Genomic DNA, 69315 nt, shown 5'->3' with positions numbered 1-69315 from the left:
GTATCTGGGTGTATGGTGGTTGATGAGGAGTACCCAGCTTCCCACTGCCTTTGGAAGAGGATCTCTAGCTGTACCTGAGACCGTGAGCTAGTCACTCACCTGGGTCACAAGTCTGGTGATAATGTAGGTGTTGTCAGTAATTCTTATCAGTTACTTGTTAACTATCAGGAAGGTGAGACATAAATGGATTGCATTCATAGCCTGTTTTCTAGTTTCTGTTATTTTTTCTTTGCTCAGCCACGTGGGTTCTGGGTGGTCATTCAAGGTGCCTGGATAAGGAAGACTGGATACCTTCTAGCCTTGAGTCCTTCTACTCCAAATGTCATGTCCAAAATAGCTGCATCCCCAAGGGGGTAGGTGGTGCCAAAGGAGACACAGATGGGGACATGCTTCATGTATGAGGTGATAGATCTCCCTGGCATGTTTCCTAAAGATATAGCTGAAAATAAACCTCAGCTGATACAGTATTACAACTAACACAATCTGGAAGGACTGGAGCAGCCTCATGGTCCTCCAGGTATCATTTTGGGCAAGAGTCTGAACCAAGTGCTCAAGGATATTAGAGTCTCCTTGAATTTGGGTGTTCCTGAGTACACTACTGTTCTAAAAGTAAAGAAAGCCTGTGCATTTGCTCCAAACATATGGATAGTAGGGGTTTCCTGCTTATGGAAAAAACCCCAAACAAACCTGTTAAAAGATTGTGGTGTAGTTATATCTAAGGATGAAGGTAGTAATTTAAAAGTGATTTTTTGTCCATTGTGAAGATTCCTGTAGATCATATGATACTTTCTCCTCCTCAGGAGTTAGTCCAGATCATCTCCAGGCTGTCATTTCTCTTGCTGGTCTGGGTTGTCCAGAACAGGCTCCTGGTTTGCCTGCCCAGATGTGATGGCAGATGCTGCAACATCGCTATGGTCACTATGGTAGTTAATGGTGCAGAAAACTGTCTAATCTCTTGAGATGGCAAAGAGCTATCAAAATGACAGGATAAATGCACACAGACCACTAGAACACTTTTGCTTACTCCAGACAAAAAAGAAGTTTGTATCTGCTGGAGATGACTTCAAGTGTAGGGCCTTTGATCAGCTTTGATCCTGGTTTGCAGGAAGAAGGTTGTTTCATCCCACTGGGGATAGGAATCAGGGCTGAGCTCTCTAGGAGCTGCAGAAAGCAGCAAGACCATGGCAATTATTGACAAGGCTTTCATCACCAGGCTTTCAATTGAAAGTTCTTATGCCTTTCAACTTCAGGAGCATTCCAGAAATCACAACAGAAAGCCATTACAAAAAGAACAAACAAATACACTAATGGTATTAGGTGGTTCATCAAACACAAAATATCAAGGCTTCTTTTAAAGGAAGCATTTCTCTCTTATTGACGACCCTGGTGACATTTAATGAGTTGTGTGAAGAAATAGGATCTTTAGCTGGTGCAATTAGTGTATTGGATTCAGCTAAGCTCCATTGTTAGATGTCCTGAAGATAATTTGGCTCTAAATGTTGTGCTGAAAATACTGAGTTGTGTTATTTGATTGAGTTTTATGACCAATAAGAAAACTTCAAGGGTTTTTAGGTAAGCAAGAGACAAATATTTGGAGCCTAATGGTTCAGTATACAATAAAAGGAGTAATAGTTGTAAAGCTAACACCAGATGCAGTTCTGCAATGAAAGACCTCTCAGAAAGTCAGCTGTTGGCACATGGGTGACTGAGATGAAATATTATGGTTTCAAGAGCATTTGTGACAAAGACTGAACTTCTGCAAAGAGTAAGCTGAAACACAGTTAGGAAAAGATCAGGCTATAATGAACTGAAAACAGAAGAAACATAAAACTAAATAGTGATTTAGTAAAATAAAAATCCAGTATATTTCAGTGTTGGTTAGCTAAAAATCTTTTATGCATGCTGGAATGGTTCTTCTTAGGGGTATTTAGCAAATGTTTTTAGTCAGATTTTGAAATGAAAAGTGACTTGGCCTCAAAAAGCCACTAAACTTCAACTCCCAACAGTGCTTTTTTGGAACAGGATTACAGCTCCTCACATGGCCGTTGAGAATGGCCATGAAAAATTCTACAGTTCCTTCTTTATACCCAACAGGTCTGTGGGGCACTACGCTGACTGAGAACACAGCTGAAAACAGGGAGCTGTATGTGAAGACCACCCTGCGAGAACTGCTGGTCTATGTTATGTTCTTGGTGGACATCTGTCTCTGTAAGTAGCTGTCATATCTCATAGGCACCATTTCTGTGTGCAGCATGAGGGGAATAATGTGAGATTTTATTACTAGTCTTCCTTGCTCTGCTGTAAATGTTACATTTATTGTATGAGTGCTCACAGCAGCAAGAAGTTGTCATTAACTTACAGAATTGATGCTGCACAGAGAAGTAAAATTAGTAACCAGTGCTAACTGATGCTGGTTAGACCTTAGCAGTACTTTCTGATTGGCATAATCAGTTCTAGCCACTGACTCCACAGTCCTAGAAGAATCTGCCCAAGGTCTTTTCTCAGTTTCTCAGCAAATGCTCAACCCCCAGAGAGTAGCTCTAGAAACTTGCTGGTAACAAAGACAATTCAGAGAGATTTTCCCCTCTGAGACTGGATGGGTGGCTGAGGCGATAAAGCAGATGACAGCTCACCCTGTTGTTATTGAGTGAGTGTAATGTGTCCCTGTAGTGAATGGCAATGCTAATATGGACTTTGTGCCAGTAGGACAATGGCTGTTTGGTTCTGCTAAGGTTCATTCCTTATCACCTGCGAGCACCTGTGGCATGGGACAGTGAGGAGGGTTATATTTCATGGACCCAACAGCACGAGAGATGGACAGACAATACCACCCTAAGTTACTATCATGCTGTGCCAGGGAGACAGTGCTTCAGTCACTCTTCCTAAAGAACCAAGACACGCACACGGACGTACGCGTTGTCGCACACAGATGTATGTGTTGTCACACACTGACTCATCCAGGAGGTGTGGGGGCTTTATTCTCCTGGTGTCCTTTCAAGAGTAGGACATGTTCTTAGTGATCACCATGATGGATGTTTTCCTGAAGGAAGGAGCACTGGAGAGTTGAAACAAGTTTGTGGAAGTTAGAGCCTGCTCCTCTTGGGGTTTCTTGGTAGATGAAAACTTATCTGGAGCTTTTCACTTGGGAAAATAAGGTGGTCTTTGTGCCCTCATGACTTCACATCAGAAATTCAAAATATAGGTCATGGACTTTGTTCTGAGAAATAAAATTTCCCTCAGAAATTCTGTCTGGGAACAAAAACTGTTATCCAGAATGTTCAGTTGTATCCTCCAATGGTCTTCTCTTACAACTTAACTCTTACATTTGGTCAGTCTGACAATTTAAACTCTGCAACATAGAGCAGATAAGTTTGTAAATCTCTAAGAAAGCAGAAAACCCTAAAATTTATTCTCCTGTGTCTTGTTCAGCTTACCTGTGAAAATATAAGGTACACAGAAAGTGAATATATAAATGCAGTTATATCAGGTGCCAGTATTCAGGTATAAGAAAGGACCCTCCTCTTGTTCTCTTAGTGACATATGGAATGACAAGTTCCAATGCCTATTACTACACCAAAGTGATGTCTGAGCTCTTCCTGCAGACCTCTACAGATGGCCGTGTCTCCTTCCAGTCCATCAGCAGCATGGCTGACTTCTGGGTGGTGAGTACCAATCTGGCCTGCCACGGGAACCCTGAAACTCAGCTGGACTGGGATATTCAGTTCCCTCTGAAGTACTATCTAGTGATTTCAGCAGATGTTTTGCTGCCACAAGCTTTTGCCAGCTACTAGCAATAGTCACAATAACATTTGCATTCAAAATATTAACTGATTTCAAGTATAGTGTATCCCTGAGCACTGAGTCCAGAATACTGGCTAGGCTAAGATTTGTGTGTGCCCAGAAGAGTCCATTTCTCAGTAAAACAGGCAGGATATTAAAAAAATAATTTTGGTGATATTGCACAGATAGGAAGTACTGGCCTAGAGAAGCCAAGGGATTTACTTCAGATTTCCTTGTGACACAAGTGGATTTGAATCCTAGAGTTCAATGTCTTCTAGCTGGTGTCTTAGTAATAGCCCATGTCCATTTTCATGATATTTTGAGAACATCAAAATTAACCTGCCTGTAATTCATGCCTGGGCTTGTCTAATCTATAGATTCTTTAGGAAGAAGCTGGATTAAAATTTGCAGTGACTTTTATCAAAGAGAATGAAGGGGACAAACATCTGGGTTCTAACATATTTCTGTGAAAGAATGGGTGAAAGAACAACAAGAGCCTCAGTGAAGGCCATTGAGGTATTGCAACCACTTATCTCTGACAGCCAGAAGTTATTTGTCAATTAGAGTTGCCTTTTTCTGTCACATTAAAACACTCCAGCCAACAATGGCCCTATTGTTTCACCACCACTGTTTCCAGGACACTGGCACGTGCACTTTTCATCATTTGCAACTTGTGCCAAGGCAGTTCCTTGAGACTTGTGCTGACTGAAGTAGAAGAGACAATGAGACTTGTAGGGCTTTTGTCTCTTCATTAGGCACAGAAGGTGCCACAGACACATTACAGGGCTGTGAGAAACCAATGATGACCCTGCTGCCCAGCATCCCTCCTCTACCACCAGCCCTGGTCTTTCCTCTCGTTAACGTACACACAACACAAACTTTGGCTACTCTTCATCTTGGGGACCAGAGAGGGGTGGGTCAGGTCTCACTACTTCAATCCCAGACTAAGAGAATGTGTGAGCTACAAAGGAGTTGTTCTCCTCTGCCTCCTTTGCAGTATGCACAAGGGCCCCTGCTGGACAACCTGTACTGGACCAAGTGGTACAACAACGAGTCCCTGGCGCCGCACAGCACGCAGTCATACATCTATTACGAGAACCTGCTGCTGGGTGTCCCACGCATGAGGCAGCTGAAGGTGAAGAACAACTCCTGTGTGGTCCACAATGACTTCAAGGAGGAAATCTCTGGCTGCTATGATGTATACTCTGAAGACAAGGAGGAAAGGGTCTCCTTTGGGCTCATCAATGGAACGGCGTAAGTACATCTAATCCGAACGAGTCTCTTCTCATTCAAATAAGAGCTGCTGAGCTGCAGGATGCCAGGGGTGAGTTTCTCACATAAGGCTGGAATTACCCTTGCAGTCAGAGGCAGAAATTTCTTTTTGTCTATCAATAATGTCAAGTGTCTTTTTGGGGGAAGTATAATAGAATGAGTTTTCATGTTGGGAAAGCCATTAAAAAATACAGTGGGAATATAGGAAGAAATTGTTGCCTATTTTTAAGAGAGTGAGAATAAATGAAGACCTCTGGGACCAGATCCATTAAATGGCAAGCTGGCATGTAGCTGGCAAGTTACTATTTACTTTCCTCTGGGATTTCAGGAGCCAGAGAAAAGGGAGTGCAATTCTTTCATCTTGACAACCTGTTTCTCTATAATAATGTGAGGTAACTGCAGTTTAATATCTCTGCTCACTTCTCCCTGTGTGAATCTTGATCCATGAATGAGAAACTATTATTCATTAGGAAATACGAGTACAAGAGCATTCTATGCAGATGGCTGTGTAGGATGTGGTAGAAGGTAAGAGAGTAGATGCTGAGAATAACCTCCATGAAAACAAGACTGATACAGCCAACAAACCTCAGCATTTTCCCTCCATAGTATTGCAAATCATGTTGTGTCACTGCTGAGAAGCACTAAACCAGAAAACTAACCATAATGGTTACCAGTATTATGTAGGGTGAGATCAGGAGTAGGAATTAAGTGCCAATTCTTCAATTGCTTCAATTGAAAACTGCTCTGCTCCTTGAAAATATATTTTTTTTCCAGGGCACAAGGCCATATTCAAGCCTGGGCAGGTGAAGCCTTTCTTTGTGCCTTGTCTGTTGCAGGTGGAGGTACCATTCTGAGGAGGAGCTGGGTGGTTCATCTCACTGGGGAAGACTAACCAGTTACAGTGGGGGAGGATACTACATAGACCTCAAGATGACCAGAGAAGAGAGTGCTGAAGCCCTGCAGGTCTTGAAGGAGAAACTGTGGCTGGATCGGGGAACACGAGTTGTCTTTATTGATTTCTCTGTGTATAATGCAAATATCAATCTGTTCTGTGTTCTGAGGTAAGCTGAGTCCAGATGAAAATTCTTCAGCCTCTTGCATCTTCCTCAGTGCCTCAATTTATTTCTCAAAATACAAATATTTTATTATGGTCCACCAGTGGGGTTGTGACCACCCCTCTACTACTACTGAGTGATGTCAGTAGAATTTGCATGGTTTAGTGAGAAGTCTTGGTCTTCCTGAAATAACCAGTCACACTTCTTGTCACCTTTTACCCTTTCCTATCACAGGCAGTGAAGCAGCAGAGACATGGCTGCACAAACACATACACAATGCTTCCACTCATGGTCTGGTGGATAGTTCATGCTCAATTTGATGCCTCTCAAAATTATCTCTGAGCTTCCATCCCCTAGTTTGAAATTGTTTCCTTGTCCCCTTCAAGGTTAGTGGTTGAGTTTCCAGCCACTGGTGGTGCCATTCCCTCCTGGCAAATCCGGACAGTGAAGCTTATACGATATGTCAGCACATGGGACTTCTTCATTGTTGCCTGTGAAATTGTATTCTGTGTCTTCATCTTCTACTATGTGGTGGAAGAGGCTTTGGAGCTCCGTATCCACAAGTTTAAGTACTTCACCAGCATCTGGAACATTCTGGATGTGGTTGTCATTCTGGTGAGGATCCTTGCTCACTTTTTGGGGGAGGAATGGCAGGGGTGTGTAAGAGCCAAAATAAATGAAGGAAAGTGGAAATTAGTCTAGATAAGACAAGAACTGGCACATTTTGCTCTAATACTAAAAGGAACACATGCTCTTCTGTCTGGAAGAACTGCTAGGAGAAAATTCTTACAGATGCCCAAGAGACTGAAGTCAGGGTATCATTCAGCACATCAAGACCATATTTTCATAGCCCACCACTAGACTGCAGCTCTGAAGTGGGATTGCAATGAGTTCTGTGACATTTAATTTCCATGGAAAGCACAGAAACAGCGATTACTGCAGACTACTCCTCTTCCTCTTTGCAGCTCTCCGTTGTTGCCATTGGGTTTCACATCTTTCGCACCACAGAGGTGAACAGGCTGCTGGGAGAGCTGCTGGAGCACCCCAACACCTACGCAGACTTTGAATTCCTGGCATTCTGGCAGACCCAGTACAACAATATGAATGCAGTCAACTTATTTTTTGCCTGGATCAAGGTACTGTAAGGGATCTGGGAGGTGCCAGTCTCCAGTCAGGCCTCTCTTTCTGGATAGCTTGAGGGTTGTCTCTTCCATCCCTCTGAGTAAATGAGTGTAACAGCTATAGAACAGTTATAGAACAGAGAATTTTCCTTGAAGTCATATGGTCTGTTTTGCAGTTAATCTGGGCAACTTTTCACCCTTCATTCTGAGGTCAGTTATTCAGAGGTAACCATCAGGGATATGAGCTCAGACACTGCGGTGTAAAAGTGGTTTTAGAAAATGCTGAGTACCATGTAACTTTGTCCATCCTATACTATTTTGGTATTCTTGAGGATAATCTGCAAATCATATTTTTTTCCATTATGATCATTCAAGAGCTGGAAATGACTCATCTGTTGACATGGACTTTGCATTTCAACTAAAGCATCTTGGTGTGGCAGAAAGCCACCAAGGGGCTCCTCATCAGCCTTAAGAGATTTGTTTTTCTAGCAGTCCCTGTTTATATTTTCCTTTGACAAAGCGAACAAAGTCATATGTTTATGAACCCAGATAAGGATGGTGGCACACCTGGGATAAATGTCCTGAAGACTAAGCCACCATTCCCTAGCCACCTTTCTCTTCAGTATTTTGGTCCTGTAGTGAACCTCTTGTCTTGGTAAGCACGTGCATGCGTGAGAGGGACTGACCTAGCTGGTGGTTTGGCCTAACTTTGTCCCCATTCTTCCATCCTGCAGATATTCAAGTACATTAGCTTTAACAAAACAATGACCCAGCTCTCCTCCACACTGGCACGTTGTGCCAAGGACATCCTGGGCTTTGCCATCATGTTCTTCATTGTCTTCTTTGCCTACGCCCAGCTGGGTTACCTTCTTTTTGGGACACAAGTGGAAAACTTCAGTACCTTTGTTAAATGCATGTAAGTGTGTAAGCTAGTACTGTGTTTCCATAATTTTATCAAAATAATTTTAGCTGCTTTCCACTCTTCCCCCCAGTTGCAAATCTCAATGACAATCAGACACCTGTTGTATCTCATTGTAATAAAGCCACAATAGTTAATAAGCTGCTGACAGCCTTCTGGTTGTGACTGACATCTTCATGTACAAAAGAATACAATAAGAAAACTGAGGGCTACAGGCAGATTTCTGTTTGTCTGGTGTTTATCAGTAAGGACAAGAGATATGGTGGATATTGGTAAGGATATCTATTTCCATAGAAATCCCACAGATACTGATCAATATATCTGAGATGGAGGTGGGTGCATGAGCACACGTGGAAGGAAAGGAGTGTTGGGGAAGTGAGTTAAAATCCCCTCTCAGACAATCCTGCAGTTCATGGGCCTGCTCAAGTAATGTGTGATGTTAATGGAGGTATCTGCTACAGCAATGGTTTTCAGCTTGTGTCCCACAGACCTCTGGGCATCCAAGTCCTGCCTTTGAAGGGTCTACAAGAGAAAACAGAGATAAGGAAGCTAGGGATCAATACACTTAAACACCCATCATTATAGGGGCTATGAACTACAAAAGTTGAAGAGCACTATCCAGTTCTAACGTCCCTCCAGAGTCTCACAAACTTTCTTGCAAGAGATGGCTTCATTGAGTCAAATGCCTTTAATCAGGGAAAATTCAGATTGTTTTGCTTTTGACTCCTATTTACACCAAAACACACTTTGGACAGCCTGAATTTGTGTGGAAACCATGTTTTATTTTCCTCTTGCTCTAACCAGATCAGCTTGCTTCACTCCTGAAATAGTATGGATGCATTTAACTTGCCACTCTGGAGTGACTTAGACCCTGCTCTGGTTTGTGCCTGTGCCCATCTGGGCTGCAGGGAGGTTCAGGTTCACCTCAGGACTGTTTGTGTGTGCCTTTGCGTGACCCTGTGCTCTTTCTTTCCCCCAGTTTCACCCAGTTTCGGATCATTCTTGGTGATTTTGACTACAATTCCATTGACAATGCCAACAGGGTGCTTGGGCCTCTTTACTTTGTCACCTATGTGTTCTTTGTTTTCTTTGTGCTTCTGGTAAGCAAAGTCCTCCTTGTCCCTGTATTGAAAGCAATGTTTGAGAGACCCCTCCTGACAATCCCTGGGTTAGGTGAAAATGCTTAGAAAAGAAGTTTCAGTTACAATAGCTTTGCAGTGCAAATAGACCACAGTAGGTAAAGAGTGTGTTACTACAAGGGGGATTTGCTTATTTAGGGTGATTAAGGGCCAACATCTCTTAAGGTGAAAACTGAAACTGACTGGCTTCCTAGGCAATGGATGCAGAGGAATGTTCATAATAACCAGGTTACACACTCAGTGTCAGGAGTTCATATGTAACCTAAGATTTTGCAAGAGAAACTACCAAAGGTAGTATTTGAGGTGGGAGTAAATGTACTTTCAGCCACTGCTTTAACTGCAAAAACTTTAGAAAACATGGTGTGGCTGAAGTAGGCCTTTTCTTGACCCTCTTTAATTTGCCAAGAGATATCCCATAGGGAAACAACTCCTTGTTTAACTAAGTCTTGCATATCTGTGTGTGTTTCTTGCTGTTTCAGCTGATGGAGCAGGCAGGATGTCTCATGCATATTCATCTCACTGCTTCCCCTTTTCCTAGAACATGTTCCTGGCCATCATCAATGACACCTACTCAGAAGTCAAGGAGGAGCTTTCGAGCCAGAAGGATGAGCTGCAGCTCTCTGACATCTTGAAGCAGGTGATGAATAGTGAAAGCTGTGCTACTTTCTAGCTAAATCATGAAGCATTTTTTGGAAGCCCCTGACCTAAGTGGAATTTACTAGAAACAGTGGCTGCCAATCCAGATCCCCCTTCTTTGTGTGCACAAGTCACAATTCCTTTCTGGGATAAATCAAGCTCCCAGACCTTTGGCAATGGGAAGATGAGAATGCAGGTATTGGGTGAATCCTGTTACTTTATGTAGTGTTTCTGAGAGACTTTTCTTCCCAGTATGGTCTCTAGACAAAGCTCTTTCAGTCCTTCATAAAATGTACTTTGATTGAAAAAATGGCAAGTCCTGTTGAGCTAAGTTGAGCCTGTTACAGTGGCACAATTCTAGCAGGTTAAATCTGTCTTTCCCATGGACAAATTCCAGAAAAGTTCCTGGAAGGTCACAATTCTGCTGTGAGATCAATATTCTACAAGGAATAGTAATTGAGACATTATCTTAAACAGCTGATGTGTTGGGAAATCAGATAAAGGAAGAACTGGGGTGAGAAAAGCAGAGGGTTAGCGTGTTAGTATCACTCTGAAGGTGTGATTCTAGTTTGGAGATGAGGTTTATACTGCAGTGCTTTACTTTTGCTTGTGGAGAGCTTGAAAACTCCTGCTATTACTTAGCATATGCTCACCTGTATCACACTGCCCACTCTGCTCTACTTTTCACTGTTCTGTGTGCATGATTCTGTGTCTGTGGCTTTGGTCACAGAGCTACAACCGGACACTCATGAGGCTGAAGCTGAAGAAAGAGCAGATTTCTGAGGTGCAGAAAGCCCTGCAGAATGGAACAACACAACTGGACTTTGAAGACTTCAAGAACAGCTTGAAGCAGTAAGTGAGTCAGTTTGAGGAATGTCCACTTAGTCCTTTCTCTTAGTAATACAGGTAATTTAAATTTTCTGCTTTTCAAGAGAAGAAGAGCGATTAGCTCAGATCTGGGCAATTTAAGAATAAAAAAATTATCTTTCCTCAAATATTTAATTTCCTGTTCTAAATAGGTTTGTATAACTATCTCTTGCCCATTTGGGATGTTTAGGTTTATCAGTGGCAGGAGCAAACAATACACTGATTTCAAAATTCCCACTCTGTTACAGCTTAACCGTATAATTCTATGCTTTGAGCTTTCTCTTTCTATTCTTTTGCAGACTGGGCCATGCAGACCATGAGATCACAGCAGCTTTCTCCAGATTTGACAAAGATGGCAACCGCATCCTTGATGAAGAGGAGCAACAGCAGATGAAGCATGACCTAGAGGCAAAAAGGGTAAAAAAAATGGGCAAGGAAAAAAAAAATTTCTGTTTGGTAGACATCACTGCAAAGTGGCCTCAGGAATCTTTGGGTTTATGGTATGAACTAAGCAGGCAACTAAAATATAGTTCCAACTCCACCTGCATGCAGCTGAGTGTATTTTGCCTGTGAAGCTCGTGTGTCATTGACAGTAAAGCCAGCCACAGAATTAGTATCCATATTTGCAAGAGTTTCTTTGTTTTCCAGGTTGCTCTGAACACAGAGATTGAAAATTTGGGGAAATCCTACGCTGACAACAACCTGGATGAGAATCTGACCTACATGGAAGCAAGGAATAACCACAGCAATAAGGCCACCTGGGTCTCCAAAGAAGAGTTCCAAGTGTATGTTTGTGCTGTCAGTAGTTTAAACACCCAGCAAATGAGGGGTCCAATTTCCTGCTGCTTCCTTCCCTGATGTAACTCTTTACAGTGATGCTGAGCAGTTTCAGTAAGATCTTGTCCCTTTTATCTTGCACATGTGTAAATAAGCAGGTCAGGAGATAGCTGGGACTGTTCTAGTAATGTAGTTTACTTCTTCCTGTAAAAGACTCAATTAAGGAATTTTGTTTTCTGCCTCTTGATTAACCTCTTCAGCTGTCATCTAGCCACAGGCAACATGCTGTCATGTTTCAGGTCAGAAGGTGGCCCAAATAACTGGGTGAGGGAAAGCTGGTACCTTTACAGAAGGTCCTGTAGCAATAAATATCCTTGATTTATAGCCTAGTTGGCATTTATCCTTCAGTTCCAAGAATAACACTTGGCTATTTTCTCCATAGGAGGAGCACAGGATAAACACAGCAGAGTGAATCAGTATATCTTGATTCCGCTACTGAGAAACACTGAGCAAACCACATAGGGCCATATCAAAGGAGAGGCAGGTGCAATATTTAATAATGGAATTATGCTGTGTCTAGATCCATCCTAAAGAGAACTACTGATTACAGATGAAAACACAGTGTAGCAGTAGGTGACATAATCAGTGATCTGGGAGCATTCACTTCTATTTGAGGTCTCTGGGAGATGTCTGCAACAAATCCCTTGACTCATCACAGGAAAAAGCTTACAAATGCTCTCCATGTCTCCCTCAGCCTCCTGCACCGTGTGCTGCAGCTGGAACAGTCCATAAACAGCATTGGCTACAAGATTGATGCAGTGGTGAACAAGCTTGATGTGCCAGAAAGAAAAGAGATGAAGAAGAAGGATCTGTTGGGCAAACCACTGGGTGATGCTAGCAAGGTTGGTAGCCCTCCACCATGCATTTGAACCAGCTTCAGATCAGGTGACTAGCTCTGCTGGGAAAAAAGGCCTGGTATCATCTTTGCTTTTCCAATCTTCATTGACTTCAGATAAAAAGGCTTGGGCGGGGTGTATGATCAATCCTTTTCTGTTTAAGCAAAATGACATAAAGCCTCTTGTTTTCATGTCCCCACGATTAACCCTAATACCTTTAAACACATCTTCTGGCTCCTTTGAGGCCAGCCTCAACTCTATGGGAGTGGGTAAAATTTGCCTGTTGTCAGTTGCTTTCTAGCTGCTCATCTTCAGGCATTAAAATGATCAAACTGTCCTTTCCAGCAAGAGCAGCTCATGGCTGTTGTGGATTGTGATCTTAACATCCTGCCTGTGGATTATTCATCACATGTGTGGTGGAAGATTGGCCAACTGTGTGCTTATAGCATAACACTGTGACTTTTGCCAAAGAGTGCCCATATTGAGTCAACCAGTGTATTTTGGATCTTCAGCTTTAAAGTCAAAGGCAGCAAGGCATGTGGGAGCCATGTCACTACTCCATGGTTTTGTGGCTTCAACAATGAGAATAGCCAAACAGCACAAAGTGACCTAGCAGAGTCAGAAAGAAGTCTCCCTTTTGCAGAGTAGTCTTGCTATCCCTTTGCATCTGAAAGAGTGCTTTGGGAGGTCCTACTCCTTTGAACATGCCCAAAATCTTATGCATGTTTGCTTGCAGATTTGCTGTGCCACAGCATTTCTGTGAAGGTGCTCATAAAGGATGAAAAGGGATGAATCTCTCCTTGTTTGTCTAAAGCTTGAATGTGCATTCCTCAGTGTATTGGATCTTTAATAGGCAGGCTTGTTCTAATTTCTGAGAGAATGTGGGAAGATATTTTAGTATCATGCACACCTTGCCTCTCTCCTACAGTGTTGCTAGACTTCTTGGTAGCTTGCTGACATTGCAGGTCACACTTTCTTCTTGTTCACAGGAGGAAGAAGCCAGTCAGGAAGAGCTGCACCCCCAGAGCCTAGACCAGCTGGGAAAAGAAGGAGAAAGTTGGGGGATGGAACACATACAGAGAAACAACATGAGTGGCAACTCTTCCCAGAATGGGGTCTATCACATCTTGCCCAAGTCAAGTGTACTGGGGTCTCAGGTGCCCAAGAACTTCTAGCCAGTCTAGAAGAACTTCTAGCCAGTTATAGCAGTGCTCAACAGCCCAGTGCTCCCAGTCTGGCTGCCATGGTACCAAGTCACTGTCAGTTGTTCCCCCACTGTTAGGATAATCCAGAGAGCTGGACACAGACACCACTGTTGCCAGGAATTCTTAATGTGAAAAATCAGGGATGCTATTCTCCAGTGTAATGATGTATGACATCACAGAGCTAGAACTTCTGTCCCCCTTCACCTTCTCCCCTGTACCCATATGTCAGGAAGAGTTGAAATTTGGCACTAGGTGATGTATTAGGTTTCTGCCTCTGAACAGGCTGGCACAACATTGTCTGTCTAGCCTTCCCCAAAAAGTAGGGAGCCCAGAATTCTGACCGTTTGTGTCCAGATAAGCATATTGCAGCTTGTTCCCAAAACACGCTGGTCTGCAGGAGACAGATATGGCTGTCACGTAAAGAAAGCAGAATGTAGTCACCAGAGTGAAATGGGAAGAAGAAATGTGGTTCTTTCTACCTGGTTACAGCCAGTTTTGTTCCGTTGTAGTTTGTTTCCAGATTACCTTGGTAACCCTCTCTGTACCTTAGGCTCAGGTGTTGAGGAAAGATGTTACTGGTGCTTAACTGGATAACAATAAGATACAATAAGAGTTGATACCAGTGTAACAGGGAGAAGGTCTGAAATATTCTAAAATGAGAAGCAGTTGGTGGAGTCCTAGGTCTGAGTTCTAGGGAACAAACTTCTAGTTATATGATTTCTAACATAGCTGTTGACACTAAGAAATATGTCATTTATTTTCACACTCCTTAAATTGCACCTTGCAAACTAGCACCCCATTTATGAAGTTTGATGCTTCTTGTTTTTGTGAAGGAAACAAATTTGCAGTTATGAGTGCTGACACCATTTGCATTGAAGAATATTGTGAAAATGAGTGTCAGTTTTTTTACCACATGCAAAATACTTTTTTTCCAAGCATTTTTGTTTGCTGAGGCTTCTCTTTTTCCTTGTAATTGGTGCAGGCTATTGCTGCTATTACAGGGCCATTGTAAATATATTTCAAATACCTTAATGACTGATATTCTGCCACAGTTAACCTCAAATAGGGTCCATAGGCTTAAAGCCAATAGCAATGTGAGCTGTACTAGACCACTGCTAACAGTTCTCATTAGTGCTACACTGTTTAGTGTGCTGTGCAGTGACAGGTTTAGCTGGGACCTTGTGCAGGGGCATCTTGTATTGCCACCTTTTTTAAGATGGATGTTCACTGCATTCTGGGGAAAGCCTCTGGCAGTGTCTGAAAGGCCTCAGGATGAGCCCTGTCCTCAGATGGCCCAGGTTTCAGGGCTGCCACAGCCACAAGATAGTCTTGGTAAATTGAAGCAGACTGTCAATCAACTCCAAGGGCCCGGCAGGAGCTGTGAGAATGAACTTGTTGCCCAGCCCACAAGGAGCTTAGATTTCAAACAGGAGTTGGGGAGGCAGGAACAGCAGGGTCTCATGATTCCCTTCCCATCATCAGCTGGTCCTGCTGTTGGGAACAAGACTGTGAGATATTGCCATGTTTCTTCATTCCCAGTTCCACTGAATTCAGAATTGAGCAAAATGTCTTACCTTTAGCTTTTCTGGCTGAAAACAGAACAATGGTGTTGCTTACATCCTCCTCCTCTCTGCATTGAAGCTATTATCTTGTTCAGAAGAAAACAGCCTGTCAGGAGTACTTCCTAAAATAGACTTTTTTCCCCCTCCAAATTTTAATTAAACAGAAAATTCATATGCTAAACTGTGATTGAACAGAGGAATTATGTGCTCTATAATGGGCTCAAATAGTGCACACAGCCCTTTGTAGTCAATTCATCAGGTCTTCTGTGATTTGAAAGGCACAGAGGAAGATTCTTATAAATGAATTTGTAAGACCTTGTTTTAGATCCTGACTCAAGAGTGGACTACAAGTATACCAAGGCATAATTGCAAAGCAAGAAAAAAATGGCTGCTCTTTTGAGGTCTCTGAAAGTGTCTGCCTTTTCCATGGACTCAAATTACTGGATGAAATTCTGAGTCTGTATTACTGCACAGATATCAAATGCTTGGGATGCTGATCTTTTAGGAACTAAGTCTGGCACTTTGGGAGAGATCCAAGCAGCAGTTGTCTGCTTCAGGTGGCTGAACCTGTGCTAGTAGCCAGTGTAAGATATGTTGCTGGCTGAGGTTGAGCTTCTTAACCCAGAAATAACTACTGTGAGGGTAACAGGATCCTGAAATCAGGTTCTGCCAAGAAAATGAAAGTAAAACTTATGATCTGTAAAGCTTGGCTTTACAAAGCCTCAGATTTCTCACAAGAGAGAGCGTTGTTTAGCTGCTCTGTTCAACAGAGAAGGTGACTCAGAACCTCCCTTTCTGCATTGCCCAGTGTTTCTTTCTGTTCCCCTTCTAAGCCAAACCCCAAGACCAGCCCCACAGATAACATCCCACTGAGGCAGGGGTGCTGCAGCCACAGCAGCACAGGGTGAGAGCCCTGCCTGTCACTAGACACCAAGATAACCTTCACCCCCTGCTCCTTTCTGCAAGGGACTCCCATAACTATCAGGGAAGGCAGGTGAAGTGCAGAGGTGTGGCAGCTGAACTCAGATCCGTGGGACAGTGACCAGGACCATCAGACAACCAGCTCCCAAGCACTGAGTCTGTTCTTTAGGGCAGCAGCAGGAGCAAAATGGTAATGTTCACATGCAGTGTTTGTTCATGCCTGAAATTTGGGAAGCCAATTTTCCCCTGCAAAGGAAGGACATGGGAGTCTCCACAGGCCACTGCAGCTGTGAGAGATGTCTGCCTCTCACTCTGCCTGTCTCTGGTAAAGGCAGGAGACTCTAGCCCGGTTTGCCAGAGCTCTCCCCTTCTCTCTGGCAAGGACAGCCTGGCAGCTTCCTCTCCCTTGGACTTGGGGGGCAGCAGTCAGCCTGCCAGGCTGAGGAGCCCTAAATCTCCTCTGGCTGTGATCAGGCAACAACTGCAGGCTATATTGGTCTCCCAGGTCAGCTCTTTTCCCCCTTCCTGGCAGAAAGACCACTTCCCCCTGTGGTGTGATTTTAGTAGTGCTAGTGCTTCTCAGTGTAAAACAATTCTGTTACTGGCGTGTGCCTGCATTAATCTCATATTTCTTGTACATTTTTATGCCACTGACTGTTCTTTGTGCAACTGTCAATTGTGTTTTCATGCTGGTTGAAAAATAACATCAATACACCAAATGGTAAGTTCATACAGCTTTTCTTTTCAAATACGTGTTGTCAGGCCTCCCATCAGGAGCTGATATTACTTAGATGATACATGTCTGATGGGTAAAGTAAAGTATTTGTTCCTCAAAAAAAAAAGGTGTGTGATTGTGTTTTGGTTCAATCTGTAGAGCATAGCTTTCCAAACTGCACTGCGCCAGCTGTGCCTTGAAGTGGTTAAAATCTCGGGGAAGAGGTTTGGAGAAGCATAAAGTCCTTTGATGAGATTCAGCAGTTATCACTGTTATTTATGTTGGGACTAGCAGTGGATGTAGTCTGAGGCCCACTCTGGCAGGTGTGTGTGCTCCTGATCCAGAGCCAAGGGGGAAGGAAAGCGTGTCCGAGCCATGATTTCAAAGCACAAGTGAGGCAGAGAGAGATTAATGGATGTGTGCAGGGAAGGGCATGGCAGTGATGTCCGAGAGGAGGCTCAAGCATTGGCAAAAAGCAGCCCCAACCAGCCGTGGCCATGAGCACGGGAAGCTCCTGGTTGCGTCTCCCCAAGAACATGATGCCAATAGTCCTAACAATGAGCAAACCTAACTTTTCATGTTTAAAAGGAACACAAAAGAAATCCCCCGACCTCCTTCAAATACAGCCAAGCTTATCAGCCTGGTTCGTTTTACCAGTAGATGTCAGTCAGCACAACTCACAACCCTTTGCACCTACAGTCCCTTCTCTGCCATTTTCAATGCACAGAAACAAATCTGTCGTTTGTTTTCCTGAAAGAAACTGAGATACAGAAACATTCCGTTCGTGGTGAGAGAGAAGACAGAAGCAGAATCCATGGATTCAACAGGTAATTTACAATACTAGACCCTCACACTTAGGACTTGTTGCAAGCTTTATCTATCTCAGGCAGGTTATAATTCTCCCTACAACCTGTAAAAAGGATTTGTACAGGTTTTGCTAATTTTTTTCAGTCTTGTGAAAAGCTCTTAGTGAGCGCTATTATTAGCCTGGAGCTGCTGCTCACTGGTCTTTAGCACCGAAGGTTGTTAGCTGGAGGCTGCCCTGCCCCTGTGTGCTTTACAGACACACCCTAGAAGGAGTCCTATGAAGAAAAGAACAACATTGGGGAATAACTATCAGTATTCAGAGTTTATCAGCAATAATGAAAAAGGGAGGGGAGTAGTCAGTACCTGAGGATCTAGCAAATTACGAGCCCAGATGATGCGCCATCCTTTTACTGGTCACACAAACCCTAATTCCAGGTCTCCAAACATGAAAGCAAGAAGCCTGGGAATGGAGAGCAGTAAAAGTAGCAGGAACTTCAGTGAGTGCCAGGTCCCCATCTCTGGGCTCAGAGGTTAAGGGGTGTGATAACGTGAATGTGCTGGGTTTTGGAGAGGCAAGGCACAGTTCAGCACCTCTGGCCCTACTCATGGCCCTTTTTTAGAGGTGGCAAATGCCAGGCGCAGCTCATTGCCAGCCAGCCATGCTGCACACATGCCAGGCACTCAGGCAGATGACAGAAGGGTGCCAGCCCCACAGGGTGTGGTGAGATAAAGCCCTGGCTGAAGAGTGCTGAAGGAGCCGTGCAAAAGTTCAGTTGACACAACAGAGGCTGTTCAACCTGGTCTCCAGCCTGAATCAGCCAGCTTTGCTGAGGCGTGCCATAGCAAGTTACCAAGAGAGCCTGTGTGCATGGCAGTAACAGGGCTCTAGAGCACAGGATGTCCCAAACTGCTCTGGATGCTGCTGCTTCCTGGCCACTGTGTCCCCAGAAGATACCAATCGTTACTCTGATGGTACACTCACTTCTAGGTGCCAGAAGGCACAGCAGCCTAAGAAACAGCCGCTCAGAGCAAGATGCAAAGCGGGAGCTTGAAGCTGGCTTTGCTTGTGCTGCCTGAGAAGGGACTGGGAAGCTATCCCAAGTGATCATTTCCATTGGCTGTGAGTCCCTGTGGGGTCTTCTTCCGCAAAAAGCATCAGAAATAATAGTAAAGGGCAAGCTCAGAGAGAAAAACTCCATATCTGTGCACACACACACTTGCAGACCTATTGCTGGAATGTTGCAAACCACCCTGGTTGTTCAGACATGTTTGGAGTTCAGTAATAGAGCAGGCTTTGAAAGCACATACAAAGACTTCTGGAGCAGACAAAAAGGACAGAGCTTCTTCTCAGTTTCCTACACAACTGAGAAGTGTTACAGCGACAAGAGATGGTAGGCTTTCTGAATCCTTTCAGGAATACTGCCTCTTCTGCTTCAAAGAGTTTTATTCTGTTCAGGCCCAGGAGAGGCCATGCCACCAGCAGGCATTCTTTACCATGAAGAGAAAAGGATGACCTTATTGTAAAACAGAACAGATTGTACTTGCTTCTGTTCTCTTACCAAATACTCATGAGGAGGGAGAGATGTGCTCAAAGGAACTGTTCAGCATTTGGACACGAGGACCTATGTCCAGGGGCTGGGGTCAGGGTCCTTGTCATGACATAGAACAAGGAACATCAGCTAGGAACATGTGTCGTGTCTCCTCCATCCTTAGCCTGGTGACCAAGGGTTGTTTATGAATGTGTCTTTTCACATGCTTTAGGAGATGACAGTGATCAATTTCTTACCCTGTGCCTCTTCTGTGAGTCATTAAGATTTACTCATTGCCCCTTGTCTCCCACTCTGAGTGCCTGGAGGAGCTACCCCTACATGTGCTGCTGTCCTGGTGAGAAGCTAAGCTCAATGTCATCAACACTTGCCACTCCTGGTGTTCTACACCCAGGCTCCCATTTACTCTCCATTCACACCTACCTTGGCTTTTCTGTTGTGACTCTACCCGCCCTGCCTCTCCTGATTAATGAGAACTACCTCCAGGCCTAGGACACCTCACCAGCCTTCAGTGGCTCCCGGGTGACCCGGGGCTCCCCCTGCCCCTTTTGAGTGCACTTGTCATCTCCACTTACACAGCCATTTCCGACGTAGGAGAGAAAAATTTAGTCTGGAGAGGAGCAGAGCAACACAGTCAGAAAACCTGAGCTGCCCTGGCCAAGACAGACTCCAGGCAGTGGCTTTACTGAAAAAGCCAAATATAGAGACGAGTTGGAACATAGTGGAACATAACCAGAGAGGCCAGATGGAAGGTGAGTACAAAGAACTCTGGCATAAGTAGCCTAGGAGTGTTCTGCTTTTTCCTGTGGCATTACTGGGTGAGTTGTGCAACCAAGTGCTTCCTTCTCTTTGTTCTCCTCTTTGTTACTGCCTTCATCTTCAAGACAAAAATCCAAACATTTAGTCTGGCTTTCTGGTTTGGTTTATCTTTGATAACACTTGCTACCTGGTGAATCCCTGTTTTTCTTCCTCAGTTTACTTGTTTACAAATGTGATTTTCCTGCAATCTGCATCAGAGTAGGGGACAACTGAGATTTCTGAGCCTTTACACTTTTTCTTTCACCTACTGTGATGCTCTACCTTGTGTCATGGCACAGTAGTTCTCTGTGAAGGTCACAGAGCACTAGTGAGCCTCTAGGAAGGCACAAAAGAAGGGACAAGTCATGGATAAGACAGAGCTATTTTTTATCTCCAGAATGCAAGCTGTTTGCTATAATGATATCTCACACTCCTACAGTCCCTTGGGGGAAGAATACTCTGCAACTCTGGGTGTACAGCACCTACTGCAAAAAAAACGTCTGAATGTGTTCAGGGCTGCCACAACAAATCCTAATGGCAGCAGCCCAGGCCTTGGGAGTGGGTAAAAGTTAAACAGTTTTTAGGAATGTCTCATAGGGCAGCCTGGACTTTGCTCCTGAGGAAGGAGGTGAATTGCCTACGTAACAATGTGTATGTCAACATTCATGTCTAGCAAGAGAACTGACAGAGCTGAGTTGGGACAGATAAAACACACTTTAATCCTGTTAGCCTCCTGCAGGCACTGAGGCCCTCAAAAGGGAAGCAGAAGGATGGAGTGCCCATTCCTGACTCACAAATAGCAAGACAAATTGTACTTGAAGGAGTCCTGCACAGGAGCTTGGGTTGAGTGTGGGAGAAAATTGTACTGGGGATTGTGTGTTATGGCCTCTGTGCTTGGTGCACTTCTTGGTCTGAAGTCCTAGGCCCTGTCCTAAAGGCTTGAGAACACTATAGGGGCAGTCAGAGCTGGTGTCTGTCCCAGACCTGCTTGGCTAGAGAGGACATGGGAGCTTTCTTTCTCCTTAGCAGGCTCCTGAATACATTACTAACAGCAGCAGTAGGAGCTATAAAAATCTCAGCATATTTATGATGTCATCTTTTTTACCCCTGAAGAACTGTCATACTGGTTTAGATGTACTAGGTGCTTTATCTATGACGTCCTTGGCTGATTACTTGCTTCACCAGATAATACTTAACTGTGTTGGTCCTATATTTTAATTACTCATTATTTCTGTCAGAATGAAGCCCATGATATCTCAGTGTAGTGTCATTAGTTAAATACTGATTTCCTTTAGTCAGATTTGCTTGAACCCTTCCTTATCTTTAACCAATTAAGGATTTAGTGCTACTATGAATTCAGATAATGAAGTAAATGATTACCAAAACTTGACAGAGTCAGACTTCTACATAATCTTGCAAGTCTTGCAGAAGTCAACTTCCCCAAGGCAAGCAACACTTTAACCAAGTAACGGAGACTAGTCAGAACTAGCTTTGACATGATGAGCAACAGGGTGGAAGAAAGCATAATGAGTTTTTTTGTGCCTAGAGTGCTAAATTTGTAGATGCATCAGATTCAGTACATGTGTACACATCTGTACAGGGTGTGTCTTTTGGAGTGGTTTACTGGAGCTTCTGGAAAAGAAGAGCCCAGAAAGTATCACTGAAGCACCATGTCTAATATTGCTATCTTCTGCATTGATCTCAGAGCTGCTTTTATACAGTGAGTATTGGGATCTGCTTCTTGATTCACTCATTAGAGAAGGCAATAGTACTAATCTTCATACATCTTCTCCTGGACATATTCCTTATACACTCTCTTGCTGGTTCAAGTCCCTGAAATATTCTATGAGCTTTATGAAATTCAGCATTAGGTAGGATTAAAAAATACCCGGGATCCTCAGGTCAATGAGAGCAGCATGCTAAAGAAAGCAGTGGAGAAGCAGCAGGACTCCTCGAAGCCTCACTTTCTGCTAGATCAGAAATGCCAGGATGCATCCTTCATGCCCAGGATGATATCATGGTCCCTCCTGCTCTGCAACCCTGTAGTGGCAGCCAAATCAGAGGCTCAAGGCAGCAGGAGTTCAGGACAAAAAGCAAAGATCTCCAACCTGTGCTAAAACCTGCAGGAGATCTGAAACATGACCCAGGCTGTTCTTTCCTTGCTATAACAACATGTCAGTTCAAAGGCTGCAGCATTATTTGTTTAATGTCACTCAGTAGATGCACCAGGGCATTGGAGCTTGGTGGCTTGGTGCTTTCTAGGGCTTTACACTGGGCTTATGCTTTTGGTGTCTTTCTGTGAAGACCACATCCTTTAATCTGCATAAAGCCTGACAGTTTACAGGGCAAATGCCCCTCTCAGTGGATGAGGAGCACAAAGCTTTGCTGGCATACTTACCAGCCTGCAGAGTGGTGAGCAAGAGAAAAGCACAGTAACATCAGGCTGTCATCAGGCTGCTTGTGAGTATTTGTCTTCAATAACTACAGCCCTGGCCACTGTTTTCTATCCCTGTACTGGCAGATACCTCCCTCAGCAACACTATGAGTTAGATTGACTGGACCAGTAACATGGTACAGTTGGAAAATATTCCTAATTGGGGTGGGAGATGAAATAGGCTCTCCTTGAGAAAAGCCAGAGCCTCCAGCAAGATTTAGTTCCTCCCAATATCTGGGGTCTCTGCTTATTTCTTTGTCATTGGGATGAGTTTAGGCACAGGGGACAGAGAAGTGGATTTTCCATTCCATGAAGTGTGGGAGGAGCAGTATTATTTCCCAAAATGACCAGCATGAAGGCACCTACCACCTTTGTCTGAGGAGCAGATGTGCAACTGAAGGTGTCAAAAATAACCTGAAGTTTTTAATTGTGCTCCTCGAGTGAGCTGTTCTCCTGCACCACTGTGCAGGCACTATGTGGAGCAGCAAGTTCATGACTCAGAAAATATTCACCTTTGTTCCCAAGCACACAGGCTCTGTTTGCCTCACTGTTCCAGGCATGTGACAAGAGAAGATTGTCTCCACAGCTTGTTGAGGGGTAGTGAGTATTTGGGATTGAAATATTTTTGGAGACAGAGATGTGCATGTTTGGTGAAACACTAGGGCAAAAGTCTTCAACGTAGGCAGATTTTCCCCAAAAGGGGAAGTTAAATCATATTGGAAACATGAACTCAAGTCCACTCAAGACCCATAGAGTGACTGAAGATAGCATTCATCAAGCCTAAGGCAAAACCTGCTCTTCTGAGAGATCTCTAGGGCTATTTCAATACCCCCATAAACCCACCTGCTGACTCCTGTCAGCCCTGCAGAGCCATGCAGCTTCATAGGATGTGGGTGTTTTCTGCCTAATGCATCAATGGCACTGAGTTTATCCCCATACCCTAGGAGGTATGGTGAGGAAAATGGAGAGGTGAGCCTTTGGAGTTTCCATTATTATTGTAGATTGGATAGACAGAGGTCTGTTTTACCCTAGCTGAGCCTTAAATTGATCTAGCAAAAAGTGTAGTTAGGAAAAAAAGCAATGCTGTACAGAGCTGCAGAAGGCAATCAAACTGGAGGCAATATGACTCGACAGCTTTGCCATAAATTGTATTTGTAAACCATAAAATTGGGCTTTCCTGCATTCACAATGTCAAGGAACCTGGGGAGACAGAGTTTATTTGCAAAGACAATAGTGCTTGAGAATGGGAAGACAAGAAGACTTGACCACAAACTGAAGGAAATCCGGTATTCCTGATTTCACACGTTCCCCTAGCTGGGAACACATGGCAGCACGGAGAGGCAACCTGATGGACAACGGGTTGTCAGGCTGTCCTGACGCCCTCCGGGCCCACCAAGGCGCACCGTGCCACGGCAGGGGTGAGGTCCGAGTGGGAGTGTCACCCTGGGGAGGGCTGCTAGGGCGGCCAATGGCCCCGGCTGACCCGGCGGGACTGGCCCCATGCCCCGGGGGTGATGACCTTTCCAGGAGGCGGGAGGGCAGGAGGGAGAGTGGCCGCTGCCTCCGCTCCCGGTCTGTCCCTCCCGTGCCGGGGTGCGCAGGGGCCGCGTGCATTTCACGGGGCTCCTCGTGTCCGCCGCCCGCTCGGGGGTTCCCAGGGGCGAACATCGCGGCTTTTCCCGCTGCTCTCTCCGCCCCGGGAAGGCGGGCTGACGGCGCCGGCAGCCCGCGGCACCCCGGCTCACGGGGGCTGCTCCGCGCCGCCGCCCCGGGCCCAGCGCTGCCGGCGAGGGCAGCGCTCCCACAGCGCGGCCCTCACGCAGCCGGGCTCGGCCCCGCGCGGCGCCGGCACCGCCCCGGGGGTCGCGCCGCCCGCGGAGCGGGACTCCATCACCGCCGCCTTCGCCCGCGACCGGCGGGGATTGCGTGCCACGGCCGGCACTCCCCGCCGCCGCTTTATGTAACCCGCCGCTCGGACCCGCTTATAAAACGCCGCCAAGGCAGAGCCGCCGCCACTCCGAACTCCGCGGCAGCCGCGAGGTAACGGCGCGGGCCGGGCCGGGCCGGGGCTGGGGCTGGGGCGGGGGCGGCCGAGCGGCGCTCCTGGCGGGGCCGGGGCTGGAGCTACGCTGCGGGCGGGCGCGGGCTGCGGGAGGAGAGCGGAGCGCAGCCGGCCGGGTCGGGTCCGGGCTCCGGTTTACTGGCGAAACCGGCCCGCGGGACGTGGGTGGGAGACACAGGGCGGGCGCTGCCGTGAGGTGCTGCTGCAGCCCGAGCCTACCTGTAGCCTCTGCTAGGCTTTTCTCGTCCTCGTGCCCTCCGTGCTTCCAGTGCTAATCGGTAGCTTTACAGAACCCTGCATAAAAGGGTGTACGGTGAACTAAACCGCAGAACCTAGCCAGGACAGATACAAGAAAAATGTTCGAAAGTCTAATAAGGTCTTTGTCCCTAGTGTCACTATCATCCTATTGGGTTTTTTTTCCTCATCATTTGTTGTGCAACCTTTCAAGTGTATTAGCCGTCTCTTGCTGATGTAACCAGCATATCCTGTGCTCTTTCCCAGGGGTGACTAGCCTTAGAGTTCAATATAGGTTCAAACTAAACAACCCTTCCTTTGCCCCTGATTTTTATTTTACTTATACAGGAGAAAATTTATGCAACTTGTTGAGCTTTCAGAGATAGGAAGAGGTAGAGAGGAAAGGACAATTTCCATTTCTTTAAACCTGGCTTTTGTGGCTCTAGTTTCCTAGGATGGCCATCTCTCTATCCCTGAGAAATCTACTACTGCTGTAGTGGTGGTTTTACTAGTTATCACCCTCTCAGTCCTGTGAGGAAGGAAGTGAAGATGGTGGGAAAGGGGTGGTTTGTGGGATACTTCTACCTTCACACAAAATTCGAGGAACTAGCAGCGGGTGTGTTTGTGGACAGGTCTTTCTCCTTGCTCTTTTAACCTGATGAGCACCTTGGCTTTCTGCAGCATCACAGTAATTTTTAGCATGTGTAATTGTTATTTTAATCACATTGATATCTCTGAAACAGACTTGTGCAGCAAACAAGATGCATGTAACTGGCCTTCATTTTTGTAAACACAAACATTTTTGTTGCTGTGGTTCTTTGTATGGATTCATTAATAGGCTTTCTCTGCTATCTTTGTTGTGGGGTGGAGGGGTAAGCATGTTATGACTGAAGAAGGTGAGCTTGAGTCTCTACAAGTGGTCACAGCTTCCTTTAGTAATGCTGACTGTGTTGCCAAAGATGGTGACCATCATAGGTAGGCTTGGTTTTGCCTCATTAGATGCCCTTTGAGCAAGCATTATTTACTTCAAGAACAGACTTCTTGTCCTTAAAGGTTAGTTCTAAATCTGTAGGTTTCTGTGCCTTTGGGGCCTGACTACTGGATGTCTTCCAGTGCGGATGCCCATCCTTTTGGAAACTTGGCATGTGTACCGATTGCTGTGGTGTCATGAACTTGCTCTTCCAAGGCACTTTCTGGAGAAATCTTTGTTCACATATCTTCTTCCCTGCATGTTTACGTGTTCTTTGCCTCAGCAGATGGGAACTGCTCAAAACAGCAGTGACCTCCGTGCAGTGGAGCTTGGCCTGTGTAACAAGAGCATGATGTCGGACACGAGGTTCGATCACAGCGTTGTTTCTGTCGGAGAAGAGGAAGGAGTGGGCAATTTCCAACGTTCTGTTCCAACACAAGAGTCCCTCCGATCTCCTCGTGGCTCCGTTGTGAGTTTCCATAACATCCAGTACTCCGTTAAGCAGTCCAGTGGATTCCTTTGTAAACGGAAAATCGTGGAAAAGAAGATCCTTCACAGTGTTAAGTAAGTGTTTGCTTAAATGGGTAGGAGGGTAGGAATTAATCTGCTGCTGTGAACCAGTGACCTCGTGTCACCTTCCAGATCCAGCTGTGCTGGTACAGAAATGACTGCCCTCCTGCCAGTCAGCAGTTCTTGTAAGCACTTTGATTTGCTTTTAGGCAAAATAGCTGGGATATAGCTGAAACAGTTTCAGTTATTGATCTGAGCAAATTAGGACCAAAATTGTGTGAGCTCTTCTTCCAGAAGATCTGAGGGTTCTGTTAACTATGGTTCAAGGTGCAGTCAGAGGAAATGAGCAACAGAGAGCAGTTGTTGCTTCTTTTCAAGACCCTGCTGAGCAGGGAAGACAATTTTTGTCTTATGTAGATTGCTTTTTATGTCCAGTTCTCATTCTGTTCTGACTGGCAGTCTGGGACAGAAAGGAAGAATGCTTATTGATTTCAGATTTAAGAAGTTTTTAATCTCTGAGGTTTTTCTTTCAATAGCATTTTGTTCACGTCTCACATCTACTAAAATCTGCATATGTGTGGTCCTTGTAAATGTCCTTATTTGTTAACAACTCTTTCCTTCTTCCAGTGGCATTATGAAACCAGGCTTGAATGCTATCCTGGGGCCAACAGGGAGTGGGAAATCTTCGTGAGTACCTTCTGCTCCTTTAAATAGATAGTCTGCTGTTCAAAGTATTTTTGGGATTCTGAGGGTTAGGGGAGATGTGAGGTATCTGCACGCTTAGACCTTTGCATGCCTTTGAGAGATCTGGTGATGCAGCTTGACCTCCTGCCCCTCTGTCAGCCTTGCTGAAGTTCTTGCACCATGACTGTGTCACATGCTTCATCTGCTCCAGTTGGTGCTCCATATTACTGCAGTCATCCTTGGTGGTGGCCCGAGTTAAGGAGAACTGGGGTGTTTGGAGCTCAGATGTAGGCTCTGTCCGACTGTGGGGATGGGGCACAAGCTCCCCTGGGGCGTGGAAGATGTCACCCCCTCTGAACTCTCTGCAGCAAGATTTCCTTGAAGCTGCTAGGCCAGACCCTTCTGTGACAACTGACAGTAGTATGGTGTAATGCAGTCTGTGGGATGCTCTGGATCCTTACCTCAGCTTGGCTGTGGCCTGCTGGTGGGGGTGCACACATTCTTGAGTTGTTTGGATGAAGGCACAGAGAAATGCCATGTAGATTGTTTCCATCCAGTGCTAATGCTGTTTTCTCTCCTGTGGTAACAGAGTTCTTTTGTCACTCTCTGACTTTAAGAGTGTCAGACACTTGGAAATATGGCCAGGGTTCACAAAGGCCTGTCTTTGTGGTGACCATTGATCTTCTTTTCTAAGGAGACTGCTGGTTAATCAGGATGCTTTCAAGAGCAGCACTTCATCAGGGCAGTTTACTTATCAGGCAGACAGGCTGGCCTCTGCACTGGCAGTAAGGAGAATCTAGTGATACGTTAAAAAAATTACTTTCTAGAACTAATCTTAACTCTGTCTTTACACCCATATGGATTAATTTCCTTGAGATAAGAGGAGTTAGTTCAGTGCTCCCCTGGCTGGAGAGCAGCCTGCAGCGACTCAGCAGGGTGCTTTTGTCTCTGTGCATTTGAGGTTATCTGTAAATACACAGACCAAGTTTATGTCTGTAGGAGGTTGACTGTTGTGAATTGTGAGCGTCTGTACACTGCCATACTGCTGTGGCACACCGTGTGCTGGAAAATCCTGGATGGACACCAGACTTTGTGTACAAAGAGCTAAAGCATGCAGAGTAGGGGAAGCCCCTTCCTGTGCCCTCTGGTTTGCAGCACACTGTGAGCAGGCTGTAACTCAGTCCTGGCTGGTGGTACTTAACCAGTCAAGGGTAAAAGCAGCAGTTATTGCAAAACCTAATGCCTGGTGTTTGTCTGAAGTCTCCTAGATGTGCTGGCTGCCAGAAAGGACCCAGCAGGTCTGTCTGGAGAAGTGCTTATAGATGGCATCCCACAACCTCCAAATTTCAAGTGCATCTCAGGATATGTTGTGCAGGTGAGTAACTGCCTTACTGGGGGCCTGGGAGATCTTGGGATGGAGGACCACATAAGATGAGGAAGCATCAATGACTAGTTTAGGTAATTTTCAGTGATCCCTACAGAGCCTAATTTGATAACTCAGCTGTTACAGTTTTTAGTTTTAATCTGGGATATGGAAGACAATAAGATCAAACTCTTACTCCAGCCTAGTCAAGAACAGAGGCGTGTCTTTCCCCTAGCCACATGGATGCCCAAATTGCTGGGCTACTGTGACTTGGCCTTTGGGCTCGGCCCTGAAGTGCTAGCAAAGATTTTTAAAAAAAGGAGAAAAAAAACATGACACCCAAAATCTCTTGTGGTTAAACTCAGAAGCCGTTCTAGCTGGCAGAAGTAGCTTCAAACTATCAGACAATAATTCTAGGAAATAAATAGATCCCTGCTGTTCTTCCTCTGATTCTAGCTGGCTGTGACAGAGGTCCATTCCACTCGGAGACAGGAAAAGCCAGCTGAATCTACGGAAGTGGGTGGAGGCCTGGACCAATAATAGACCCTCAAAGCCCTGGGGAGCTTGGGGAGAAGGGGATTCTTGGCAGTCGTATGAGAAGCCAAATCTGGAAACCATCCAGGGTTTTGACTGCAGGCAGATGTGACACAGGCAGCTGAAAGCTGCCAGCTGGGGGGCTCTGCAGGATCCATGGGATGAGACTGGTGCTAAATCTTGATCCTGCAGGTCAGAGATCCCCAAATCCTCAGTGGCTGGTGAAAAACCTGTAAGTTTCTCACAAGTGGTGCCAGTTTGAGACCTTTGTCTCTCAAATGTCCAGAGCAACCAAACATAACTTTAAAATGATAAGCAACTTGGTCAAATGTTAAATGGTCTCTCCCCCTTCCTACCCCATGCAGTACTCCCTGGATCAGTAAAGACAGGTCAAAAACTATGAACAACATTTAAGTCCTAAATACAGAATTATAGGATCATTTTTATGCAGAGAAGCATATAGGCATGCTAAGTCATATGTTATCCCTATAAAACTGCTGGTGGTCTCTCTATTCATGCTGAGAGTGAAGGTGTCATGCCACTGTTGGTTATGTTTGGTATTAAGCTTAAATTCACAGTTCAGTTTCCAGTGTAGTGACTCAGCAGTTCTATTGGTGGATCTGAGAGTGGAGAATGGGAGGCTGGGGTCAGAGACTGAGGGGTTGTGGGAAGGGAGGTTTGAAATGCCTAAACCATCTTTGGCAGCAAAGCAGCACATTCTTGTCTTCCTCTGTTAACTCCAGTGCCAAACATGGTTGACTGGTATATCATGTGTGCTAGTGATGCACTACATCTGATGTGGGCAGAGTCCCAAAGCAGGCAAGAATCTGCTGCCCTGGAGCTTAGGGAATGTCTTCCAAAGATGGCTGATGTAAAAGGCATCTTTCTTAGCAGATACCCAGTGTTGCAGCCCTTTTCTCATCATATTGTAGGATACAGAATTGGTGCAAATACCAAAGTGGGGGTGATGGAGACGCATGGAGCTCTGAATGGACCTGATGACAAATCTCTTATTTGGCTCATGGTTGTTGCAGGTTGCTGTAGGATGCCCATGTCTGTCAGCTGGATAGATTTGATTCTCCCTTAAAGTGCATGTGGCTGTTAAAGCTTTTGTAGCCCTTGGAAGAAAGGTTTAGGTCCAAGAGTTGTACATAGCTGAGGCATGGCAGGAGTGTCTTGGTGCAATTTCTTCTCTGAGAAACTGCTGCCAGTGAGGAGCTGGGGAAAGCTCGTTGTTGGCAGCTGAACTCAGCAGGTGCTCTGAACCACAACGAGGTATGGCTTGGCTCTGGAAACAGAGCTGACCAGGGTGGTTCCCTGAGCGTCTCTACCTTGAACACTGAGCGCTACAAAATCACTACCTGATCTGCCTCACTTTGGCTAGTAAGAAAAATGCACATGCAGTACACAGCAGCACTGTCTGCACTTGAACTTCTCAGCCTGAAAGGAGGCTGAGGGGGTGCTGGGTTTAAGCTGTGGAGCCTGCAGAGCTACAGTCTCCCTTTGACTGCTACTGAACGACTTTGAATTTCATGTCACGTAAAATTTGAAGGAGTTGTCCTTCAGTCTGGGTTCCACTGTGGTACGCGAACAACTTACGCAGTAACTGCTGCTAAGGGACTCCCGTGCCCACTCAGCAGCTGAGGAGTCTTTCCAACTGTCCATTTGTACTTTCAGGATGATGTTGTTATGGGCACGATGACGGTGAGGGAGAACCTGCAATTCTCTGCTGCACTGCGACTCCCCAGCTCCATCAGCATTAAAGAGAAGGAAGAGCGAGTCACCCAGATAATCAATGAGCTGGGATTAAGCAAAGTGGCTGATGCTAAGGTGAGCAGCAAGAATACCTTTCTCAGAAATCCTACTACCTCTGGAAATTGAACTACTTGTCTCTGGGCAGTATGGTGTGTGTAGTGCAGTTACAGAAAGCCAAACAGGAACCTGACTAAACCATATTGCATGCAAGAAATCAGTCTCCAGCTCAGGAGGGAGCTTGGAGAGAGATATTTGTATTTGCTACTAAAAGGGGAAGATTTTGGACCATGTCCAGAGTGTTGTATAAATTCAGAAGGGAAAGAGTCGCTTAGTCATTGCATCTTGGAAAGTTGTTCAGTCACTTCCTGGCTTTGTGGAACAAGAAAATTGTTTTCTCATTTCTGAAAGCTCTGAGGGATGAAAAACTGGTCTTCGATGGAAAAGTTCTGTGTAGAGCTTGTATTAACAGGCAAGCTACCAAAAAAAGGCATCCCCACACACCAATGCCCTCCTCTGAATGCTGTGGCCCCACTCTGTCTCTTGTCAGTGTCATCCTTGTTCCCTGAAGTCATAAGGCACCTGGTACCTCTGAAAATCAGGCTTAGCATACTGCTACACAGTCCCTCACACTGGGTCAAACTCACCTGCTGTTGGTCCTAGAGTTCATTAAAGGGACTGAGAGTGAAAATGGCTGCTGGATGTGGAAAGCCCACAAGTCCAGAGCATGTACTGACTGGGTCTTGTTGCAAATATCTGATTTCTTCTGCATGCAGGTTGGAACTGAATTGATCCGGGGAGTGTCTGGAGGGGAACGGAAAAGAACCAACATTGGGATGGAGCTCATCACAGAGCCACCAGTCCTTTTTCTGGATGAACCAACAACTGGCCTTGATGCCAGCACAGCCAATGCAGTCCTCATCCTTCTGAAGAAGTAAGAGTCAGTGCTTCAGTGTGTTGCAATTTGGTTGTCAAATCATTAGTAAAAAAAGGAATGTTCTTATGACTGAGTAGTTCTAGGCCTCCTTTAAAAAACAAAAACATAAAAACTAGACAAATGTATTCAGAAGTAGTGGTAAATTATTTGTTTGGGTCTCTTCCAAAGCCTTTTTAAGCTTATGGGAATCTTTCCACAGCATGCATTGGATTGGAGCCCAAAAAGCAGATGTAGCTTGGACAGCTTCCCTTTGCCACAACAAAGAGTGGACTGGGAGGTCAAACCTTGTAATCATAATTTCTTGGCCTTCCATCTGAGTCTATTACCCAACAACAGTCTTGAACTCAGATAAAACTTCACCTGCAAATTTACCCTAAGTGTTCTGTGTTTTGGAGATGAGTTGTCTTCTGACAATTAGCATAAAGTTACATGCAAGGAGGATGAAAGAGGGTCATTTAATGAGAATGGCTTTCTAATCCTGCTCCTGGGTTTGTGGCAAGTTGTCTGATTTTGCTTGTGGGCATTGCTTTGGTCTGGGATTTGTGGATATAGGTCTTTGATCATCAAGGGTCCTTGTTGGGCATCAGTGCTAAAGCACTTGAAAGAGCATCTGACAAATTTCAAGGAAAACTTGGTTTGAATTTTCTTTAGAGTAAATCTTCAGCAGAAGAGCTAAGAGAAATGTCATCTGGCCAGACTTCCACAGCCTGATAAGTACCACCTGGTATTGCCATTGAGCACAGTAGGACTGTTGCAGTTAGGTGGACATCTGGTATAAAAAACACATAAGGAGGGTTTATACACAGCTGTGGCCTCAAGCTTTGCTAGCTACAGACAACATCATACTTTGGCTACCTGGGCTGCAGTGATGGTCTCCTGTAATGATGGGTGCTGTCTTGCAGGCAGCATCTGATACCGTGACAGAGTATCAGAGGGAAGGTTTTTCTGGGTCAGAGCCCTGAGAAGTTGCCAAGTATTTGTCTTGGATTTTGATACTTGGGGTTTGCCTTCCTGAAACTCAAAGTGTGGTGTACTTAAGAGATGTTTTGTTTCTATGTCAGGCTCTCAAGAAGAGGGAGAACCATCATATTTTCCATCCATCAGCCCCGCTACTCCATATTCAAGCTGTTTGACAGTCTGACATTACTGGCTTCAGGAAAGGTGCTGTACCACGGTCCTGCGAAAAACGCCCTGGACTACTTCAGTTCTATTGGTAAGTCTTCCATGCCAAGAGCAAAAGCAACTGGCTCATGAGTTAAATCTGTGTGTAGATTCTTGTCCTAGCATGGGATAATAGGCCCATGCTTTTCTATCACTGGGATGTTAGAAACTGTACACAAACAGTCTAAGGAGTGTTATGTTAGAACAGGAAAAAGACACAATGAGAAACCTAAAATTTTTCAGACAAGAGACCATGGCTCTCTCTTGCCTTTGTTTTGCCTTGCATGAGGACAAAAATCAAGAATCACTAGATAATGGTTGTAGTTGTACCAGGCCTCGGTGGCAGATCCAGTGGTTTTTGAACCACAGCCTGCAGATTAGCAGCAATGTGTACAGATTGATCCAAAAATATGCTCTAGACTGAATGCAGGTGGGCAGCTAAGAGGACAGAATTTGGGTGTGTCTTAAGATGGGTTAATAGTTGCACTGCTGAGTGGCTGCCCTCTGTTCAAGTAAGCAGAGTGAGGGTGTCTGACTGTAATGAACAGAGAATGTAGAGTAGACTTCCAATCTTTAGATGCAACCATGGACTCATTAGATTGTAAGCTTTCCCTGGCTTTAATGGGGGGGCTTTAACCAATGTCAGTACTTCTACTCCTCCTCCTTGTAGCCCACTTCCTTTCTCTCAGGGAAGATGTAGAAGTGTCTTTGGGTTTGTTTGTTTTTAATTTCTTCTTTGTCCCATGCTTAGAACTGTATTGTAAGAAGCTGCTCTTGGACAGCCCTTCCTCATCCTTGTGACCAGGGAAACACCAACAAGAGTTGAGCCTCTGGAGGAAATATCTGAGGCTGTAGAGCAGACATCCAGGAACCTCTGCTGAGGACCTGTGTGTCTTTCAGAGTGGAATGTGGTTGAACAGCAATGGCAAGGAGGCAAGAGTTGTCCATACTGAGTTGTGGTAGAAGCAAGTTAGAGATTCCTCCTCACCTGAAATCAGTGAATAAGCAGCTTAGAAGCTTTTTAGATACCCTGGATTCACCATCTCCTAAATCCTGTCCTCCATCTACTGCTGTAAAGTTACACTTACGAAAAGCAGTGAAGCTTTCTGGTAACAGGGTTATAGAAAAGTGATATAGTATTAGACCTGACCTTCCGAGGTGTGCCCTGTGCAATGCAAACACGTTGCATGTGTGGTTTTGGTTTGTTTTGGTTTTGTTTTTAAAGGATATCAATGTGAACCCTTCAATAATCCAGCTGACTTCTTCCTTGATGTCATAAATGGTGATTCAACTGCTGTGGCAGCCAGCAAGGATGATCATGGACCTGTGGACACAGGAAAAGGTAAATTGCAAAGGAGAAATTCACTGCTGGCTAGTGTAGAAGGGAAATTGTATGTGCTGATGGCAAGTTTTTACTCTCTGGGTTTCCTTGAGTCTAAGGGCATTTCTTTATCTTTTCATTGTTCCTACTAATAGATATACTTTGTTTTGGCTTCTTTAAAGAGATCAGAAAACTTCTTAAATGGATTTTTTTCACTTCAGTAGTATAGGAGAGCAATGACAAATACCAAAATTTTAAAAAAGCCTGTGAGGGAAAGACTGGAAAAACTAAAACTGCCTAGTCTCAAGAGGCAGCTGACAAGCTTTCAGTCACATAAGAGGCTGCTGCAGAGAAGACTAGGTAGATGGCTAAGGAGTGTTGGATTTACAGGAGAGTGAAAGAGATTGGAACTTTTAGGGAAGAAATTCTCTACCAGTATAATGAGTGAAATGTTTGGAAATACTTGTTGGGGATCATGTTGCACATCGTTAACTGAAGGACTATAAGGGAACAGATCTTGTAAAGCAGTTACACAACAGTTCACACCACTGAAGTGATGTGAATCGGAGCAAACATTGATTTTTTCCAAATTCAATGAAACAAAAGTCTTCTGGTGCCATGTTACAAGAATATGACCATTTTGTGCCAGTAAGAATGGGCAGATTAGCTAGATTCAGTTAAAAATGTAGGACAAACCTCTCACTCAAGCTAGCCTCCTAAACTCAGGCCTAAGGCCTGAACGACTCAAATTCTCTGGGCATTTCTGCCTTTTTCTTCAGCCTCCAGAATTGCTGAGCTTATTGATGGGCCATATCTGAAGGTCAGGTTCATAGGGAATCACAAGCCATGTCTTCTTTTTCTCACTCAGACGTGAGCAGTGAAAATGGAGTGACAGAAGACAACGTGGATAGCAGTGTGGTAGACGTGCTGCACCAGAAGTATCTCAGCTCGAGCCTGTATCAGAGCACAAAGGAAGCACTGGGGAAAGTGGAGCTTGGACGGGGAAGCAAGCAGAGACCAACCAAGCAGGAGCATGAGATCACCTATGCAAATGGATTCTTCACTCAGCTCTACTGGGTGTCCAAGCGCTCCCTGAAAAATCTCATCAGGAACCCACAGGCCTCCATTGCACAAGTAGGTAACAATTGCTAAAAGTCTCAAACTCTTGCTGCTCTCAGTCTCGTAATCTGTAGTGTGTAGGGCAGAACATGTTTTCAAAGGCAGTTAGGGAAACAGAAAAGTCCTGTGCCACTGCCATGTTAATAGAGTGAGATGCTCAGCTACCTTTGTGGCCTTTGGAAAAAATCTCCAGTTTAGTTTAGCATAAGAATACTGCACTGAAGATTGGGGTGGGGGGGGAAGGTGCTTCATTCTCGGAGTCACATAGGGATCTTCTAGGGTGATACTAATTTTATGCCTCACTTTAAAACTTAAACTTGGTTACTCTATAAGCATGTTTCTACTAAACTCTCCTAGCCAAAGAATGAGGTAGAAAAGAGAAAAGGATAAAATCTGAAAAACTGTCATAATAATTTTAATTGGGTGTGTCACAGGTATACATTACCTCACAACAGCAAGGCTTTAGGCAGGTGTGAATCTTAAGCCCTACATATGACTTAATAATGTTAGTTCCTGATTTTTTACTTATCTGAAGGATTTCATTTTACCTTTCTTCTTTCCACTTCCAGATTGCAGTGACTGTAATTCTAGCCTTGGTTGTGGGTGCTATCTTTTTTGGTGTAAAACTGGACCGAAGCGGCATTCAGAATCGGTAAGATGAAAAAGCTTTGCTCATTTTTCTATCTGTAGCAAACAGGTTTGAGGCACAGGGAAGGAAGGCCTTGGAATCCTCTTGAAATACAAAGGAGGGTTGGGTTCACACGTCTCAGTGCACTGCAGCATGGAATTGCCAGGGGTCCTAAAGGGGCCACAGTTCTGTCAGGCTTGCACATAAGTACAAAGGGGATGTAAAAGGGAAGAGAAGGATACAATTAAGATTTGTAGCGATTAAATATCTCCATTCTATGGACAGAGAAAAGCACTGACTCTATGGAATGGTGTCTGAGGCTGCCACTGTTTGATCTGGTTGTTCCCTCACTTTTCCACTGTTCTGTTTTGCCTTCTAGGGTTGGATCCTTGTTTTTTGTCACTACAAACCAGTGTTTTTCCAGTGTCTCTGCAATTGAGCTATTCATCAGAGACAAGAAACTATTTGTGTAAGTAGTAAGGCACTTGGACTGTCTCATACCCTGGAATGAGATGGGGCAGTATCTTCCACACTGAACAAAATTATTACCACCAAAGACTTGGTTGCTCCCTTGCAACATCAGATTGTAATAGTAATGCTAAGGGAGTCTGTAGAGCAGGGAGCTGAAATGTAAGAGCTGGGGGAAGGAGGAAATGCTTTTTCTTGCTTCCTGTGTGACAGCTTACTGTTTTTCCTACCCACTTTTGGTAACAGCTGGTTTTGAGGTCTGCGTGTGAATCCTGCAGACTGTGAATCCTTCCTGCCCCCTTTCTCACAGGGGCTGACGCACAGTCTTGCAATGGTCCTAAAGTGGCAAGACTGTGCAAAAATGAAGGGAGAGTTTCTCCAGGAACTTTGCAATGGATGCTCGGATAAAGGAGGCCACGGTCTGGCTTACAAGAGATCATTAATAATCAAGCACATCTGTGTTTAGAGGGATGTGCTTGATTATTACATTGTTGTTAAAAGTAATTAATATATAATTAAACACAGTTATTTACTTATAGTATTATTCATGCATAATATCTTTATAGTTATATATATATATTTGTATATGTTTTTGTATGTGTGTATACATATGTAAATGCACGGGTAGGTATGTATACCTACAGTATACACACATGTATATATACATATATATTGAAAGTGTAGTTTGGAGGTGCCTCCAGCTCATGCAGTAGAGGAGCAACAGACAGATCCTATGCAGTAAAACAGAAACGGGAGATTTATGCCTGGAATGTCCATGTCCACCCACAGGCTGCTCAGAGCAGCTTGATATTGTCCCTAACAGCTGCTCAGGAGTGAAATTCCCGCACACTGCCATTTCTTGCTAGTCTGCCATGCTTGCCAGTGTAGTTTACCAGCTGTGTCAGTGGGGATTTAGGCACATCACCTGTTAAAGCATCTTTTCATGAGCTCCATTAAGCAACAAAACAATCATAATGCTCTGTACTGGAGGTGAGTTGGTGTCCCAAAGGTGTTTTCCCATTGTTGGGTATCATTCCTTCTTCCCTGGAAGCAGCTGTATGAGTTAGCAGTGGATGAAGTGTTCCTCCAGTTTATAGAAGTCTAATGCTTCCCTGTGCTCTTGTATTAAGGATCTTTTCCTTTGAAAAGAGTCTTAGGAGTTTTTTTATGATATTTTACTTAGCAGTCACACAGTGTTTCATTCACGTTCCTTGGTGTGCTGTTTGACTGTCTGAGAGACAGATCAGCCCTTGCTTCATAGAGTGTCAGTGATAGCACAGAGAATATAAGCAATTTGCATAGAGAGGAGTCAGTGGTAGAAAAAGCAGAAAAAAATCAGGGTAAATCAAACACACACTCTGAGCCTGCTTCGTAGAGAACCTCTAAACCTGTACAACTCCCCTCCTTCCTGTCCTCGCAGCCATCAGTACACCAGTGGATATTACCGTGTGTCTGCCTACTTCCTGGCCTTGATGATAGGAGATCTGCTGCCCATGAGAACTACTCCAGCCATCATATTCTCATGCATCAGTTACTGGATGATTGGTAAAGAATTGATGCTTTCATTGAACCTGTTGTCTTCCAACACATTTCTGACTTAGCCAGATTCCTGTATCTATAACATACTGCTGCTTGAACTTTCAACTGATTTAAGTGCTTGGCGTCATAACTTTGGAGGACTCTGGGGCAGGGGCAGAGACACCAGCAATCTAACACAGGGACCTTCCTGACAACGTCTTTTGGTAATGCTCTTTGGGCCTCTGAAGCATGCAAAGTTCCTGCCAACTCCACACTTGGTCTTTCTTCCTGACTTGCCTGTCTTGTATAGGAATCCAAGGGTACCACTCTGGAATTCATGTGGTTGTTTACTGGACTCTCACCTTTCTGCTTTTTGACAGGATACCAAGCTGTTGCGGGGCGGTTCTTCTTCTTCATGCTGACCCTGATACTGGTGTCCTACACTGCCACAGCCATGTCCCTGGCTATCAGTGCTGGGATGGATGTGGTGGCTGTGGCCAATCTGCTCATCACCATTTGTTTTGTCCTGATGCTTGTAAGTATACTAAGGGGGTGTGTGCTCCTTTCGTGGAGGGGAGGGAAGAGGTGAGACCAGCTAAGAGGACTGAGTTGAGCTTATCCTAGGCAGGCTAAAATATCCATAATCCAATGGCATGTCAGCTCCATGCTTGTGATTTTATTGTCACTGTGGTAGTCAAAGATATACTTCTGCCAGCTTGTAGTCTAAGGGTTGGGTGCAATTCAGTAGCTGTGATGCCACCAGAGCTTTCCAACAGTGTGCCCCAAACACGTGTTGCTTTTTTTTAAATTAAATTGTCCTTACAAAGATTGATTTTAAAAAATCTTGCATTTCCAGTATTAGAAATCTAACTGATCAACTAGATAATTTATATGGAAAAAGCCTTGAAATAAACTTTAGATCTGTTGATTTTTCATTATTTTTTGCTGCCCAAGTGGTACAAAAGTCACAAACCCTCTCTTGTTTTGTAATTCAATATTACCTTGGGGTTCAAGAAATTACTTCAATACTCTTCCCTGAGGATTTTTTTAAGGAAGAGAACAAGAGAGAGAGAGAAAGAAATTTTGACCACTTGGAGATGAGAGCTGTGAGTTCTTTTTGAAAAAGGTGATGTTGACGATGAAACGTCTTGACTGTGAAACCTACCAAGTTACATATTTCTTGTTAGATGATTCCTGGTCACTGTCTGTGTACATACTCTGAGCCACAGTACCTCCCTTATTCTTTGATTTGCAATTTAAGCTGCTTTTGCAATAAGACAAGTGCACTGCTTTAACTGCTCACTGTGGATGAGAAGTGTGCATGTGTAGTGAAGGGGAATGTGTACATTGAGTTAGGTCACAGTGTATAAGAAGTGACACATGCATGTCCTGAAAGTCAGTGGGGTAAGCTCACGATCACTTGTGATGAAGCAGAGGCTGTAGTATTGTGTTTACCTATGAAGACCACTTGTGATAAGAAGTAAAAGCAAATATTTTTCCAGATGAGAGAAAGCATGGATAAAAGATGTAGGACAGAGGATAAAAGATATAAGACTGAAATAATAACAGCTCATAAGGCTCCCCGTTTTTCTCCTTTTTGATTCTCCACTTTCTCATCTCTCCAGTCTCTCATCTCTTTCTTATTTCTCCTCTCTTCTTTACCCTCTGCCTAGCTCTACCATAGGATAGTCCTCCTGGGTAAGAAGTTGTGATCATGCTTCTTAGCTCACATATAGGTGTAGAAAACCTTTCTGACCTCTTTGCAAGCAGTTCAGCTGGAGTACTCAGGTGTGCTGTCGGGCCAGTGGCATGGGAGTGCTGCAAGGCTCCAACTCGTGTCTGTGGGTGCAGGGATGACAGCAGTAGCAGGTCCATCAATCCCAGTGAACCTCTGCTGGGAGCTGCAGCATCTGTGCAGAAATGGTATTATTTGTAATAAACAGTTTGTGACTCATCAGTCTCCTGTGTTCTATTTCAGATCTTTTCTGGCCTCTTAGTGAACCTCCCTTCAGTAATGGGCTGGCTGAACTGGCTCAAGTACTTCAGCATCCCCCGATATGGCCTCACTGTGAGTAGAAAGTAGCATTGATCTCCTTTGAGTAATGTAGCCACACTGCTGCTTCCTTGAAAGGTTTTGAGTATAAAGTTTGAAATTCTCTTAAAAGCCAGATTTGGTTTGTTTCATTGCATGAACATGGTAAAAAAAAAAAATTAACCAGCCAGCCTCAAAAAGGAAGCGAAATTTAGAACTCTGTGTGAGAGCTGGAAGTCTCAGGGCCTGAACAAACATTTTGTGCTACAGAATTAATGCAGCTTGGACAGCTGCAGAGCAAGCTGTCCAGTCAGGCACTAATTCCTAGCCTGAGTAGTTGATCCCTGTGGTTTAGAATAAAATCAAGTATTGTCCAGCCTCTCCAGACACTACTGTATGGGTGGCCAGCTGGGGCCAATGACTTTCCAACTGGTTAAGGGGATTTACGATGGTGCACAAGTGTCTCAGTCTTCAGAGTGGCGTCTTCTGAAATGAAATTTGACTTTTCTAAATAGTAAGGAGCTGGGGTACCAGAAATCTAAGGGTGCAGCTGCTTGAAACACAGAAAATAGAGCAGGTCACAGGTGGAGTTGTTTCCATCTCCTTGTTTGCATCCTTGCCAAGCCTCTTTGGAAGGAATAATGCCCTACTTCAGGTAACAATGACTGAAATGAATGCTGGAGCTGGTGCAGGGTGGGAGATGTGTGAGACCTCATTACTTGGGTATCACTGAGATGGTTTATCAGTGCTACTCAATGTAGAAGAGTCCTCTGAGATAGCAGTGAGTGCAGAATGCCAGTGCTGAGGAACCTTTCACCTCTTGCTTTGGCTGACTTTGCCATGACTTCAGTGTGGTGATGCAGGGGTATCTGCATGCAGCCACATGATTTTCTGGATCAGTAGATTGACCCAGGTGAGTGTGGATGAACAGAAACTTGTAGCTGGCAAGACAGAAACCCGTGGCTGAGTAACTTTGAAGCCAAGGCCTGGGACACTGAACCACCCTGCATGTATAACTTGGAGCAGTTGCTAAGAAAAGCAGTGTCTAAGAGCTTGAAAATAAAAAGGAACGTGAACATATGATTCCTAGAATGGTGGTATGTGTATTCTAATAATCAAGTTCCTTGGATTATTAGAAGATTATTATTATTAAAACTGAAGTGTTTCAGTTTTAACAGCCCAAACCATGAACTATGCAAACATCTTGTGTCTTCCTCTTTCCCTAGGCCCTTCAGGTAAATGAGTACAGAGATCTCTACTTCTGTGGTGAGAAGAATCCAAATACTACAGTGTCAGTGGGATACACAGGCAGTTGTCCCCCCAATATTACAGAAGAAATGTAAGTAACTCATGATGGTTCTGGGCCTGAATAGTGATTACTTGAAGGGAAGTCTGACTGTGTCAAATTTTTATACTATTTTCGGAATAACAACTTACAAGCCAGTCTCAACAACATGTCCCAAAGTAATGTATTTTAGGATTATACAGTAAAACTCCACAATTACCCAAGAGCGAAGTAGGGATGAAACTTTACTTGTAAAAATAGGCAGATTAGCTGAATTAAGTTTTGTATTTGATAACCTAGCCCTGATTGATCAGTTTTCCTAAATAAATCCAGAGTCACTTAACAATGGAAATGGCAGTGTGTGGACAGCTAGAGAGTTGCTGGAAAGCAGTAGACCTGTGATCAGAAACATGCCTCTCCCACAGAACTTTTAAATATTAACCTCCCTGCAGATCCAGAGCAAAGGTATCTCTCTCACAGTGCTTCGTTTTGCCCCATTTGAAATGCTCTTGGCTATTGATATCTTAAGCTGTAGCAGTGCAGCTATTTTGTGATTCATACTAGAAAAATGGCAAGCTGAATATTTTGCAGGGAGCAGTGCTGGAGTACTGTTTCCATGGCTTTTGGACTTCCAGTGATTGTTGAGGGGAAGCTAATTCTTCTGTACTTACCATGGTTTAAGATGGTTCTGAGGTTTCCTCATAAATTGCCAGTTATCTATAAAGAACAATTAGGTTGCTACTGGAAAATTATGAGAGCTAGAGATCTAGATTTGTCCCTTGAGTTTTATTTGGTGATGGATTGTCTATTTCCATCACCTGTTTTGCAGAGTTGGGGGTGGAAGGATCTTTGAGAAACAATAATAATTACCTGAAGATGTGTGCAACATAGTAATATGAACTTCTGCCCCGTGCTTTTCTGTAGGTGTTCTGGTGAAGCATACCTGTGCAGCCAGGGAATTGCCCCTACCAGCTGGGCAATGTGGGAAAACATAGTGGCTCTCTTCTGCATGACTGTCATCTTCCTTATCATTGCCTATGCAAAACTCCGGTTCATGAGGAAGTTCACATAGACTCCTGTGTTGCCTTGCCCTGCAGCTTCTCAGGTGTTAAAACTGCAAAGCTTGTTAGGGCCTACTGGAGATTGCCAAAATGTTTCAGCTGACTTTACTGGACTTCAGATGGGAGGCCTATTCCCCTGTTTCTGGACCATGATCTCCACAGGACTGTGGGTTTTAAGAACAAATGCATTAATGTACATTGCGTAAGTGATTTTTCCTAAGAAAATACAATTCTCATAATTCCTTAGGTACATATCAAACTTTATATTGTAAACCATTATTATTATGTGGCCAGCTTATACACAGAATATTCCATTGGAAATGTGAGCTTCTCCATCACAAAAGGTGGAAGGTGATGGTGGCATTTGTACAATGATATATTTCCCTTGTTAGTGCTTGTCACATCTGAGGAGAGACAGACCATTCACAGTGTGTTGGAGATGCATTTGAGTTTGAAGTCAGTAGAGACCAAGCACTCATTACCAGAAAAAAAAACAGTTGTACTTGTAGTAGCTTCTCAGTGGAAGCTACTTCCAGAAACAGCTTTAGCTTAACTAAAAACTAAATAGCAGTGGTGTTAGACATCTCACCTAAGAAGAGAAATATGTACTGTTGTACTGCAGGAAAAGAAAAACCAAAAAACCTCCCCTCACCCCCATTAACAGCAAGAAATATATTTACTACTTAAAGGATGAGAGGGAATGCCCTTTTTCTTTATTACTTTCTAAATAAAAATTTGTATACTTACTACTGGCAGAATTTTTAACAACAGACCCAGTTCTTAGCTGCACTATCTGTATATAGTGCTACTTACACTATGGACTGGAGAACACCTATGTAGCTACGGCTGTGGCAACTACAGCAACGTGTACCACAGTCCCCACAGTATTGCCAAGTATTGGCTATCGTGCCGATACTTGGCTCCTGGCCTTCTCATCAGCAGCAGAAGAGATGCTTTTAAATCGCATGAAGACCTGCAGATGTAAGTGGATCAGCTTAGCCAAAGGAAAACATCCTCAAACACAGGACTGGAGAGTTTGCCTGTGAGGGTCGGGCTGGCCGCAGCCCCTGGACCGGGCTACGGTGTGAGAGTCCTGCCGGTGCTCCTGCAATGACGCTCCGGTTGCGGTGGGAAGGGGGAAATGAGCGCACTGACAGCGCAGCGCATCGAGCACAGACCGGGCGCTCTCGGTCCGGCTTCACTGCCTGTAACGCCTGGAGTAAAGTAACCTCGTACACCTTTTACACCTCGGCATTCGTCTCTTTCCTGCAGCCGTCCCCGCAGTGCCGGCCCCCCGCACACCTGCTGTGGCCGCCACTCAGGGGCGGGGGCTCCGGGCGCTCCTCCTTGCGCCGGGCGCGGGGCGGGCCCGGGCCTGGCGCGGCCCGGAGGAGGCGGCTCCGGCCGTGGGAGCGGCTGTGTGCCCATGGCGGCCGCGGCGGAGGGGCCGCCCGAGGCCGGCGCGCAGCCTGCCAAGCGTAAGGGACCGGGGCCGGGGTGCAGGACGGGGGCCGGAGTCGCGGTGCGGGGTTGGGCCCGGCCCGGGGAGGGTGCGGCGCGGGCAGGAGCTCCTGGCGAGCCCGCGGCCTGGCATGTGCCGGCCGGGCCGGGCCGGGCCGTACGCCTCCTGCCGCTGCTGCCCCGGGGACCGGCCGAGTCCTGGCCCTGCCACCGCTTCGGTCGGAGGGAGCCGCGGGCCTCGGGCAGCCTTCGTGTGCGAGCCGGCAAACGCTGCCGACGGGGGAAGGAGCGGCCTGCCGGGCTGGGGGAGAGGTGCCGGACTGCTCCGGGAAGGGGCCGAACAAGGGCAGATTGTGGCAGAAACGGGTTTGAGAAGAAAGCGGCGATTGCCGCTTTCCGCAGGTGGGGATCTGTTGTAGCCCATATGAAGCGGATTGGGGCAGCGGTGCTTCTTTTCCGAGTCGGTGACTAGAAATAAACAGCAGCGCCGTGCACTCAGCCACTCAGAAGTTCTGCCCAAACTGTTTTGCTGTCTAGGCACGAGGGGGACTAATGCTTGTCAGTGCTGTCAGACTGGGTGCCTCTCTCTTGAATGCTCCCTAAAGTATTATTTGGAAATAATGATGGTGCTACTTTGAAGAAGCTGCCGTGGTTTGTTACTCCTTAACAGTGTAACGTGTAAAGAAGGCAATTTACATGAAAAGCAGCTGTAGTCAGCTTAAGGGGGGGAAAATGGAACCATGTAATCTTTCTGTTGTGCTTCCGGACTTGCTATAGTTTGTCTTAACCCTGTAATGTCTTTCCCTGAGTAGAGGATCCTGCTATTGAAACTGCAGAGGAAGCTAAGGAGCCAGCAGAAGCAGATATCAATGAACTCTGCAAAGACATGTTCAGCAAAATGGCCACTTACCTGACAGGTGAACTGACAGGTAAGGCACTGCAATACTGACCTGCAAGTTCTTTTTTTTCCACTTTGTTTGAAAGAAATCTCTTGGATAGCTTGTCTAAACTGTAACTATTTAGATTGCGTCTGGTAAGACTGGCAGTCCAAATTTGGCACATTGATAGGCTGCTAAGAACACTGAGATTGGTTATAATAATTTAATGAAGTCCCAGAATATTACAAATATTTTTCAGAACAATTCAGTGTGATATTAGCAGATTAAAAATATTTCTTTTTAATCTCAAAGAAGTTTGTACATGGAAAGTCAATCTAACAAAAGCATCTAGGTTAAAACAGAGTAGGAGAGAGGCACTACAGAGAGTGGAGTCATTTTTTTCTTGAGAGCAGGGATCATATATGTTTTCCAACATTTATGCTTTAGAATAAACTGCTGTGCAAAATTAACTGGAGCAAAGTAAACTGTTCACCAAGTTAATGCATGTCCTAGGCTCTAATTTTGAAAGCACTCCTGATTTGCAGACTGGAAGAATATATGGTACAAATTACTAGTCTGGATTTGTGCTATCAGTTTTGTAAACTTAAGTGTCAAACTGACAGAGTTAAGAATAGAAATATGAGGACTTAGTAAATTTTTTTCAAAAAAATTTAGAAGTAAATTCATCAGTGCAGTTGATTTTTGGAATTCACAAAATGTCATCTTTTTGTAGAGTGTATACTAATAACCTGTATTGCCATCTAAACTGTTGTGCTTTATTTGGCTGTTGGATTGAAATCTCTTGTCCTCTTGAAGAGTCTGCACACAATTCAAACCACATCACCTTTAATTAAAATATACTTTATATTTTTTTAAGCCACCAGTGAAGACTACAAACTCTTGGAAAACATGAATAAGCTGACTAGCTTGAAGTACTTAGAAATGAAAGATATTGCTATAAACATCAGTAGAAATCTGAAGGATTTAAACCAAAAATGTAAGTACACCAAGTAAGGTAGGGGTGTCATAAATGGCACACTTGTTTGGGAAATAAAACATCTTAGAGTCAGAAGGTTCACACTCCATTAGTGTTGAAGGAAATAAAACTCACTGATAGATGTGCTGCTATGCAATGCCAGTCTTGTATATTTCTTAACAGCTTTAGACTCTGTAGACTACTGTAAGAGAAAATACATCTGAATTTGTGTCCTGGTTTACCCCAGACTCTGGATCTGATAGGTATAACACTTCTTTTAATTCACGTTCTCTTGTTACTTGTGTTAGAGACTAGACAGTACACTTAAACATTTAATATTTTCCTGGAACATGGCTGTCAGAGTCACCACTTAATTTTGGGCTGGGAGAGGGCACCTTTTGAAGTGTCCTATCTGAAGAATGTAATAAGAAATTCTTGTGTTTCGAGTGTGAAGTGTTTCTTGGAAGTGCATTACTGAGAACTGACAGATAAAATTTTCATGCTTTTTTAAGATGCTGATCTTCAGCCATATCTGGAACAGATAGACCTAATTGAGGAACAGGTTGCAGCTCTGGAGCAGGCAGCTTATAAACTGGATGCATATTCCAAAAAACTTGGTAACTATCATCCTCCACTGTTAAGACCTAGAAGCATAGTGCCTTGCAAGAGGATTTAAAAAGAATGAAAGAAAGTAAACTCTGTTTCGTTTAACAAATCTGAGGTGCAGAGTTGCCTGTGCTGCTTTTGAGCACAAACATTGTCTATGAAGTGATAAGCATTGGGAAAAGATTCATGTCATGAGTTATGTTACGGTGGACTAGTACAGGTGTTGTTAAACTACTGCTTATTAGTGAGGCTTGGTTTTTCTTTATGGTAGGCACTGACTTATAATTTAAAGTCTGATGTTTAACCTTGCAAATTAAGGGGTTCATAATGTTCCACCAGCAACCCAAGCCCTCTTGGCTTAAATTAATATTATTGTCTGACTTAAGCACTGGGTTCTTAAAAAAATTATTGTACAATTTTATCTGCCTAAATGCATTAGGAAAAAAGGATCCTGAATGATACAGTAAATTAGCTTACAGGTTGCAAAACTTTTACCTACCAAGTACTAAAGTACTATTTTTCCTTCTGCAGAAGCCAAGTACAAAAAACTGGAGAAACGATGAAATTACCATAGTCTGTAAGCTGGAGTTGGGCAGTGAATCCGTCTGATCTCTGGTTTTGCACAGCAGCAAATTCTGTATGTTTGACAAGGATTTGGTTTACAACTGACATGGAGACTGGGACTTTTTCCAGCTATTGGTAGGCTGTGTTCAGGCTTAAGGCTGAATAATATTTTCCTCTTCTCAAGGGGTACTGTTGCCTCAGTTCTGCAGTGAAAAGTAGAAGCCTGTCTTTAACTCATGTCAGTATTGGCTATATGTGTGTAAGTCCTGTTCTCCACATGAAATACTTGGTCTAGGGAAAGTCTTCCATAATCTGTAAAGACATTTTCCCTTAGTAGCAGCTGGACCTAAACTTCAATTTTTCCTTCATTGGGTTCTGTGTTGGGAAGATACCTGGAACTTTGGACTTAATGGGTGGGGTATTGAAAACACTTCATTTTGGTGTCCCCTTTTATCTGTTTGAAACAGAGAGACAAATTTACAATAAACTTGCTGTATATATTTCTCTGGAATCTCAACTTCTGTTGGAAAGATTACACAAGCTGTTTTTTTTATTTTTTAAAGGGGTCTGTTAATAAAGACAAACTCCTTCAAGCTACTAGGGATGATAGAAGAGAACATGTTTTAAACGTCTGCATCAAGTATTCCTGCCATTATATTCTTTGACTGTCTGAACCTCTGGTGAAGTTTCAAGACATAATACTTTTATTACATGATCAGTTGACTTAGCAGACCCTTTCTCTACTTCACCAGTGAATTTTGATCCTAGTAGTTTTTGAAGTGGCATGCCTACCACAAAAATCTACTTCTCTACTAGGTTAACAACATTCCAAATTGCTGGTTTGGCAGAGTCCTTTGTACTGAACAGTTATTTGTCCTACTCCAAGGATATTTTTTTTGTACCTGCTGACCTTAAGTAATTCAGGCTGGCTTTTGAGTGAGTTGTAGTTGAAGACAGTGCAAGTGCTGTATGTAAGAAGGAAGTGGTTCAAACTTTAGAATGTTTACAAGTCAGGTGCTAGTGTGATAAAGATCATGCTGTCAGGCTGTGTACAGCCATTGTTTAGTCAGGATGGACACTTTTCCCTAGTGCTCTTTTTGAAGAGTGAAGCAGATGATTTTTGAGTGCCTTCACCATCACTTTGAAAATCCTGGGTTTGATATAGAAATAGCATTTCTGTGCTCATGGTGTTACCTGGCAGGACTGCAGGGGAACACAGGGAGGCACCATTCCAGCAGGGAAAACCACAGATCCCACAGGAAAGGCAGAGGATCGACCATGGGCTGTTCCTCTTGAAAAAGTTGCTTTTCTGTGTGTACAAAATACAGTGCCATTTTAAAACTACAAGGATGAAAACCTCCAGGGGCTCTGAAGATGGAAATCCTTCTAGCCATACACTGTCACCAAGTGCTCAATGTTTTCAGGTAAGAAAGGTAAGAAATAGTTCCTTCACAAACTCTTTGAGTATTCCACCTCCAGAAAGCAAAAATGAGAGAAGGGCTTGTCCCACAATAGACTTTCTTTTTGAGAGGAAATTTTAGAGATGGACTTCCTGGCTGGCTGGAAAACTGTGAGAGTGGCATTCTAGTTAGGCTAAGAGCTGACAGCTATGTTCCCAGTTGTGTCTCTGAGTAACTGTTACCCTCCCTGCCTGAGGGACCTCTGGTAGAATCCACTGGTAGAATCCACATCATGTCAAGGGTGGCAGGTCCTTGGAGAGTAGCACCATGGAAGAGACACAGGTGTGTGTGAACAGCATTGTACTGGGGAAATGTATAGTCAGTCTAAAAGCAAAGCCACAACTTGGTTACTGCTCAGCTACTGAAGAATCCCTGAGAAATTCCAGAGGAGATAAATCTCAGAGTTCTTTGCAGCATTTTCTGGTGGAAAATAGAGTAAGAAAATAGTGGGTTCTTAAAAGGAGGAACAGGAGGAAAACAGAAAAGGGAGGGCCGATGGATGAGAGTCCAGGGGCAAAGTGAGTCATCAAAATGGTCTGCAAACCACTTTGGAGCTGAAGCAGTTCTTGATGGCTTGGACTGCAACTGCAAACCAGGGAATGAAAATCAGCCTAGCAAATAACAGCTCTTTTAGAAGAAGCAGAAGAGTTCAGTTCCAGAGATTTTTTTTTCCAGCATCTGAAGACAGTTCTGCCCAGCTGCTCTAACAGGTTATGCTGAAGTCATTCAAGTTTCAGAGCAGTACTTTGTGGAGATATCCACAGTGTTCAGAATCAGGGCACATGGCTTTAGCCCTCTAATCCCAAAGCCCACTTCATACCATGGTGGAGTCTCCAGGCACTAAATCTGTTTTGCTGATCTGCATTGCCTGCCTCCTTGACTTCTCAGCATGAAGAAAGATAACTGGAATAAGGAAGCTGCTCCCTCATTTGCTTTGGCTATTTTTGTCATGGCACAGCTAAAGAGGAAGTACAGTGCTTTCTTCTTTTTATCTGGTGAGGGAATTTATTTCTGTGATTCTGTGGAATTTGTGGCTTTTTGTCTTTGTAATATCATGCTAGTAATGCATAGTATATCTAGCTTATTAATCTTTGAAAGGAAGCAAGTTCTGTCTGTTTCACATAAACAGTTAATGGCATTGTGGTAATTTTACAGTTCTGTCTTTTCCCACATACTATAGATTGAGCTCTCTCTCTTCACTGTAATCACTATACATTGATGGGAATGTGATCAAGGCAGGAAATGCCAAGCATTGATCTGTGCATATATGCTTAGCAAGTCATATAAACTCTATTAATTATTTTTTTTCCTTATTGTAACATTGCTGTAGTGATCTTTATGTACTTCATAAAATATTGGGAAGCTGCAAGCTGGCATTCATCTAGGAAAAGGTACTGGGGGGGATCCTGGTATGATTTAATTTGTCCTTTTCTCCCCAATGAACAGCTCTGTAACCACAGTTGGGGTTCTGATGGGTCCCATAGGGTCAGTGCAGCTTTATTCCAAATTGGGAATGGATGTTTATAGATCATTAACCAGCTCATTCTTCAAGCCACAGTACATTTCATATGAGTGAAATGAAGCAGTCAAATGTGTACAGGACTTGAAAGAGATTTTGGAACATAAGCTTTGTGGACACTGGTTTTTCACTAAAAGATGTTCTGGAATATCAGAAAAACAACAATTCAGTATACTACTTCTTTATTTTGCAGTATAAATTGTAATTTCACAAACCCTCATTGTAATCACAGAGGATAACCCATCTGCCCAGTCATTGACAAGCTCTATCCCCACTACAGTAGACAGTAAGTTTTCGGGAAAGAAGTCTATATTATTTACCACAAAATACCCTTATGTTTGTCTTTACAAATAGATTACAAAGAAACTGAAAGTACAGAGAGAGGTACTTCAAACAGAGTTTGTAAAAACCCTGGAGTACAAGCATCTATTCCTGGTGGAACCTGTCAGGTGGTAGGGGCAGCAGCAGCAGGGCTCTCAGAGAACTCGTGCAGGCAGCCTGGCATGTCAGGAGCCAGACAGCAACCACAGCTGGCTGAGGTAGATGCAGAGGAGAATCTGTAATTTTGCACAGGGTAGTGTGTCCTTCCCTGTGTGATTGCCTACTCTGTTAAGAGCTGGCTGTGGTGATTATAAAAGCACCATACAATTTTCTTTTCTAAGCGCTCTTCTCTCCATAAATGGTTTGAGTGTTTCATTCTCAACAGACTGGGGAATGACTGTCATTCAGCCAGAGCACTCCTGAATTTGGGAGCTGGAAACTCCTCACTTGGCTAACGTGGAACAAAAGAGACCTCATAGTCATGGGGCAAGTTTGCCAGACTGGTGACTACTGGGGTGATGTCAATGTCTTTGTGATCCACAACAGGCTTCAAAGTGAAGTTCTGCAGGATAGATGTTAAAAATATGAATATCTCCATCCGGGCCAGACCTTCTCCTGCACAGATGCGTTTTCCTGCAATCAAAAAAAAAAAAACCAAAAAAAGAAAGAGGTCACAGTGGTGTATTTTGCTGATAACTGATTTTAGCCACAGTTCCATGAAAACTGAGACATCTCAGACTGCACAGGCAGCACTGCAGTATTTTGGGGAAGCATGAATGAAACTAGGAACTAAAGGTCTAGACCAACAAGAGTGCTCAGTGAGTGAAGGCAGTTTGAAGGCTTTGGTTGCTCAAGTGCTGCTGCTGTTTGATGGTTTGAGAGACAAGTTGTGTGGTTGAGTCCCACATCTTAAACATCTTGTAGAAGGCATTGGAGGAGTTCTTGTGTTTGCTAAAAAAGGAAGTCAGCTGGAACTGTAGTACAGGGGTTAGAGCTTCCCAGAAGTGACTCTAGCAGATGTCAGCTGACATTGTTGTACAGATAATGGTGATGGAGCCATGAAATCTTCAGAGAGATTTCAGGACAGGATGGTCTGGGATCTGAAATAGCAAGAGGTCTTACCTGTAGAAAATGGCATGAAGTAGTCACTCTTTTTAAAGGTACCATTTGCATTCAAGAAATGTCCTGGGTCAAATTTTTCTGGATTTGGAAATTCCTTGCTATCATGTAGGACAGAACTCAGCATAGGGAATATCAGAGTGTCCTGAATTAACAAAAACAAAAGGTACAATGGAGATATGTTAAAGCAAGGAGGCCCTAAGAAGTTCCCAGAGCTAAACAAAAGGGTAGTCAAAGTTTAACCACTTTTAAATGAACATTTAATGCACAAAAATATATGCCATTGGTATGGCAAAGATGTTTTTTAGGGAATTTTCATAAAGAGTCTGTTTAGAGTATTTAATATTGTGTCCAAATAAATTACACCTTACAGTGATGTGAAAAAAAACCCCAGAAATATCTCCCTCTTCACACAGAGGATGCAAAAGTATTTTCTTTTTTTTTTCTAATACAAGGGCTTGGACTCAGCAACTTCCAGAATCCCCTTACAAAAAAAAATTAAATTGAGTATCACATTTCAATGCTTTTGAAAATAAATACAAAGAACAAAACTCAATTGTTGTTTTCAAGAGATTATGACCTTTCTCAGATACAGTGTAACAGACCTTGGGGATAAAATAGTCTCTGAACTTGGTGTCTCTGATTACAGCATGTGGGACATTAATAGGAAGGAAGTCAATGTATCTCTGGATTTCATGGATCACAGCATCTGTAAAGGGCATCTGGCTCCGATCCGACATGCGAGGGCTTCGCTCTCGGCCAATCACGGAATCAATCTCCTTTTGCATTTTCTCTGTTGAGAAATAAGTAAATGTTGAATGAACAAATCCCCCATCTGTTTGCCTGAACCTCTCCTTATATACAACAAAATATGCTTTTAGCATGCAAGGAATATATGATTATACTCAGTACTAACATCTGCTTCTTGTGAAGACAACTAAGACTTACACACATCTCCACACTGCTAAAACCTACTTCCTTATTCAGGGGAGTATTGCCACATGTGGTAGTGACAGGAATTGTCCAAACTGATCCCACAACCTATTAAAATTTTTTAAACTATTTATTTTCATTACCTACTATTTCCGGGTATTTATGAAGAATCAGAATTGCAAATCTCAGTGTGATGCTTGTGGTCCCTGTTCCTGCAAGGAACAAGTCGAGTGTGGTTCTGCTCAAGGTCTCAATGGTAAATTTTGAGTCAGCATTCCCTTTCTCCTGCAGGAAGATTTGGCAGAAGGTGTTGAATGACAAACCCAAGAAGTATGCTTAAAAAGAAAAATTCTGTACCCATAATGTAGGTTTATCTTTAGAAAGAACATCTAGTGTTCTTTAAAAAATACACTTACTCTCCAGAACACCAGCATTTATATAGGTTTACTAAATAATATTATGATATGGAAGGAGCATTGAATTATATTAACCAGATTGGTCTTCAGCTTTCATCACTTTGGCTCACGCTGTTAATTTTGTGTTTAAAAATCCTTGATAAAAAAATGGAGAGGATAAAATGAAGTCAATGTGTCATGAAGAGCAAGTTTCTCTCTGTATTTGCAAAAATCCAGTGTCCCATCACAAGTAAAAAGAAAAGATCTGATTCAAGTAGTGATTTCCATGTAATCTAATACATCTCTACTCTTACAGTACCTGTTCCATTTTATTAAGAAAAGCATCAATAAAATCTCGAGGACAAGTGGGATCCAGGGTTTTCTGGTGTTCCATTACGATATCTGTTGTAAATTTATCAACTTTTTCAAAATTTTTTATCAGTCGTTGATGAGGTCCAGGTAGATAATCCATGACAGTTGGGAAAAAATTATATAACTGTAAAAATAAAGGGATGAAAAAGCACATTCTGATTAATGTGAATAAACTAAAATGTTCCCCTGATTGTAACTATGAAAATGGGGCATTTAAACTGTTTTGGAACAGTAGGTCTTTCTTACTCAGGATTTTATGGCCATTTACTTTATGGTTTGACTACATTCAGGGATTTGAATATTATAATAACTAACAAATATATTAAATAAAACCAGACACACCTGTGTTTGTATAGTGGTTTGGAGCTTGTTGTTTTCCTCTATCCAATCAATTAAACTTAGAAATCTCTTGTCCTCATAGTCAAACCGATCCCCAAAGACGATGGAGCAGATGATGTTGGCAACAGCATGGATTAGGAAACCACTGGGGTTCAGAGGTTTCTCTGCAACAGGCATCAAAAAAAGGTATCTTGCTTTCAGTATTTGATGGATCAACCCCTCCTCTGACCCTACAAAGTAGTTTCACATTCTCTGGAGATCCAGAATTTGGCACTCCTTTGAAAGGACAGTGAAGGGCCTACCAACTTATTCTTGAAGTGAACTAATATAGTGGTTTATCTCTTCTGTCTTGTTCTCGGCAGAACACTGGTCTGAGTGCCTTTGTTGCTCTTCAGCTAGCACATGCCTGTCTGTCTTACAGACTGTTTATTAGAAACAGCCTAACATTCCCACAAAATCCCAATGAAACCATGGAGACTTTGCCTGAACCATTTCTTTAGGTTATTGCACTCTCCTTATTAACTTTATTAGTGTAACCTCGGTTACATAACCCTCCCCTTGGCGTTCAAATGCCTGTGATCAAAGTCTAGTTTTGACAGCAGAGCTGCATGACTCCTGTGCAGAGAATTATGGTGTAAGCAAAAAGCAAGATTAGACCAAAGAAAGAAAGGAAAGCTAATTGCAGACAGTGATAGGGTGCATCTCAAGGGTTCAAGATGAGAAACAATAACATGAAAAGGTATAAAATCCTGAAAGAAAACCACAGAGTGAGAAAATGTCAACTTGGTAGCAGACTATTCCACGGAGCAATAGCACCAGTTCTCTGTTTGACTGGTGACTCCATGGCCATTGAAGACTCAGTGGATATTTCAGAGGTGGTGAGTATATTGATGCTGAATGTAGAAGACACTAGTTATAGCTATCTATTAATTGCATTAAGGATAAATAATGGATTTATGCTTTTTGCTTGTATATATCTTGCTTATAAAACCTTTTAATACACAGTAAAAGATGATGCAACAAGGTGAGCCAGAGTTAGAGGCTTGCATAAGGGCATAAGAAATATAGTATTACTGTGATAGTCAAAAGATAAAAGCAATGCAGGTGAGAGTGTTTTCTCTGTTTTATAAAACAAATGCTTATCTGAGAAGCCAGATTGAATTGTCTAGTGGCTCATATAAAACAGTGATGCTTAATCATTCTTTTAGATCTGTCTGCTTTTCCCCCTTGCAGAATAGGCACACATTGAGGGCTGGCAATGAAAAGGGTGGCTGGTACTGTGCCACCCTCAGGGGACACATTTAGAAGTAACACTGACTTACATAGTACTAGAAAACACATTTACAGATTGGAAGCAAGTGGGTAACCTTATACCCTGCCCTCAGAAGCAGCTTATATACCTGTTCCCATTGGACAGTCTCATCAATACTGGGATCTATTGTCTTGTGTTCAGATGGACCCAACCCCAAATATCTGCAAATGAGTTCTCTGGTCACCTACTTCTTCAAGATCTGTTTACACAGAGTTGCAGGAGACAGGGTGAAGAAGAGCATACTTGATTACCTGACAGCATCCAGCACTGTCTCCATGGCTGAATTCCATCAGAGCCTTGGCTCTGTGGCAAAGCCATTCCTTTTGCCCCTTCCTGTCTTGTTCCTCAAGCACAATAGGTTAAAAGGTGCTTTCCAAGCCTCTCTCTCCTACTTTTATCCTCCATACAGTCACAGTACCTTTGACTGATAATTTTGCCTACTGATAATTTCACCTACAGAAGCAGGGAGCAGAAACAGCAGCCATACACCCACTCCTTGGGTCATAGATTTTGTGAAGCAGCCCTACATCCCTCATTGTCTAATTGCAGATATGCAGTGTCTCAACAGGCACAAAGTCCTTATCATACCATGTGTGTTCTTGAGCCTCTCCAACAGAAAATGAGCTTCCTCCTGGATTCGCTCCTCAATGCCCTTTTTCCCCATCCCAAAATCCCGCAGGGTGGTGAGTGCAAATCGTCTCAGCTGCTTCCAGGTCTCCCCATTGCTGGTCACAATGCCTGACACAGGGAGGAAAAACAGACCTTCATGATGAAACAGGGTTTTTTTCCCTTTAATGGGAGCAACACAGTAAGTACTCAGCATGCAAAGACACCTCTCTGTGGAGTTACACTGCAATTGCTATCTGCCCCAAACCATAACTTCTCTGCAATTCTGAAGGTGACAAATTTGATCCATCTGTCACAGCCCTTGAATAAAACTGACTTTATTCCCAGGATAAGAAAAACTATGTTACCAAGTAAGTAAGAAGTAACACTGAATTGGTCTTGGACACAAGGCCTTTGCACTGACAGAACCACTCAAATGTTCTGCTGTGCACCTGCAATAGAGCATATCATTATTGACAGTACCAATGGTACTGCCCTGTATATATAACATCATGGAATATGTGCTCTAAATGCCATACCAGGGACTGACCTGGTGAATAATCTCATGACCTGATCTGGACTGTGACCCTTACTGGGTCAGCCTATATTAGCTTGTTGTGCTGTGGACTTTACTTTTGCTGATTTCTTAGCTGTGTCTATATTCAGAATATTTTCAGAAATGAGAGAATGAATGTAAGACCTTAGAGGCACATTTAATGTACAAAATTTTAGCCAGAGCTTGGAGCACACTGGAAATAAAAAGGCACTCAGTGAAGCCATCCTGGGACTTTAAATAGTTTTCCAGGGGACCAGTTTGCTCAAGAGTTCAAGTAATGAGCTGAGTTTTTTGCCTTTAATTGCTGATTTGTCTGCATGAAAGTAGTAAATTAAATCTACCATGCCCTGCTGCACTGCCCTCTCAGCTGTGGTGGAGCTCTTTCAGAAGCTCTGAAAGCATCTGTTTTGCATGCTGGCATTACCAAGAACATACCTGTGCCTTGGAAGAGTTTTTTAATCAGTGGTAGAGAGCCTCTTCCACTGAAGTCATCTCCTTGATCAACCAGAGCTTCTTTTACCACATCATAGCCATACAGCACCACAACCTTTTGTGGGCCCAAATGTACCGTGAAGACAGGACCGTACTTCTCACTGAGCTGCAGGAAAGGTGAGCACAAAGAGCAACATCACAACACCAATGATAATCTTGTGACATTTGTAGCAAAGAGGTCTGAGAGGTGATGTGTCATTGTCCCAACACTGTTGAGACATGACATTGATTAACAACAGTGCAGTGATTTTTCAATTATGAGTTACAGATGAGGGACGAGGGAAACATACAAGAAATAAGGAATATGAATGGAAATGGCAAGTGTCCAGTCCAAATCTGAGAAAAGAAAATAGCCCTTCACAGGGCTGGCAAAACATTTTAGAATACCTTTGTGCAGGGCATAGTGGATAGCAATTTACATGAGCTCTAAAATCAGTTACATAAACAACATGGAAGCAAATGCCTGAAGGATTTTTGACCACAAACAGTGAAACTGCCTCTCAAAGGGGTATTTTTGCCAGTCAAAGGAGGGAATGGACAGCACAATTCACCTCCAAACATTTTTACTTCAATTTTTGCACTTGCTACTTCCACTCCCAGGAGATCCTACATATCTGCTAGGGAGCAGAGGCAGCAAAATGGAGCAGGGCTCTCCCCCCAAAAATGGCCGGGCTGTGTTGCCAGTGTGGTGAGGAATTAAGCACAGGAAGATCATACTGCAACAGCATCAATGCCTTGATTGCAAATCCACTGCAAATTGTAGTACTGTGGTACAAATTGTGAGGTCAGCACATAACTCATTTCACTATGGTCATTGCCAATATATAGACTGACTTATAATATATAGACATATATATATATATATATTTATATATACACACCTGTAATATATAGGCTTAAAAATACAATAGATTACTGTGATTATATATAGACTTAATAAGCATGTGTATCTGGGAAACCTTTTGTTTCTGTTTAACATTTGCTCAATGCAAATTAAACTTGTGAATTTAGCTGAGAACAGTGGGATTGGACTTTGTTTTATATGCCATGAAGAAAACATAGGAAAGAATAAGACAGTTCCTTACCTCTTTCAAGCTTTGAGGCAAATTCCATGGGTTTATCTGGAGCAGGTTTCCAACAATGGGGAATGCAGTGGGACCAGGAGGCTCCTTCCCTTTTTGAGATCTGCTTCTCCATGTGGCAAAGAGAAGGCACGAGATGCAAACCAGCAACAAAATAGTGGTCACTCCCAGGGCCTCCATGGTGGGCTGAGGAAGTCAAGTGTCAGAAAAGCCCAGTGCTGGACCTGTACATCCATGCTTATTTATATGCTGTGGTACCAAATCATGTGGTTGAAATTAGCCAATAGTGCCTTACCATTCCTGTTGAGATATGAGTTTACTTATTAATCTGCTAATGATAAGAATGAATGTTATTAAAGCTGACTGTGTTAGTTATGTAATTGTCCTAAAGCAATGGTAATTAAGACCTGGCAAAGCCCTGGTAGGGAAACAAGTAAACAAGGGATGAGAACATGTAGAGAGCAGAAGATGGTAAAAACTGTAGTTTAAGAAGGGGAATAGAAGTATTAGTGGAATAAAAAAAAAGAAATAGCTTTCATAGCTTTCATTACCTTAGGAAGTCTCTGTGTAATAAGAAAGAGGCATGACATTACTCTTAGAGTAATCCTGAATGAGAATCTGCAGAGGAAGATTGGTTATCTCTGTTTATCTCTGATCTATGAAGCTGGTGTTCAAAGACAATGCAGTGGAAAATGCTGGCAAAAGAAATGAAGTGTGTCGAACACTTACAGAATATTCTGAGTTGGAAGGGACCAACAAGGATCATCTAGTCCAACTCTGAAGTGAAGGGCCCCTACAGGGATCAAACACACAACCTTGACATTATTAACTCCATCTCTATCAGTTCAGCGAGGCTCCGTATGAGTTCTCTGTAGCAAAATCTCTCTGAACAGTTCTGTTTGAAACAGCTGTCTGTCTTTTATTCTCCCTCCTCCTCCTCCCACCCTCCCCTCTGTTTTTGAGAAGCTTTATGTGCCACAGCCCCAGACCCCAGACAGGGGATGCTCCCTGGGTAGGACTTGCCCTACAGGAGAGCCCTCACCTATCCCCCCACAGGCTCTGGTCACACTCTGACCACTCTCCTGCTCTTTGCTTCAGACACCTGGGTCTCTGTACAGCACCAACTGACAATGGATGAGCCTTAAATTGGTGTCAGTGTCCTCTGGCAGTGCCTGTTTCTCTTTACACACCAGGAAGGGAGCTCATCCAGATTTTCAGACAACTAATGTCAGATTAGGGGTATCTCACCCAAACAACCATGTCAGGGACCATTTCAGTCAGAGAAATCGGTTCTTCCACCTGCCAAGACATTTCCCACCCCATTCCATCATTTGACACGTAGCCAAAATGATACTGACCCTTAGATGCTGTGATGCTGGAAGGATATGTTAAAATGTATATAATCTTATATATCCTATACGTAAAAATACATATCCTATACATAAGAATATATATGTATCTTAATCTCTTCTTTGTCTCCCTGATATAATGGAAAACAATTTGTCTTCCTGCATGAACTTGTTGGCTTAGAACTTGAGTCCACATTTGTTCAATTTGTTTTTGAGTGTTCCTGTGCACAAAAATGGCCAGACATACTGTAAACACCACACTTTGTTCTCTACTGAGTTGTCAGAATGGGGTTTAAGGATGGGTAGGTTTTATCTTTAGCCCAGTTAGCTGAGTACTAGCAGATTCTGCAATAGTGAGGAAAGAAACATATCCAGCCTAAATTTAGATATTAAAAAGGTGGATGTACAAATGAGCTGACAGTCACACCTGTTAGTGGGGAAATACTGATACTTCCAGAGAATAGGACATCTCACTTTTCTTATGAGCTTGTTTTTGTGAAATGAACCAGTCACTGAAGAAGTTTGTTTTTCCTCACTACAAAGGAAGGCTCTGGAGGCATACAGATTTGCATGTCTGTCTGCTAAGGATCTGTTTTGAGGCAGATGATTCTAATTCCCTGACCATTTCTCCTGGTCTTAATGGGGTTTTTTATCAGCAACAAATTCTACAAATTCTTGTGCAATGGGCATTACTTTGAATATTGCACACCAGGGTATTTAAAACCAGAAGTGGGCAGATGAGTGAAATTGAAAGGAACCTTCTAGGCTTTGGAGGGGTGATTATATTGCTGAAAACAGTCAGTTTTATTGTCATGAAGGAAAAACTCCTGTTGTTTGCTTTTTCTTTTCCTTTGCTTTTGTAGATAAAGTGCCTTGCATTCCTCTATTGGCAGCCCTGAGAGTGAACAACTGCTGTGAAGCCTAATGCACTGGAAAAGCAGAGCTTTGCTTGCAGCACCATCCCACATCCGGACGTGGCTTTTTTATTATTTATCTAATTACTCACATAATCCCCAAAGGGTTTCAAAATGGTATTGAGAATAAAGCCAGAGCTGCTTGGAGAGATCCATGAGTTTAACCGGGAAGAGATTTAACTGCCAAAGGTCTTGGGTCACCTCTGATGACAGAGAAAGACAGGGATTATTTGAGTGTGAAAGGCTATTTGAGTATGAAGGGTTTATCTGGGTCTGAAAGACCCATCCTCATATAGTTCACATTCAGAGGAAGCACCTAAGAGACTCTGTTTCCTTCCAAGCTTTCTTCCCAGTGTGGTAGGAAAGCAGATGCTGGGGCCTCTGGTCTTGTTACAAATTGGCACCATTCTCTGGCTCCACCTGTGAATTCAAGCTCAGATTGACAGGGTGGGATGCTGCTGGATGAACCAGTGTTTCAAATTCCAGGTCTTCCTTAGAATGCCTTCTGGAAGCTGCTGCTTTTCTGGCCTGCCTAGTGGCATGCATGGGCCAGCTCCTAGGACTCCATCCCGTGTTTACACGTAGCCTTTCATCTGGGACCTGCACTTAATCAGCTTCTGTTGTCCTCCAGATTAGGTCTGTGAGAAAACAGACACCTTTTTCTCCCCAGAACAGCCCCTTTGGGTGTATTCCCAGCCTGCTCAGGCATACTGGACCTGGCTCCCTCACAGCAGCCAGCATGGTGCCACAGTTCAGATTTGTGACCGTGGAGAGGACACAGCAGTGCTTTAGCTGCTGCTGAACAATGCTTGCACTGCACTGAGGCTCTCCTGGTTGCTCCCTCTGTCCCCAGCCCAAGTAACAGGCTGGGGGATAGCAAGGGATTGGGAGTGGACACTGCTTGGACAACAACCCAAACTGCCCTAAGAGATAATCCATGTCTAACATCACACTCAGCAATGAAAACTGGGGAATTGCCTGTCCAGTGCAGCCATTGTTCAGAGACTGAGTGATCATGAGCCTTTTGGTGGTGAGTGTTCGCACCACTTGTTTATTTTTTTCTGTCTCTGTTTAACTCTCTTTATCTTGACCAGGAAATGTTATCAATTTTGTTTTTCCAGGTTGCTCCCTCATCCTGTTAGAGAGAAACCTAGAGTTTGCACAGTGGAAAGCTGGGTACAGACTATTAGCTAGTGTCTATTCCATGGCATCCAGGCACATGCTACATAAATGTAGCAGCTTTTGGTATTTGTTCCTTTCTGTATTTTCAAATAGGCCAAAGGAGGTGGCTTTTCACACACTATGCCCTTGGGCTGTGGAACAAAATTTTTCAAGATGTATGTGTCCAAAAAGTAACCAGGCCAATTCATGAGAGCAAAAATCCATTGAGAGTGCTCAAACACAGAGATACCACTGATAGCTCAGCAATCACTGGCGACTGAAGCAGTCTGAAAGAATATTCCTCTGTGGTAGCCACGTTTGGTTTTATTCTGTTCCTTGGAAATTAATTTTTAAGTTAATGTTGGAATTTGACAGAATTCTGGGCTGCCTTGACTATTGTCATGATCCAGCACATCCATCCTTGGGTTTCTATGTCCTTACATTAAAATGTGACATTCCACTAAGCATTTCCATTGAGATGGCTTAACCCCAGCTGACAACTGAGCCACTTACCACTCTTACCACTCTCTCTCTCCAGCAGGATAGAGGGGAAGAGAACCGGAACACTACAAGTGAGAAAACTCATGGGTTGACTTGAGAACATTTTGATAATTGAAATAAATAATGATGATGATGACAATGAAGACAAAATTATGAAAATTAAACTTAAGAAAGACAAGTAATGGAAACTAAAAACAATTGCTCATTACCAACCAATTGATGCCCAGCCACTGCTGGGCAGTGGCCCCCAGCCTATTTCTCTCTAGTTTACGCATTGAGCATGTTGCATATGTATGAAATATCCCTTTGAACAGTTGGGATCAGCTGTCCCAGCTGTGTCTCCTCATAACCTCTTGTGCTACCCCAACGTTTTTGCTGACTGGGTGGTAGGAGAAATTAGAAAATACCTTGAGGCTGTGCAAGCACTGCTGAAAAATCACTACATCATGCCTGAATTATTAACACTGTTTCCAGCACAAATCAAAAACACGGCCCCATACCAGATACTATGGAGAAAATTAACTCTACCCATCCAAAACCAGGACGGCAAGCTGGCAGAGTAGTCTGTGGAAATCATCTTGCCTGTTCTGCTGCAAATAGCAACATCTTAGCTACTAAACTTTTACTGTTTTCAGACAGGACTTTCCGTAGTGCCATGTAGAAAATCCAATATCTACCTCTGCCTTATTTCTGGCAGTAATTTGACAAAGAATCTGCCATGGTCAGCAAGTATTAAGGTTCAGTGATATCTTCAGTATTCAACAATTTATAACACCCATATTTGTAAGATGCTACACGTTGTACTACAGATAAGATACAAACCACATAGTTTGTTTTCAGATCACAGAAATTACATTTGACCAGCTAGAGAAAAAAATTTGGTTAAATATTTATGTATGAACTCACTAGACCCAAAACATAACTCAGTTGAAAAAGGATGAAGTCGATGAAGTTCACTGCAATGGAGTCAGTGAAGTTCACTGCAATGAAGTCAATGAAGTTCACTGCAATTGAGTCAATGAAGTTCATTGCAATGAAGTCCTTTGCAATACATGGCAAACTGCTTTTCAGTAATCAGAAGCACAAGGAAATGAAGCTCGTAACAGCCTTTCCACTGGACCTGTACTGTGATTCCACCAACAGCAAGTCTCTATGTGGCTGTTATACCCTATCATCTCTCAGTAAGGTGCTTAGTTCCAGACTGTGATCAGCATAAAGAAAGAACAGGCACTTCCCCAAGTCAGGAAAAAAAGAGTCAGGAAATGGGAAAAGTCAGTCAGGTGCTATACACGATAAAAAGAGGCACAGAAGTGAAGGCTGCCAGTTTCAAAGAGGGTGTCAGAGCTTGGCAGATTTCCTGAGAGTGCTGCACTCAGCTACCTGCATGAACAGCTGAGCTCCTGCTGACCAGCTGCAGAACCACTGTGGCGTACAGCAGCTCATGCAAAAGGTCTGGGAGACATTGAAGCAAAGGGGCAGCATTGTCACTGTCCCCAGATGTAACACAATCATCATAGAGCACGGTGCCCACTATGCCTTTCCAAAGGTTGGCCAGGAATCTGCAGCACAAACAAGGTCTGAGCACAGAGCTGCCCAAACTCTAGCTAGGGCCTTAACTAGAGACATTCTGCAACTTTAGAAAATTACTTATCATCATCACAAAAAATCAGGCAAGCACATAGTTTGCTGGTAGTCTGTATGCTCTGAAAACAGTGCATATCATAAAGAAAAATGGTAACAGAAAATCTCACCAAATAATTTAAAATTCAAGAAGAATTCAGTAATCATCAAGTAACAAAACCTTTGTTAACATTCCATGATATCAAATAACTACAGTCATAAGGGAAACAGATGATAAATCAGGCATTTAAAACACAAAAAAGCAGTAACTGGTGCTGACGCCAAGTGATAAAATGTATGCTTTCATCATGCCTTTCAGTCCTGCCAGAGACAAATGCACAGAGGTAGCAGAGTGGCTTGAGAACATGAAAGAGGAAATGAAAGAAACACAGCAACCCCAAGAAGTGATCCCAAAAAAGGGCCCATGTAAAAACTCTCCTGCTTCAAGTGTCATCCCTGTCTCCCTCAAGTGTGAAAGTGGCTGTTCCCCCCTCCCAACCACTGCCTTCTTCTACACATATCACCTCCTCTGGAAATGGTGATGACTAATGCATGCTCTTTCATATACATGAAAGATGCCCCCTGTCTTTTTTCATTTTTTTGGAATAGTGAAAAAGGAGCACATTAACTATGATTTATTTTCCCACTTAAGAGCTGTGAAGTATATGATATTTCAATGAAAAATTGTCAGGAAAAAAAAAATCTTCCTTCTTTCTCTGTGACTTTCAGATAAAATTATTAATTGAAGTAAATATCCCAGTAGGGCTATGGCAAAAGATGCAGAGTGATCCACATGTGGTACTGTACAAAACATTCTCTTAGTATTCAACAGCTCAGATGACACAGCTGCTAAAAGCAAAACAAATATTGCACAGCTTATCTACTATTTCACAAGGACTTGGCACGAAGGATATTTGATTTATCATTGCAAATAAGTTGGTTAAATGTTTCTTAATGAACTCAGTTAATCCAGGCATTACCTGGGAGGTTCCAACATCAGACTTTGTAACTAGATTTCACTGAAAATTAACTTTCATGACCTCTTTCAGTGTTCTCTTACCTTTTTCATTGCACCTTTCATGTAAGGTACATTGATTCATTGGAAAAGAGCTATTAAGGATGGATTATTATTTTTACTTGATCCAGGTGTAACTACCTACCTGGGGTAGATCATGTGATGGCAAAGGCCTGCCTAGGCAGAAAATCATCAGGTCAAGCCATAGAAGTAGGTCCTGAACTTGGAATGTCTCACAGATTGTGTACAAAATCATTCTGCTATGAAGTTAGACAATGAATATTCCTTTTCTGAGGTTTCCATGCCTGCTTTCAGAGATAAGATGATTGACCTTTCTCTCCCTGCTTTGCTCTGACCATTCTTTTTGCAAGGGTTCTGCACAAACATAGACTTTATAAAATGAGCAAATTTAAACTTGATGTTTCCTATAATCTCTTGTTTCTGCCATCACACACACTAATGCTCAGGCACTTGTTGCTATCAAAAGAAGCACAAAGAGAGTGGCAGAAGATTTCATTTGCAAAGTTCTGGAGATGCAGGTAGAGACAGAGATGAGGGACTGACTGGTTGGTGACATGATGTGCCTGAGAGCTCTCCTGCAGTCACAGAGCTGTGGTAGCCCCAAGGGCCCCACACTGGTACCTCATGGCCACATTGCTGCTGTGGGACTGCCTTTACCACCACGGGGCTCTCCTTGTACCACCTGGCTCCAGGAACTGCTGCTCTGGTGTCTCTGCTGCGGCTGAGAAAGGAAGAGAGTCTTTTGTGTGGCTGCAGCTGGATGAAGTGCTGGGACAACTTCAGCAAATGCCATCAACATGTTTTATGATCTCAGATAATGGAACCTGTTGACTATTCATCAAGAAAAAATGCTATACCCACCCAAGGCATGGGAATGGAGTTTACACAAAATGACTGAGTGTTTCTATACTGATAGCCACTGAGTGAGGGACACAGTCAATAGCAGTCAGTCATGTAAAGCCATGACTGTGTGATTAAAACTAGAAAAATCACTGTACCAGGAGAATGTCACACATGCCCAGGTGAAAACATAAGCTCCTGGAAAATCTGAATCTGAGCTCAGTGCTGATTCCAGAGGAAAGCAGACCAGCAGGGATCACTAGGGACAGCTGCCCAAATTGCTGAGATGTAAAGAAGTGGGACCTTAGTGCTCCCAGAAGTAAAACTCTATCAAAGAGTAAAATCCTATCTCCATGCTTACACATACTCTCTTAGAAATCCCACAGTGAAATGCCAGAGCACTCTGCTTACCAGGTGGTAAATATTAACGGTGTTGGCAAAGAACAAGAAATGTTTCTAACAAATACTACTGCAGTCGAGCAGCAGCAGAGGGCACCAGTGACAAGAACATCTGACTGCTTCAGAGTCCAGAGCCAGGGCAGTCCCCACAACCCCACAGGGCCCCTTGGAGGCTCCAGCAGTTCTCCAGAACTCTCCTTTGCATCTCTACAGGGCTGCTTCACTGCTGGTGTTTCAGCTTCTCTTGCTGCTCAGCTTTGGGCAGCGCTGCAGTTTCATTCATCTCTCATGATCCTTGTCCTAACTCCTCCCTGTGTGATCCTCACCTATGCCATGACCATTCCCACTCCAAGCTTGTGCTCTGAGTCCCCTCACCATCCTTCCCTCTTTGCTTCAGGTGCCCTGCCCCAGATGGAAGGGGTCACACCGCAGGTACCTGTCTCTGGCTGCCCCACACCCTGTGGTGCTTCCCCAGGGATGTGCCTGGCCCATGACTACCCCTCCAGGAATCCCAGCACTCCTTCCCATCCTCCACAAGGACCCCCACCTGGAATTCGACAGGTCATGGCCACTGTGACTCTCCTTTCATAAATCTGTCATAAAACACTCTAGAAAATTCTGATCTCATCATTTAGCTATGAAGAGAGAATTTCCTTTCCTCAGCCTTCCCAATGACCTCCCAGAGCACAGCAAACCAGCTAAACACAGTCACAAAGCTGCTTCCATACCAAACCAAACCAAACCAAACCAAACCAAACCAAACCAAACCAAACCAAACCAAACCAAACCAAACCAAACCAAACCAAACCAAACCAAACCAAACCAAACCAAACCAAACCACCTTCCACCTGAAACCAGCTGGGTTCCAGGACTGCAACAGAACGGCAGTGACAACCCACAGTATTAAGGCATGCAGTTTGGACCAGGGTTCACATCATATTTGTGTCAGGTATTTCTCTCTGGTTTTCTTCACTGGCTCACATCCAGACCCTTGGAAGTCAAAACTCTCCCACAGCTGCATCACATCTGCCCTCTGTCACCTCCCCTCCAGGTCTGAATGCACAGCTGTCCCTGGCAGCGCTCCATGCATGGGAGGTCAGGCCACAGGCACTGCATGCCTGGGACACAGAGAGCTGGCAAAGCTCTCACAGATCCTCCTGCTGTCCTCAAAGCACAGGGGCACAGGGAAGCAGTGCATGATTTCTTTTACTGCCCGTGTGTTCTCATGTTCTCAGTCTGTGAAGGGCATCCTGGTCATATGGCTCAATGTGGTTGACACCAACTCACACAAGCAGTTAGGAGTTATTTTCAGAGCCTGAAAATCAACACTGTTAGTGCAAGATGCTGTCATATTTATGAAGAAAAGGGCAGAATTTGAATCTTACCTTTTAGGGCAATACAGAGTCAAGCTTCTCCTTCAAAAACCTTGGTGAAAGCCAGGCAACTTTAAAGGAAGAACTGGAGAATTGCACTCTTTGCATTGAAAAAAAGTTGCATTTACTGGTTCTATGAATTGAATTAGCTATGTGAATGACTGAAGAGTAAAAAGAGTAAAAGAAAAGTATGGTGATTTAACTTTGCATCAGGAACAAACAAGTGACATTTTCTAGCTTTAAGTGGCCCAAGATTTTGAAAGCAAAAACACATCCAAAATATATTCTGAAATGTTATTGGTCTAAGAAGATTTGGTGTGAAAATACCATTCATTACTTGTACCATGCATATTACTAACAGGAAACCTGGTTTTACATACACTTTTTTTTCCCAGTGAATTTACTCATAGTGAAAACACTTATCGTAGAAAGCCTAGAGACAGATAAACTTTGGCAAATCAAACAAGACCAAAAGCAACAAATAAAAACATAAAGTATCGCAGAAAAACTGAAGATATATAACTGCACCCACTAAATTTTTTCCAGTGGTTCAAGGATTTTTCCTTATTCTGCTGACTCCTCTAAACTGTTAAAATGTGCATTTATAAATGATAAAACCATAAACTAATGCACTTTGACACGACCATCTCTACAGAACAATGAATTTTTGCCTGTTAGACTGCCAGCATAATCCTTCAAGATTCAGCCAGACTGAGTTCAAAAATGATAAATCAATCACCAGTCCTCCTTATTTGAATTTTTCTCTCTTTAGCTGATGGTTCTTGACATGATTTTGACTGCAACATTTAAGTGATTCTATTGATAAAGCAGATAAAGATTTAAAAGAGATAAAGTGATATGAAACCAAACCAAAGCACTGTCTCACTCAACAGTGAAGCTTTCATGCTTCACTGGCAGTATGTTGTGTGTATCACTTTTCTTGAAGTTGCCTGAAGAAACAGCCAGGCAAACATACCAGTAACCCTAACTCTCTTCATATATGTACAAGTTGTATGCTGACATATGGACATAGGTGTCCAAAAGGTTGTTCCTAATTTATCCCTCATTGCTTTTTATCAGTCTTCAGATTTTTAAATAAAGTGTGTTTAACTGTCTACCAGTGCCAAGTCACACATGGCTCTTGCAAAAGTCTCCCCAGTAACTTGTTCAGAGCAATATCTCACAAAAGAACAAGCTCCTTCCTCCTCTCTATGGTGCTCCCATTTCCAGCACAGCATGTGCCAAAGGTAAAGGAAATGTGAACAGGGAAGTTCAGCCCATGCAGTGGGGTTGCACTGCATGTTTCTGAAAGCAGCTGAAGCCTTCAGACAACAACCTGCTTGTGATGCCTTTCATTCTTGTTTTCATATATTTTTATTATTATTGTATTTATATATTATTCAAGAAGCAACTGGATAACATTGTCATGCATGTGGTGTGATTCACAGGGCTGTTCCATGCAGGGCCAGGACTTGGACTCAGTGAGCCTTGTGGGATCCTAACAACTCAGGGTATTCTATAATACTATGATTCACATAATTTCTGAGGTCTTTCAGGAATTGATTTCACAAGATGTCAGTGTTTATGAAGTCTTGAATTCTTAGTGTTGACCCATCAGGTGTGGTCAGTCCCACTGGTCTCCTTGGGCAGTTTTCCACACACTGGGTCAGATGCTGAAGCACAGATTCCCCTTTCATGATTGGTAACACCTGTTCTGGGAGATTTTTTACATAAACAGAGCCAAGAACCTTTATCCAGAACTCATCCAAACTGTGGGTGAGCTGCTAGCTTATTCCCAAACTTTGTAGATTTCCACCTGTATAACTCCCAAAAACTTTATGGAAAGGTATTTTGTCATTAGTTGCTTTGATCAATTCGTACATCTCAATGTGATCCATTACTTCAGCAAAGCCTCAGACCTTTCTCTGGATTATCCAAATGCATCTCAAATCTTCTCTGTCCCTGCTCTCTTTAGACCCTCTGCTTCCAATAAATGGATTTTGCAAAGTCTCCTGCATCCTTACTACATCTGTTGATTTCCTTTTGAGACACAAGTACTGTTGAGAAAGTTTTCTTTCCAGAAACATTTCTCATGCATGATTTAAGAGAACTATTAATATCTTTTCTGTCAAGATGGCCCTGTAAAACAAAGGGAGAAGAAACATAACTAAATCTTGGCTAGGCTTATTGATTATTTCTACTCAATTCCATCAATCCAGACAGAAGTACCAGTACCCCCACTTTTAAATCATGTAGCGCTCATTAGCCTTTGAGATATAATGATGCCACAAAAATGATGTTCCAGTAGCACAGCCCCTGGGAAGGAGAAGGCTTCCAGATGGCTTTCTATTCCCCAAACAAGAAAAGCCTGCTGTGAAATGCTGCTGCTGAAACAGCTTGAATATACTGATACAAACCAGGCTAAAGTAGGATTCCAGTGGTGTAAATCCATTGCTTTTAGGTTAAAATGTAAAAAACCCATTTTTCTTCATGCCAAAATTGCATCTGATTTTATGCAGTCCATTATGAAGCCCTGTTAATGAGTATGTTTATGTTGGGTCAAATGCAGTGGCCAAGTGGAAATCAGGCAACACTTAGATACTTCCACAAACACAGCAGGGTAGGGAGTCTGCCTCTGACCTGTTGTTTCCACAGGGCCAGGCAAACTAGATCTGCTTGTTTCAGGCCTGACCAAACACAGATCTTCTACCATTTGAAGCTCAGCGGTGACCAGGCAAGCACCAGACAAAGCCAGACTGTTCAAAGCTTTACCCAAACACTTTGTGATGCCTGATCATCAGCATATCAGGCTGGTTTTGTCACCATGCATGTCTGCTTATCAGTAAACATGTCAGTAAACATGTAATCAGACAGATTATCCTACAATTATTAGGATAGTGGTTAATGCTGGTTATTGATGGCTGCTGAAGATTGATGGCTGCTAACCATTAGTAGATTTGAGTGGCAGCAGACAGTGCCACAGATCACTGCTCTCAAGACCATGCAAAAAAGATTTTTATAAAGTTGGCAGATCTGAAAAG

General features: G+C 43.5%; 4 protein-coding genes across 5 annotated transcripts in view; 3 read left to right on the top strand and 1 right to left on the bottom strand.

Annotated features, from left to right (window-relative positions):
• Window positions 1-16970, top strand: part of PKD2L1 (polycystin 2 like 1, transient receptor potential cation channel) — a 19194-nt gene extending 2224 nt beyond the window's left edge. Inside the window, exons 2-15 of the mRNA XM_063163629.1 lie at window positions 2095-2208; window positions 3535-3662; window positions 4778-5034; window positions 5889-6113; window positions 6494-6722; window positions 7073-7243; window positions 7963-8144; window positions 9127-9247; window positions 9825-9923; window positions 10653-10774; window positions 11089-11206; window positions 11438-11574; window positions 12321-12468; window positions 13452-16970. Coding sequence (XP_063019699.1) covers window positions 2095-2208; window positions 3535-3662; window positions 4778-5034; window positions 5889-6113; window positions 6494-6722; window positions 7073-7243; window positions 7963-8144; window positions 9127-9247; window positions 9825-9923; window positions 10653-10774; window positions 11089-11206; window positions 11438-11574; window positions 12321-12468; window positions 13452-13637 — 2237 coding nt within the window. The 3' untranslated portion in view covers window positions 13638-16970. The remainder of the gene's footprint in view (window positions 1-2094; window positions 2209-3534; window positions 3663-4777; window positions 5035-5888; window positions 6114-6493; window positions 6723-7072; window positions 7244-7962; window positions 8145-9126; window positions 9248-9824; window positions 9924-10652; window positions 10775-11088; window positions 11207-11437; window positions 11575-12320; window positions 12469-13451) is intronic.
• A 7389-nt stretch (window positions 16971-24359) lies between these two features.
• Window positions 24360-42836, top strand: LOC134422022 (broad substrate specificity ATP-binding cassette transporter ABCG2-like). Of its 2 annotated transcripts, none has more exons than XM_063163628.1 (16): window positions 24360-24491; window positions 26004-26281; window positions 26855-26914; window positions 28172-28286; window positions 30486-30638; window positions 31337-31494; window positions 32559-32710; window positions 33884-34000; window positions 34848-35113; window positions 35668-35750; window positions 36106-36195; window positions 37615-37739; window positions 38093-38247; window positions 39691-39780; window positions 40971-41083; window positions 41954-42836. In XM_063163628.1, exons 2-16 carry the CDS (start codon window positions 26004-26006, stop codon window positions 42099-42101), a joined length of 2103 nt encoding a protein of 700 aa, XP_063019698.1. In that variant the 5' UTR covers window positions 24360-24491; the 3' UTR covers window positions 42102-42836. The 2 variants fall into 2 exon arrangements, with proteins under 2 accessions (XP_063019698.1, XP_063019697.1); XM_063163627.1 differs by having other exon boundaries at window positions 24376-24491; window positions 26001-26281.
• A 640-nt stretch (window positions 42837-43476) lies between these two features.
• BLOC1S2 (biogenesis of lysosomal organelles complex 1 subunit 2) lies at window positions 43477-47075 on the top strand. The gene is made up of 5 exons (XM_063163626.1): window positions 43477-43568; window positions 44364-44480; window positions 45307-45426; window positions 45918-46022; window positions 46543-47075. Exons 1-5 carry the CDS (start codon window positions 43517-43519, stop codon window positions 46572-46574), a joined length of 426 nt encoding a protein of 141 aa, XP_063019696.1. The 5' UTR covers window positions 43477-43516; the 3' UTR covers window positions 46575-47075.
• A 2644-nt stretch (window positions 47076-49719) lies between these two features.
• LOC134422020 (cytochrome P450 2H1-like) lies at window positions 49720-57304 on the bottom strand. The gene is made up of 9 exons (XM_063163625.1): window positions 57085-57304; window positions 55943-56105; window positions 54934-55083; window positions 53037-53197; window positions 52642-52818; window positions 52071-52212; window positions 51600-51787; window positions 50998-51139; window positions 49720-50508 (listed from the first exon to the last, which is right to left on the bottom strand). Exons 1-9 carry the CDS (start codon window positions 57259-57261, stop codon window positions 50327-50329), a joined length of 1482 nt encoding a protein of 493 aa, XP_063019695.1. The 5' UTR covers window positions 57262-57304; the 3' UTR covers window positions 49720-50326.
• Window positions 57305-69315: the final 12011 nt, after the last annotated feature.

This window comes from Melospiza melodia, chromosome 9 (genome assembly GCF_035770615.1).
Source record: "Melospiza melodia melodia isolate bMelMel2 chromosome 9, bMelMel2.pri, whole genome shotgun sequence".
Taxonomy (NCBI): domain Eukaryota; kingdom Metazoa; phylum Chordata; class Aves; order Passeriformes; family Passerellidae; genus Melospiza; species Melospiza melodia.
This window is presented reverse-complemented; position numbering and strand designations above follow the sequence as displayed.

What these genes read in the sequence shown, in the direction of transcription:
- BLOC1S2 (XM_063163626.1), top strand. Translation starts at nt 43,517, where the DNA reads ATGGCGGCCGCGGCGGAGGGGCCGCCCGAGGCCGGCGCGCAGCCTGCC. An exon ending in CGGCGCGCAGCCTGCCAAGC is followed by an intron (nt 43,569 to 44,363) that starts GTAAGGGACCGG and finishes TTCCCTGAGTAG; the next exon opens with AGGATCCTGCTATTGAAACT. An exon ending in GAAGGATTTAAACCAAAAAT is followed by an intron (nt 45,427 to 45,917) that starts GTAAGTACACCA and finishes TGCTTTTTTAAG; the next exon opens with ATGCTGATCTTCAGCCATAT.
- LOC134422020 (XM_063163625.1), bottom strand. Translation starts at nt 57,261, where the DNA reads ATGGAGGCCCTGGGAGTGACCACTATTTTGTTGCTGGTTTGCATCTCG. An exon ending in AAAACTCTTCCAAGGCACAG is followed by an intron (nt 55,084 to 55,942) that starts GTATGTTCTTGG and finishes TCCCTGTGTCAG; the next exon opens with GCATTGTGACCAGCAATGGG. An exon ending in TTCTTAATAAAATGGAACAG is followed by an intron (nt 52,213 to 52,641) that starts GTACTGTAAGAG and finishes ATCTTCCTGCAG; the next exon opens with GAGAAAGGGAATGCTGACTC.
- LOC134422022 (XM_063163628.1), top strand. Translation starts at nt 26,004, where the DNA reads ATGGGAACTGCTCAAAACAGCAGTGACCTCCGTGCAGTGGAGCTTGGC. An exon ending in CGAAGCGGCATTCAGAATCG is followed by an intron (nt 35,751 to 36,105) that starts GTAAGATGAAAA and finishes TTTGCCTTCTAG; the next exon opens with GGTTGGATCCTTGTTTTTTG. An exon ending in CATCAGTTACTGGATGATTG is followed by an intron (nt 37,740 to 38,092) that starts GTAAAGAATTGA and finishes GCTTTTTGACAG; the next exon opens with GATACCAAGCTGTTGCGGGG.